Raw genomic sequence first — 65,680 nt, forward strand, 5'->3', positions numbered from 1 at the left:
TGCACTCGAGCCCTCAAAAGCTCTAATTCAGACCTTCTCAATTAGTTCAGCTGAGAGCTGAGTGCGAGCGAGGTTTCAGCGCCATGAACATGATTTGTACTTCACTACGGAATTCCTTAACTGTTGCCTAATAACCCCCCCTTCCCGCGCTGAGGACCAGAGCGTATGGTCCAGAACAAAGTTACCAGTGCACCGCTGCGTGGATGCCGGCACGCACGGAGGGAATGTGCCAGGAGGTGGCCCACTGTAAAAATTTTGTGTACATATGATTGTGTGAACGTGCAAAGATGTGCAAGATTTCTGACGTTTTTTCCACCTGAATGTGGAATGTGGTCAAATTTGACCAAATTCCACATTGTGTTCCCCCTCGGAATGTGCGTGGCTACGCCAGGCTACGCCGAGGCGTACGCAGCGCAGCTCAAGGTCCGGCGGATCACAGTGGGCCAGAAGCCGGTGGAGGCGGCCAAAACTCTACACGCGTTTTGCGCTCCAGAGTCGCTAAATGGGACTCGAACCGAACGTGTGACCCCACCAATGGATTCCTCGTTCGGAGAGCAATCCGTTGGTGGGGTCACACGTTCGGTTTGAGACCCATTTAGCGACTCTGGAGCTCAAAACGCGTCTAGAGTTTTGGCCGCCTCCACCGGCTTCTGGCCCACTGTGCGGATCCACCACGACCGTGATTGCAGGCCGCGCTGCAATGCTATGCAAGATGCTGCATTTGCACTTGTTCTTGACCGCCAGGGCCGCCATGGCCGCCGGCAGTCTCACTTCATCCGAGAGTCGCTTTCGTTGCTCCGTCCCTCTCCCGCCGACGCGGCACGCCCCACGAGCGCGAGAGACGACGGAGCGACGCGAAAACGACCCTCGGCATGGTGTCCGGGGCGCATCCACTCGGGCGCATCGCATGCCACTTTATCGCAGGTCACGTTGCTCCGCGTTGCTCCGCGTTCTCGGTACGTCGCCACGCCGCCTGGCGCCACGTGGCCGCCGGCCTAGTCCGGTCTAGTCGCCGAGGTGGCCCACAGTGGGCCAGAAGACCGGCGGAGGCGGCCAAAACTCTAGACGCGTTTTGAGCTCCAGAGTCGCTAAACAGGATTCGAACTGAGCCTGTGACCCCACCAAAGGATTGCTCGTTCGGAGAGCAATCCATTGGTGGGGTCACACGTTCGGTTCGAGTCGCACTTAGCGACTCAGGAGCTCAAAACGCGTCTAGAGTTTTGGCCGCCTCCGCCGGTCTTCTGGCCCTCTGTGTGGCCGAGACGGTCGAGACGGCCGGGAACACGCCCCGGTTACCTCGAGTCGGCCGACCAGCAGACTCATTCCGAGAGTCGTTTTCGTCGCTCTGTCTCCCACGCACCCCTGGCCTGGGGCATCCTGTATGGGTGCGAGAGAGACAGGGCGACGAAAACGACTCTCGGAATCAGTCGGTTGCAGGCTGACCTCCACGTGTCTCTTTCTTTCACTGCTAGGAGTTCGGGGAAACGCTTAAGCCGGAAGTTATCGCGTCCCCCCTGCGAGCTGTTCGTCCGTTTGGTAGGACGTCTAGTCGTCGCGGTGCCACCCCGTGCCGTCGCCGTCGTCGCGGTACTGTGCAGTGGGCCAGAAGACCGGTGGAGGCGGCCGAAACTCTAGACGCGTTTTGAGCTCCAGAGTCGCTAAATGGGACTCGAACCGAGCGTGTGACCCCACCAATGGATTGCTCTCCGAACGAGGAATCCATTGGTGGGGGTCACACGCTACGGTTCGAGTCCTGTTTAGTGACTCTGGAGCTCAAAACGCGTCAAGAGGTTTGGCCCGCTGTGCGTGGTCGTCGTCGCGGTGCCGCTTCGAGCTCTCGTTCGAACTTCGAGCCTCGAGGACGGGGCCCTGACCTGACCAAGTGACCGCTGGGCAACACGATGCCGAGATGCCACCACACTGCCGCCGCGCGAGACCCCGCCGTCCCCAAACAACAAGCCAGGAAGCCAGCGAGGCAGCCAGCCGCAGTCAGCAGGGCAAAATGCACGCCGATTTGCGCCTCACTTGCCTGTGTCGTCTTCACCCGACCGTCGCGTAACCCGTGCAATCCATGGCACGGCCATGGCACGCCAGCGTGCTCAAGTTTTCCTTTTACTTGTTGTCTTTCGGCGATCGGGTCGCCACTGGACGCCCCCCACCCTTTCCCCCCTCCCCTCCCCTCTCTGAGATTGGCTCCGAGTGCGGCGGGAACATTGACCTAGTTCAAGTTTACTTTCAAATCAGCCAACTAAAAATGGAGCCGGTCCCACGTCACGCGAAGCACAGTGCGGCCCGTTGCGTCTGGTTCGAGGAGACCCGCGGGGAGGCAGACGAACCCTCAGTGGGCGAGAAGACCGGCGGGGGCGGTTAAAATTCTAAACGCGTTTTGAGCTCCAGAGTCCACTGTGAAACCAAACGTGGACAACTCCACACTTCCTGGTGTGGAGTAAGTCTCCACACTACTTGGAAGTGCAGAGTTAGCAGCCTCCACACTTCAAGTGTGGAGCAGCTCACATGGCCCCTATCTCTTAGCATGGTGCAAACGTGGACAACTCCACGTTTGAAGTGTGGAGACTGCAAACTCTGCACTTCCAAGTGTGGAGACTGAAAATTCCGCTCCTCCGCATTTCAAATGTGGAGTTGTCCACGTTTGGTTTTACAGTGTCGCTAAATGGGACTCGAACCGAGCGTGTGACCTCATCAATGAATTGCTCTCCGAACGAGGAATCATTTGGTGGGGTCACACGTTCGGTTCGAGTCCCATTTAGCGACTCTGGCGCTCAAAACCCGTGAAGTGTTTTGGCCGCCTCCACCGGTCTTCTAGCCCACTGTTCGCCATTTTAGAGGGTCTGGACTCTAATTGATTGCTAGCGATCAAATCGGGTGACACCGTCGGGTCCTAGGACACTAAAAGTGTTCGAGTTGGCGTGGCATCACCCCACAGCTGCCGGCGTGCCGCGGCGTGCCTACACTGAGACAAGGTGGTGCCCTGAAACTGACCGACTAAGTCGCCCGCCCCAGTTTTTAGGGCGACTTGAGTCGCCTACTTTCTGGACGACACAGTCGCCTAGTTTCTGGGCGACACAGTCGCCTAGTTTTAGGGCATCTTGGTCGCAAATACAGAGCTTACTTATCTATGCTGGCCCAAGGCATTGCACACTAAATTACTATGTAGGTTTTTCTGCGCGCTAATGCACGAAATTGTACATGCACTTCGTAACGCACGAATTTGTGCGCGATAATGCACGATTTCGTGCGCAAGTATGCAGGAAATCGTGCATTGTCGCGCACAAATTCGTGCGTTAGGAAGTGCATGTACAATTTCGTGCATTAGCGCGCAGAAAAACCTACATAGTAATTTAGAGTGTGCACACAAGTTTGCCTGCACATGGATAAACTCAATGATTTCACATTTGGGAGGCGTCAGAGATGCCCCGAATCTAGGCGCAATAGGTGCCCCGAATCTGGGCAGCAGTGGTTTACATTAGGTCGGACCAACCCCAAAGGTGCTCAGGTTGAGGGCGCCTTGGGCCACCATTCATAAGTAAGCTCTGTATTTACGACCAAGATGCCCTAAAACTAGGCGACTGTGTCGCCCAGAAACTAGGCGACTGTGTCGCCCAGAAAGTAGGCGACTCAAGTCGCCCTAAAAACTGGGGCGGGCGACTTAGTCGGTCAGTTTCAGGGCACCACCTTGTCTGAGTGTAGGCGCAGTCTGGCCGGTTTGGCAGACGGCTGCCGGACGGCTGTCGCGACCTCGCCGATGGCCTCCACGATGACCGCGCGAGGATGGCTGCGATATCGGATCGCTCTAGCCGAAGGTTCCGATGGTGCTCGCTATCGGTCTGGATCGACTTTCAAAACAATCCGAAGGAACTTTGTTCCTGTTTAAAGTGGCAACACACTAGAGAATCGGGCTGCCTCGCGCTTCTCGGACTTGGCCGGCTGATACAAACAGCAGGACTCGTGTCGGCAACATCAGCCTTGGGACGATGATTGGCGCAGTCATTGCAGTACTTCATGCGGAGCGTGTGTCGTGTTCTTGTGCAAAAGTTCCCTTTGACTTAGAGGGCAACACACTAGAGAATCGGACTGCCTCTCGCTTCTCGGACTTGGCCGGCTGATACAAACAGCAGGACTCGTGTCGGCAACATCAGCCTTGGGACGATGATTGGCGCAGTCATTGCAGTACTTCATGCGGAGCGTGTGTCGTGTTCTTGTGCAAAAGTTCCCTTTGACTTAGAGGGTCTGTGCCGCCGCCGCACGGGGTTGCCGCGCGTTACGCAAGCAGCGAGGGGGTAAACACTTCAAGAAATCGTGTACAGACTACTCGGTATTACGCTGTATTACGGGGGTATTACACGTGTATTACGGCCCTAAAATGCCAAAATTTGGCACTTTTGACCCAAAAATGGTATAACGAGCACGTGTATTACGCGTAATACACGGTTTTTGTGTACAGGGTATTACGCGAGTGGTTACCCCCTCGGCAAGCAGGCGAAAGTTCCCACGATGCGCCCGTGCCGAAAGGGTTGCCGAATTGGACCAGCCTCCGTGGAAACATCTCGATATTCGCCTAGTAGGCAGGCAGCGGTTAGGCAACCCTTTCGACTTTGGTACACACCGGGGCACAGTGGGCCAGTAGTGGAGGCGTCCAAAATTCTGGACGCGTTTTGAGCTCCAGAGTCGCCAAATGGGAGTCGAACCGAACGTATGATCCCACCAATAGATTGCTCTCCGAACGAGGAATCCATTGGTGGGGTTACACGTTTGGTTCGAGTCCTGTTTAGCGACTCTGGAGCTCGAAACGCGTCTAGAGTTTTGGCCGCCTCCGCCGGTCTTCCAGCCCACTGTGCGGGTTTTTCTGCCTGCCTGTCTGCAAGCGCCTGGCGACCCTGTCTCGCGGGGTGCAAGGGCCTCGGGTGCCTCATTTTATTCCGTGCAATTTTAAAAACTAACTTGCCACTTCTCCGGCTGAGAATGAGAATCCTTTCTTTCCTCGGGCGCGACGCCGCGGCGCGCTGGCGACTCCCGGACCTATTCTCTTCATTCTCTCCGTGATTATCTCTGGAATCAGTGACATGGCCGCCGCCGCGCTCCGCTCCGCACGCTCCGCCTCGCCGGGACGGACTCGGCCGACGGCACGCCGACGGGGAGGACTCTGGACAGGCGGCGTCGTAGTAAACAGGGTAAACATCACGGAGCGTCCAATAAACAACCAGGAGGAGGAGAACGATGTCGACGGCCCAGAAAAGTATCGGTGGGCGCGGACAACAACCCTGTCTGGCAGATGGAAAGTCCCCGCCGGCCCCCGCCCCACCACGTGCTGCGCCGCTGCGCCGCTGACTGACCGCACACCGTCGCGGATCAGCGATTCGGGGACGCGGGTTCAAATACCCACTCGGACCGACTTCCCCCTCATTCCGCGCTGTACTTGTTCCGTTTTTTCCTCCGCCAGGAATGTGCATGTCACAGACGCGGGCTTCCGCCCTTCCGCCCAGCAGGAGTGCGCGTGACCGTTTCATTTTTCGCCACAACATCGCAAAAAACGGTGTTGTTTTGCGGCGATCACTGCTCGCCGTCAGCAGAGGCCCGGCAACCCAACGCGGCGCCTACCTCAGCCTGGCGGGCGTTGCGCGTGGCAGGGAGGCCGGTGCACAGTGGGCCGGGAGACCGGTCATCATCATCATCATCAGCGCTGTTAGGCCTCAGCAGACCTCTAGCGTTCGAGTAAGCAGCTACTGTAAGCGAAGGACTCAGACTGCAGGAGGCGGACAAAGTTCTAGACGCGTGTTGAGCTCTACAGTCGCTAAGTGGGACTTGAACCGCCCGTGTGACCCCACCAATGGATTCCTCGTACGGAGAGCAATCCATTGGTGGGGTCACACGTTCGGTTCGAGTCCCATTTAGCGACTCTGGAGCTCAAAACGCGTCTGGGATTACGGCCGCCTCCCTCGGCCCACTGTGCGGTGGGGCGTTCGCGCGTAGCGTACCCCCTCCGCCGGCCGGTCCGCCCCGGCGGCGGACTTGTAAACAGAACTAACCTCAGCCTCAGGCTGCGTGCGGAGTGCGGACGCACAGTGCATCAGGCCGATCAGGCCTTCCCTTCCCTTGCCCGTCTGGGGCGTACGGCCGGTACGGCGTACGGAGTCGCAGCGTAAAAGTGACCGCCCGACTGACTCATCGAGACCAAAATTTATTTTTCGTCGATACGCGCGCGGGCCGAGAGGCGGTAAGGGAGGAGGGGAGGGGAAGGGGAGGGGAAGGGGAGGGGAGGGGCGCTTTGGTTTGGTGTCGCTCCTTGCTGCTTCCCATGGTCCGCGACTCCGCGGCCGGTCGCTGACCCCTCCACCATGCCTCCACCACGCCGAGCCTCCACGCCGTGCCTGGCCGTGCCTCCACGGCGCCAACGCCTTCAGGCACTGCCTTTAGGCCCCACCGCCAGGCCCTCGGCCAGGCCGCCAAGCCTCCGAGCCGCCGAGCGCAGCCGCGACCCGCGCGGTCCGCGTGCCGCGTGCCGACCTTCGGTGCCTTCGGTGCCTTCGGTGCCTTCGGTGCCTTCGGTGGCGGCGCAATGGACCGCCGGGGAAGGCGGCAACCAGATAGGCAGCCCCTCCCCCTCCCCGAAAAACAAACAAGGACAAAAATGGCCGCCTTGGCTTGATCCGCAGGCAAGAATGGGCTCCGGCTCCACGTCGTGGAGGACCCGGTTGCGCACACGCGTGCCCGGCGGCGCCCGGCGGTGCCCGGTGTACCCGGTAGCGACCGGCCGCGGCCTTGCCGCCTCGCAGGCCCTTATCCCGACCTTGTGAAATGGGCGCGAAAACAGGCAAGGTGCGACAAGGACAAAGACATACCAAAATAAAGAGGAATTCGGCTGTGGATCACCGCTGCCGCCCCAGACAGGCCAGACGGATTCCGAGCGGGAGGCCTCTCTCTGTCTCTCTCGCACTGCGGGGCCGTTCCCGCCGTTCCTCGGAGGTGCGACAGAGACGGAGGGCTCGGAAGCAGCCTGCTGAGTCGTGTGTCGATAAGCTGCGCCCTGCTGCGCCTGGCTGCGCCCTGACACCCTGACAGGTCTGTTGTCAGGGAAGTACTCGAAGAGGGAAGGCCTTGGAAGGGCGGGCCACAGTGGGCCAGAAGACCGGTGGAGGCGGCCAAAACTCTAGACGCGTTTTGAGCTCCAGAGTCGCTAAACAGGACTCGAACCGAACGTGTGACCCCACCAATGGATTCCTCGTTCGGAGAGCAATCCATTGGTGGGGTCACACGGTCGGTTCGAGTCCCATTTAGCGACTCTGTAGCTCAAAACGCGTCTGGGGTTTTGGCCGCCTCCACCGGTCTTCTGGCCCACTGTGCGGGCCTCGGCCTCGAGCCGACAGCAGACTCATTCCGACAGTCGTTTTCGTCGCTCTGTCTCTCTGGAAAAGCGAGTACGGTAAACAGCAGGCCCGCCCGCGTTACGCACTGCGAGCGAATTCAATTTAGCAGGCGATCAAAAAGCAGAAATACTTGGGGGGAAAAATAAACTGTCCTCTGCTCCTTATCGGCTGTGGCAGTGGCGTGTCCACTCCCCCTCTCCGCAGCTCACTAGGCTCCGAGCGCCACGCGTGCCAACCCAACAATGTTCACGATTTATCTCCCTCCAACACGAGAAGTGTGAGTCTCCGCCGAGCTATTTTTAGCCAACGTCTGGCCGAGAGGACTTCCGATAATATCTTGGGGGCAATGCGGCTTCGGAAAAACTTGGGGCTGGTGGAGCAGAGCACAATCCTGGAGGGCGGCTCAACCCACCCCCGTGCTGGTGGACTCAGAGGGAAGCACCAAAGACAATGCGATGTAACAAAAATTAAACTTTGGATTCATTTTAAAACTAGATAAATAAACAGTGTAAAATAGATTTACGGACACAACTTGGCCTTTTCAACAAGGTTGTATAAAGGGGCCATAATTGGTTTGGCGTGAAGGCAGTTGACATCTTTAGGGAGCATGACAGTTCTCCAGTACTCTAAAAGTTCTTCAACCATTGTTCGGCTCAGGGCTGTTGGAGATTTACGACAAATTCTCATTGCTTCACTCTGAACGAAAGAAGCATGTGGGTAAATGATGATTAATTAGATTCATGTGATGAAGGGACAATTAATTGAGGTCTTACCTTGATGTGGTTGGCCACACGGAGGGGGCGACAATCAAATAATTCTACTACAGACCAAGTACTGCCAAGTGTTAGTGTCTCTTTGAGTTCTTTCACACCATAATAATTCAGTGCCTGAGCCACCTCGGTTAGGTTGGCATGTTGATTATCTGTCGGAAAAAAGGAAAAAGAGGGTCGCATAATCTTTCAAGCCACTGTCAGAAGAAGGTTCAAGCTATCCGGCCATTTTAAAAATATGGATACTGTACCTCCGGACATCTCAATTTTAAAACCATTTTTCGCAATAATATCAGCAGAAATAACCCTGGTTTGCCTTAACTCGTCAAATTTACATGGGAGGGACACCAGGACTTTCCAAGCTGCTTCACCCAAAATTCTAGATCATGAATTAAATCAAAGTTGATGCATTAGACAAATTAGTATAACCATTGAACTAGACATAGATTACTATGGTGTTTAAAAAAAGCCTTACACTGGGTCCAAACGCTGAATGGAGGGAAGGGGTATCATTGGAAGAGCATATGTGCTCAAGAGCCGATGATTAATGACCACTTCTTGCAATCGACTATGGTTCAGGATACTCAACACAGACTTTTCTAAACAAACCCAAGTTCCGCTTGGCTCAAGCTGTCCGAGCAGACAAATACCTGACTTGCTTTCATAAAATTGTTGACCTCTAAAAAATAAAACAGGGTTACTCCTTAAATATGAGAATACCACTTTCATATAGTCTGAAGGATGGTAATGGGAACAGAAGTAAACAATACCTCTCAATTGACAAGGATGCCTTAGAGACTTTGTCTCTGATGTCATCTACACTTATACTGTTTAGTGTTTCTTTCCTTGGGGGCCTTGATGGCTTAGCAATCTTCTGTTTTTCTGGAAGCTTTTTCACCCACTCCAATTTCTTCTGTTTATCTGCAGTCTTCCAAATCTGTACAAAGGATTCAGTAAAAATGAGCAACAATTTTATTAAATCCCCAGCTGAGTGCTTCTAATACCTTTTTTGTAGTAGCTGTCTTTCTTGCAATTTCTTCATAGTGCTCTTTTTCTGTATCAGAAAGGGATTGCCATTTATCTGACAGCATTGTTGCAACATGTGTAAAGGCAATACCAGGATTTTCAAGGATGACTGTAAATTTCAAAATGATTTACATAAAACATTATTCTGGATTTCCAAAAAAAAAAAAAAAAAAAAAAAAAAAAAAGTTCTAAGTGAAAGCAATTTACTTTGAGGACGAGCTTCACGTGCAAATTTGGTGAAAGCAGCTAACTCTCTTCTTCCCATTTGACTGCTAACACTCTGAAGTGAACTATCCATCCCCGGTGAAGTCTTATTGAGATGGTCAGAAGACCTAACAAAACTGAATGGTAGTAATAGTAATTACCATACACAAATAAATAAGATTCCAAAAGTCAAGACTCAGTCTCTTTAAAAATTTGTACAACACACACCTTGGACTTTTTGGTGAGAGGAAAGCCTTAGGACTTTTCTGTGGGCTTTCAAGCTTCAGAGACGTGGTTTTGTTGTGTCTTTCCATAGAAGGGCCATCGAGATGGTCTTCAACAGATGCCGCAGTGGGAGACATATCCAACTGCTTCACTTGGTATGTACCAGTGTCCACTTCCTCCCTATCAGCTGCATTTCTTGGTTGTTTTCCAATGAGAACACCAGAGCCCTGTTTGAATTTTTTTTAAATCATCAATGATGTTTTCAGTTGGTTTATGAAATATTTGGGTTGAGTTTATCTTACCTTCATGGTGTCCCCCTTAGGTAGACTCACATGCCCCATGCTCCACTCTACTGTTCCGACGATGCCAGCTCCTTGTCCATTCACTGCCCTATTGCACTTGTCTGCTGCAGAGGCCTCAGGCGCAAATTCTAAGGCATCAAGACACACACTCATGTCATCAATGTCATTAGTGGAAACATCCTCCCATAAACTGCCCAGTTCATTTGCATTTGGAATTTGCTCAGCCTGAATTCTTTCAGAGTTAATTTTTGATTTCTGTTGTTCAAAATGATTTGAGGCAGAAACAGCACCATCAGCATCATCATTGTTGATGTGGCAATGTTCAGCTTCCATGGGGTCTCTTAAATCTTCGTCGACAAGTTTTTCTTTTTCTCTAGAAGCTTCTGTCACAGAGCAAGCACTGGAGAATGTAAATTCACTGTTATTGCTATGCGTCTTCTGAGGTCTATCATCTATTATGCCTGTCGGCTGACAACTCTGAGAAGTTTTTTCATCAGGCTCCACTCTTTTTGTTTCAGATTCAGCTACCAGAAAGTCATTGTCTGAGTCCATTAACTCTATCAGCGAATCCAATGCTTCATTAGTTTCTGGTAACTGGTGAGTTTTATGTGCAGCTGAAACTGCTAGATCATCCAAAGTATCTTCATCTTCCAGTTTCCTTTTCTTTGTAGGACCACTTTCATCAGAATCCAATAATGGTGGTGAATGGGCAAGATCTTCCCTCTTCTCTCTCACAGGTTCATTTGGACCAATTTCTTTTTCAGGACATGGAACACTGTAGTAGATTTGAAGCTGCTTTTCAATTTCACTCAAAACTACATCCTGAACAGAAAAAATTATTTAAGAGCCTCATTAGATTTATAACAGAAGTAGCATTATTAATACAAACCTCATCTTTAATTAAAACTTTAGTCTTGTTTGGTTCCAAGTTGACATCAACACTGGATGGAATTACACTTATTGAAAACATACAGACTGCAAATTTCCTGGGAGAGAAATTGTCTTTAAATTTAACTGTTAGCTGTTGATGGAGGACCTAGAACATTCATAGGGTAAAATATGAGTTACAAAATTCCCCTGGTAGATAGAAAGCCCAAAAACTTGTAAACTTCAATTACCTTGATAAGTTTTTTGTTTAACACAGGTCTTTCATTTACAAAAATGAAAGAGAAAACAGGAGTTGACTTAGCTAACATAGAAATGTCACAGTTCCTTTTGGGAACAAGCATTTCAACAGAAATCTAAAAAAAAAAAATTCAAATAAAAATTAATTTGTGCCATTAAATTATTTGGAGTCAAACTAAACAACTGATATTGATATACTGTGAGACTTATGGCAAAATAAAGGCATTTACCTCTTCATTGACTTTTAAGGACAGCATTTCCATCTGTTGACTTGTTGAATAGCCCACAAGTTGGGCAAAAGAATTTGATAAATTTGAGCACTGTGTCTTTTGCCATATGAGACATTTATTATGAGAAAGAGTAACACGGACGTTGGGTTTGATGACTGCAAGAGATTTCACAACAGACTCAACTTGTTTTAATTCTTCCTGTGATTTGCGACTAGAACCCATTAGCTGGCGTCGAACTGGCAGGTTTTTGAAGAGATTTGACACTGTCACTGTAGTACCTGGGGAAGAGAACGGAGCAAAATGAAAACCAATATGAAAGGAAAATCAGGGTGAGAAGTAACTGAAATATACCTTGAACATGATGTGATGGTTTAGTCCCACAAATGTTTCCAGACGAATCCAATGTATAAACCGTAGCCATGGGGTCGGAAGCTGTAGCAGTTGTCAGTGTGACTTGTCCAACCCGACACAAGGCATTCAAAGCTTCACCTCGAAATCCATATGTTTGAAGTGTCTCTGCAAATTCGTTACAAATTCACATGAGAGTTGCTTTAGAACTTTTGGGTAACTACATGGGGTAAGGCATTGAAATTCTTTTACCTAAATCAGTGAAATTGGAAATTTTAGAGGTGTAATGTGGAAGTGCCATGCAGGTAGTGTTTTCTTTGCTAATTCCAGATCCATTGTCCTTAACCTCGATGCGGTCCAAGCCAAAATTTATCTGCAAAGAAAAAAGGTCATCTTAAAACTTGAGGATTTTTTTTAAAGGATAGGCGCACAAGCTCAAACGTACCAATTTTACTTCGACGGAGGTAGCCCCTGCATCCAGAGCATTTTCAAAAAGTTCTTTTACAGCGCTTGAGGTGGAGGTTATAATTTGAGAACTTGTGATCAGTTTCACAGTAGCAGCAGGAAGTTGGGCAAGTGACATGTTGGAGAGCGGACAGTTTAGACTAAAATACGAGAGCAATGCAACAGTTAGAGAACGCTGAAACTACTTTTATTGAGCCTTGGTAGGATTAATTAACTCCCGGGGGTGTACAATGTTTACATTCTTTCTCCCGCGCGAGCAGACGACGCACGAACAGAAAAACAGAAGAAGGAGGCAGTAGAGAGTGTTTTGTTTTGTTTGTGTTTTGCCGTTGACCCGCGATTTTGGTGCCAGAACGTTTGGCATTAAATTTCTGAAAAAAGAGGCAATGTCTGTCGAAGAGGATACGGAACTGCGGGACTTGGTTTCAAAAACTCTGGAAAATAATGGCGTTTTGGCCAAAATTCGGGTGAGGCTTGCATTGTAAAAGGCAATTTGGTATGGTTAAGGACTGCCCGTCATCTTCCTGTTTTGACCGGCCTTTTAATTTTAACTGCTGTACTAAAGTTTAAATACCCCTCTGTGGCCTCAATTTATTTTTGTGACGAACTGTAGGTTGTCCTTTTTTCATCTTACATTTTGTTTGTTGACCCTTCCCTGTAGCACAGGGACACAGATTAAATTTTCATGAACTTCACCAAACATAATCAAATTGATGGCCTCTGTGTTTGTGCATTGTTCCTTGTGGATAGCCTCCACCATACGCTTGTGCTTTTTTATGTTTTTTAAAATTGTTATCATATTGTTTTGTTTTTTTGTTGTTCTTTTGTAGGCAGAACTTCGGGCAAGTGTCTTTCTTGCCCTCGAAGAGCAAGAGAACAAAGCGGTAAATACAGAGCTTTTTACGATTTCTTTTGACAGTGTTACTCTTAAATTTACTCACACTTCAGACTTGAACAAAAGAAAGTGTTTATCAATGATATTCATAAATTATTAAAGATGAATGAATTTCCAGGGTCCATTTGAAAACAAAGCACTGAAAGAATATTTGAAGTCTCCACAAGCTGCCCTTGGGCTTTGTATTGTGCGAGAATTTTTGGAATACCTTGAGTTGGATTTTACTCTTTCAGTATACAATACGGAAACAAGCCACGGCAAAGGGTATGAGTATAGTGGCCGAAACAAACTAGTGAAGGACCTTCAAATACAAAATCTAAATGGTAATATTTTCATTGAGGTTTTTTTTTCTTTTTTTTTCTTAAATCTTGGTCTTTCTTGCTGTGTTTCCTTCACTGCAGTTTTGTATTTCCTACAGGGAAGAAAGGACCCCTCTTGAGTCACATTCTACAATTAGCTCAGGAATCTGGTGGTATTTCGACTGATGTTAAAGAGGTATTTAATTGTGTGTTTTATGTGCGGTATTCTTAAAATAGACTGTCAAAATTTAACTTAATTTTTTTTTTTTAGGGGAATACCCACACCAGTACACCTAACTTAAAGCCATTAACTGGTGGAAACTTATTTCATAATCTAAGTCTTGGAAGCGAGGCAAGTGTTGAAAGCCCCAATGTCTCTCTTCTGCCTTTGGATCGGACATTTACTTCAGAGGGTCCAACTGTGAAAGTTATTTCAAACAATGATGGCGCTGGAAATGACAAAATGGTACAGTCCCCTGTACAGCTTCTTTCTTCTGAATCTCAAATTAAACTGGAAGAGAAACAAGATACCAAATCACCTGAGGGTGCAAATAAAGAAGACATCAATATATATTCTACCAAAGTATTGGCTAATAAAGATGCAGTCCTCAAAAATTCCAATAAACCCAATGAATCTGGAATGGGTGAGAGGTCAGTGCCATCTGTTACACCTGTTGTATTTCTATCAGTGTGAATTGGTTTAACAATTGTATGATTTTATCATCAGGAAGCAAAATGTGGAAGGGAAACATTCTCAGAACAAACCATCTAAGAGTGATGGTAAGAATTCTATGGCATCCCTGAATGATTTGCCACCTCTGGATGACCTCCATGAAAGAAGAAATTTCAATAATGCCGCCAGTATAAATTTTGCAAGTTTAGGTGGGTAGTATGAATTGGTACTGGTGGGGTTTGCACTCATCAATACTGTATTTTCTATTAAAACCATTTTTTGTCATGTTTTGTTCTGTTTTTTCTTAGGTATTCATGATGACTATGAAGAAGATTTTCTTTCTACAGGCAGCAGTGCCACAAATGAGAACAGCAAAAGCCACAGCCTAAGTCACAAATCAAGTAATAAACAAAACCCCCCTAAAAAGGAAAAGTCATCTGAGAAAAAGTTGACTAAGGATAGTGCAGAGAAAGAAACTTCTGACAAAGCAGCAACAAACAGTCCAGTTGGTAGCATTAGTGAAGACCTTGATGACAATACAAACTCTGGAATTGATGACTTGTTGAACAGCACAGCTTCAACTGTAAGTTGTTTACCAAGAATACCAATAGTTCCTCATTTCCGTATTTATTTCTGTTTTACCAAAAAGTATTGTGTGTGCAACTCTTATTCCAGGAGAACACTGTTGATGCTACTATATCCCACATCAGAAGTAATTTTGCTGACTATATTGAAGAAGTGTAAAATCTTTTCAACAAATTTCAAGAGGAACAACCATGGTATCTAACAAATCAACTTTACTTTGTGATTGCTCAAAATTTGTAACTTATTTTTACGATTGTGTGTGAACTATGAATTTTTTTCACTGGTAGTCATACCACTACTGAAATCATTAATTTATTGCCTTATATATGTGTATATATCTGACTGACTTTGTAACCTAGTATATTAGAGTTTGGTGTTAATATAAGTGAGAGTCACAATTTTTGTTGTTAAGTTTATCTGAACATAAATGCTCACAAATGTACACGGGCACCCAAACTAGAATAATTTTCTGCATGGAAAACTACTTTTGTAGATAACAAGGACATAAAAGACATACAATACAGGAAGCTTAGTGGTTTTGAGACAATATAATTGATCATTGTGAGTTATTGATCAACAGAAAATTTTGAGGGAGTACATCAGAAAGACTTTGTAGAGAGGAATGTCATCTGTCGATATCAGTCAATCAGAAAATAGAACTTAACAATAGATGAACATATGAAATGCTGACTGTAAGATCCACGTACTAAAACATTCTAATAAAGTGATGAGACTGATTAACATTAATCTTATTGACGCAATCTGTTGAGATATGCAGTTGATACAACACCATGCGCATCCATGTATCGGTCCATACACATTGCTACACATTTCTGTAAGGAAGAAAGAAACAGGTGTGAGATGGGAACAGTTGAAATACATGAACCGTAATGATAAATTAAGGCAAGTACCTGTTCTGAGTTGTCTAGGGAAGATCCTGGCTTTGAAATGCATTTAGTGAAACACTTCTCTGTCATTTTCTGAAAACAAAGGAGAGAGAGAATGTGAGATAGACACCCTGGGTGGTGATGCAGCAATGAAATTGAGTATCCTACTTAAGAAAAAATGAACGAAAAGAATATTCATGAGGTGATGATTATCTTCAAAGCTTATCATAGTACAATTCACATGCATCAAAATCCGTTCTTTATTTCTAATTTCTAAACGTGATACGGGTTGAAATTTCGGTCAGAGGAATACAAATTTCATAATTGAAGTAAAGAAATACATCAGATTTAATAGGTTATAGTACCTGGATTACTAGCTGAGCATTGGCTATTGCGAGCTGCTGCCTAATTTGATCCATTAATTCTTCACTCTTGAGCCCCGATAATTGACTGGACGAGAGAGAATCCATTGTCAAGTTTCTGGAGGCGAAAGGTTTCCAAAATTTGTGACTTTAGAAAAACACGCCGCTACGATGCTCGGTCGGCGACCGCGAGAGAACAGACGACGAAGCGGGGTAGGGGGGCCACTGTCTTACGAAACTTTCAGAAAATTACTCAAGAGGCGAAAAAAAGACAAAACTTGATAAATAGATAAAAGTATAATACACTGAACAGCTTATGACAAACGCAAGCTCTGCCCAATCCCTTGGGTTAAGTTAAACTCGTTTTAATGGAAAGATACCGTTTTGCAATGTTGGTATGACACGTGGCCACGGTGGCGCGATTTCTTTGAAAGATTGAACCGCAGCGGACATCACCTCTCTAGGACCACGGCCGCATCCCATCGGGGCTGTGCGGTTTCATACGGAGAGAGAGAGAGAGAGAGAGAGAGAGAGAGAGAGAGAGAGAGAGAGAGAGAGAGAGAGAGAGAGAGAGAGAGAGAGAGAGAGAGAGAGAGAGAGAGAGAGAGAGAGAGGGAGAGAGAGAGAGAGAGAGAGAGAGAGAGAGAGAGAGAGAGAGAGAGAGAGAGAGAGAGAGAGAGAGAGAGAGAGAGAGAGAGAGAGAGAGAGAGAGAGGAGGAGGAAAAAAGGCGTGGGAGAGAGGCGAACGGTACACATCGATTTAAACGCACACTTGACTTGTCTTCATGCATAGCAGTCGTGCAAGTCCACCATGGAGTAGGACTTTAGTTCTTTTCCATGAGTCCACTTCTGCAGACTTTGATGGGGAACGACGACCAGAAAAGACATTGACCTCATTGGCGACTCCGTTTCGCCGATGCACCAACTACTGCAGACTGATTCCGAGAGTAATTTTCGTCTTTCTTCTCTTGCACGCATGGGGCGTCCCGTTTGGGTGCGAGAGAGACAGAGCGCCGAAAACGACTCTCGGAATCAGTCTGCAAGCAGCCACTGGGTCACGGCCACTCCAGAATGGCGAGGCAAAGAGAGAGACAAAGAGTCACGCGCGGCAGGGGCGGCAGGGGAATTACCGCGACCTTGCTTAAATATGGATGGCAATGGCAAACATATGGCCGGCCAGGGGCAGCCAGCAGACCAGTTCCGAACGGCGCTTCGTGCCTCTGTCTCTCTCGCGCCTCTGGAGCACGCCCCGTGAGTGCGAGAGGGACAGCGCGACAAACCGCCGTGTTCGGAATCAGCCTGGGGCTGCGTCATGGCTGCGCCCACACTGCCACGCCCATCCCCTCGCTGCCTACATTCCGGGGGCGGCTGCTCGCCCCAGCACTGTGCGCGGCACTGCGACCCAGAGACCGGAGCTCGCCGACTCGAAGCACCCCGTCGGCATGGCGGCCTACCCGTCCGACTACCCCGTCCTGATCCGGGTACAGCCGGCCGACGAGAAGCCCCAGCTGGTGGCGACGGCGGACGAGGCGGCCGACTTGGCCGCGCCCCGCCAGGACGACGTCGTGTACTACGCGCTGCGGCCCGTCTGGTTCGCCATGCAGGCCGTCGGCTTCTACCCGATGCACCGGCAGTGCCGAGGTCCGCGCACAGCACAGTGGGCCAGAAGACCGATGGAGGCGGCCCAAAATTCGAGACGCGTTTTGAGCTCCAGAGTCGCTAAATGGGACTCGAACCAAACGTGTGACCCCACCAATGGATTCCTCGTTCGGAGAGCAATCCATTGGTGGGGTCACACGTTCGCTTCGAGGCCCATTCAGAGACTCTGGAGCTCAAAACGCGTCCGGGATTTTGACCGCCTCCACCGGTCTTCTGGCCCACTGCGGGGCGTGCCCGAGAGGCGTGAGAGAGAGCCGGAACGACGGAATTGTCACTCTCACAGTCTGGGAGACATCGGGCGACTGAAATGCGCAGCCCTTTTCGTCGGATTTTTAGGCGGCAAGCCGAAGGGGACGTCGACGTCGCTGTGGCTGGCGCTCAGCGCGCTGCAGTACGTCGCCGTCGTCGCCGTCATGGTGATGTCCTTCGCCGCGGCGCAGCACCGCGCGCGCGACGAGGAGCAGGACTTCGACGGCACCATCATCAAGTACCTCGTGTACATCCAGTGCGGCGTGCCCGTGGTGCTGCTGCCCCTGTACGCGCTGCAGAGGGTGCGGCTGACCGAGTACCTCCACGATTGGAACAAGTTTCAGGTGCGGGCTCGAGTGTTGCACTGTCGGACTAGTCATCAGAGAAGAGGCACAAGAAAACAGTAGGCGGATTCAGAGAGTCGATCTGTGTCTCTCGCAACTATACGGGACGCCCCCATGAGTGCGAGAGAGAACAGAGCGACGGAAACGACTCTCGGAATCAGTCTGCTGACGGCCCGCGGCCCGCAGCACAGTGGGCCAGAAGACCGGTGGAGGCGGCCAAAACTCTAGACGCGTTTTGAGCTCCAGAGTCGCTAAACAGGACTCGAACCGAACGTGTGGCCCCACCAATGGGTTCCTCGTTCGGAGAGCAATCGATTGGAGGGTTCACTGTTAAAAATTATGTTGTAATTTAACAGTAAATATGTTGCTAATTTTTTTAATGATCAAAGTTGTTTTCAAATGACTTTTGTTGTTTACTAACGAGTAGTAGTAGAGTCCCGGTTACCCCGCAGTAACCACTTCTTAGATTGTCCGGGTTGTTTGTACGCAGCAAAATATTGTTTTGAAACAGCATAAGTCATAAAAATAATTAGCAACGAATTCGTCGTTTTAAAACAAGCAAACTTGTTCACAAACAGCAGCGTTGTCGAGGTTGGTAATTGTTTTGTTGTTTTAAAACAACAATTTTTAACAGTGTTCACACGTTCGGTTCGAGTCCCATTTAGCGACTATGGAGCTCAAAACGCGTCTAGAGTTTTGGCCGCCTCCACCGGTCTTCTGGCCCACTGTGCGCAGGCCGAGTTCGCCCGCCGGTCGGGGCGAGCGCTGTCCACGCTGCGGCCCTTCTCGTCCAGGGACTCGCTGGAGATGCTGGCCGTGGTGGTGCTGTGGGAGGCGGTGGTGGCGAGCTGCCAGCTGCCGCTGCACCCCCCGGTCGTCGTGCTGGCCCTGGTGCTGTCCAACGTGCTGGCCGCCCTGCTGGCCAGCCTGTGGTACCTCCACGGGCGGCTGCTGCGCGCCGCGGCGCACGCCTCGGCCGCCCACCTGGCCAGGGTGCTGTCGCGGTCCGCGCCGAGGCCCGGCTCGGTGGCGGCGCAGGTGGACGCGTGCCGGCTGCAGACGCTGCGCCTCATGTCGCTGTCCACGGCGCTGGGCTCCGCGATGACGCTGTGCCTCGGCTTCCTGCTGCTGGCGCACTTCGTGCTGCTTACGCTCACGCTGTACGCGCTCTTCGGCCAGCTGTCGCACTCCACGCGCAGCGCCGCGCGCCTGCCCAGCCTCGTGGCCGGCGTCGTCTTCAGCGGCGCCGTGCTCTACGTCGTCTGCGACTCGGGCCACCGCGTCGGCAGGGCGGTGAGCACCGCACAGTGGATTTGCCAGAAGGCCGGTGGAGGCGGCCAAAATTTCAGACCCGTTTTGAGCTTCAGAGTCGCTAAATGGGACTCGAACCGAACGCGTGACCCCACCAAGGGATTGCTCTCCGAATGAGTAATCCATTGGTGGGGTCACACGTTTGGTTCGAGTGTCATTTATCCACTGTGGAGCTCAAAACGCGTCTCGAATTTTGTCTGCCTCCACCGGTCATCTGGCCTACTGTGCACCGGGACAGACTCATTCCAAGAGTCGTTGTCGTCGCTATGTCTGCCGCACCCATACGGGACGCCCACGAGTGCGAGAGAGACAGAACGACGAAAACGAATTTGTTTCCGCAGCTTAAGACGGGCGCCATGCAGGAGATGATGGCTTTCCGTAAACGTACGCCACTGGTGGGCGAGGACCTCCACAACATGGCAAGTGGATTCCGACCCTAAATTCGATGACACTTTTCAATGAAGCCGGTAATAATTTATTGATTTATTTATCGAATGTTGGTTTCAGATCGAGGCGTTCGTGGCGACGGTGCAGGAGGTGCCGAGCGACGTCTCGCTGTCGGGCATCACCGTCGTCAACAGGCAGCTCTTCACGGCGGTAACCCCAAAACTAACGACTCACTTTGACCAGAAAAAGAGAGAGAGACAGGCAAATCAGAGCGACTCGCGACGAGCTCGCAAAAAAAAAAAACGAGAGAGAATGAATCATTTCCCTTCACCCAGAAGCCCTCTGGGTCGAGTCCCCGTGCTTGATGAGAAGGCGCCGTGACGACCAAACACCTCAAATTGTTTTTCTGTCTCATTTTCTTGTTTGCCGTTGGGCGTGGCGTTCGGCGCGGCGTTCCAGGTGCTGTCCACCATGGTGACGTACCTCGTGGTGGTGGTGCAGTTTCGCGTCAGCCTGGAGGCCGAAGACGGCGATGGGCGCGCTGGCGGCGCTGGCGGCGTCGCGGGCGCGGCCACGACGGCGTCCTCCTTCACGTCCACCGGCGCCGCGTCCGACCCCTACTCGTCGGCGGCCTCCGTCGTGGCCAACATGACGACGGTCTCGGCGACCTCCGTGGTGGTCGCCGTCGAGACGTTTGTGACAAAGGCGCCTTGAAATACATTTTTCTTTTTCCAAAAAGCTCTGCCGGACTAGGGGATTATTTTTTGTCAAGTTGCATGTTCCTCAAGCCAGAAATACACACACACACACACACACACACACACACACAGAGAGAGAGAGAGACGCACAGACACACCTAATGCCCCAGACGCGGAGGCACCGGGCCTTATTTGGGACGGTTCAGGACGGTTCGTCAGCGGAGCGCGACCCGGCCTGGAGGAAAGTGTCCGACGTCGCGATGCTTGTCGCTGTGTGTCCCAGCTGGCCTAGTCTCCGACACACGTCATGGGCGCTTCCGAGGTATTACTGGCCTGCACACCGATTCCGAGAGTCGTTCTCGTCGCTCTGTCTCTCTCGCACTCATACGGGACGCCCCATGAGTGCGAGAGAGACAGAGCGACGGGAGCGACTCTCGGAATCGGTGCGCGGGATCCGTCACGCTCCAACCATGGCCAGGCTGGAGTCCAGGACGTCCAGGACGCACAGCCCGCACGCCACCAAGCAAGACCCTCGACCCAATCAGCTTACCCACTTTGGCTGCGCCATGGCTGCGCTTTGCCTACGTCGCGCTAACCACGGTGTAACCAAGCGAGACGTCATCGCCGACTCGGGGCCGATGTAGGCTAGGGACGAGCTGGCGCGAGCTGGCGACTGGCTAGGGATAGGGATTTCTCTCTCGCTTGTCGGGTCGGACCTCGGGAATGACTCTGTGGATCAGGCAGTGTTCGCAGTGTTGGTCCAACTCATCCACCCGTTATCATTCCAAGTTGCAATTTGGCGGCCTCGACCGCCAAGCCAACGCCATTTCCAAAACTCGCGGGTGGCGGCGAGCCGCGCAGTCCGCCGTCGCCGCGCTCCCCAGTGACGTCAACGTCAAGACGAAGATCATCGAGGCCCATGATTGGCTGACGCGCGCCGCCGCGGCCACTCCGGTTGGTTCCGACCCGTTGCGCCCCGGGACCGCCGGCCCCGCCCCCGTCGGCGTGGAGCTCGCCCGGCGTCGCCCAGCGCCCGTGGGACGACAGTCGCCGGCTTGAGGTGGTCGCGGCGCGCACACCTGCACCCTGCCCACCCTGCTCCCGGGACAGGCCCTGGAGACCGTGATGTGACCCCTGGCCGTCCAAAGTGCCAACGTTCAGCGCCGCCCCCGTCGCCACCGGCCGCCCCGTCGCCAGGGCAGGAGCTATGACGGCTCGAGGCGAGGCCGCCGTCCAGCTCTCCAGGCTCCTGCTGCTGCACCTGCTGGTCCTCGCCCTCCTCCACGTGCTGCAGCCTGCAGCCGCCCGCCATGGCAGCGCCGCATCCGCCGTCGCCTCTGAGGTACGGCAAGGCCAAGGCCAGTCCGCAACTTGGACAAGCGCACAGTGGGCCAAAGACAAAACTCGAGACGCGTTTTGAGCTCTGGAGTCACTTGACGCAACACGAATCGAGCGTGTGACCCCACCAATGGATTCCTCGTTCGGAGAGCAATCCACTGGTGGGGTCACACGTTCGGTTCGAGGCCCGTTTAGCGACTCTGCAACTCAAAAAGCGTTGAGAACCGCATCCACCGATAAGTGAAGTCTCCTGGCCCACTGTGAAGCGCCTGTGAGGTAGGCAATGCGAGACACGCGAGGAGGAGAGTTGCCTACCGCGCAGGCGCTCCAAGCACCTCGCGCTTGAGCAGAGGTAACGCAAGTCTCGCGATTTTCGTTGTCGGCAGAAGCGCGCCGCCCCCGCCGCTATGGACGTCCCGAGAGGACATTCCGTTCACGCGAGAGACCTGTCCGACCCGAAGGACACGTCCGTCAGTCAAGGTAAGCCGGCTGGAGGAAAACAGCGATTTACAAGAGTCGTCCCGTCGCTCTGTCTCTCTCGCACTTACGGGGTTCTCCGTGAGGGTGCGAGAGAGACAGAGCGCTCGCTGGGCTGACGCTGATGCGACGCGGGCCTTCCCCTTGTTGCAGACGACGGTCCGCGACGCCGGCAGCAGTGGGACTTCGTGGGCCCCTCGCTGCTCCTGGGCGGCACCCTGGCCGCGCTCATGCTGGCCGCCATCGGCCACCTCGCCAGCAAGGCGCTGCTGGCCTCCATGCTGTCCGCCGCGCTGTCCGCAGTGCAGCTGGCGCGCCCGCCGCCCCCCAACCGCCCCGGCTAGCCCGCCCTGGCTAGCCCGCCCGCCCGTCTGTCTGTCTGCCTCGGAACCACACCTTGCAACTCTGTTCGGTCTACCCTGTGATATTGACGCGTGGTTAGGTTTTGAAATTTAGTTGAAATTTTCAGGGACGTGAGGTGACTTGAGTAGGCACGACAAGTGGAGGTTGAAGAATTCATTATAATTATTATTAAAATATTTTACAATCAAGTGTGCTGGTCGAAAGTTTAACGCCGTCCGTTCTTCTTGGGTTTGAAAGATGACCGTTTCACTCCCGCAGGCTTGCCCTTTCCCTTCTTGCTTCCCTTCCCAGGTCCCTTTCTCCCAAAACCTTTCATGGACCGGTCTCTCTTTGCTTCCCAGTCCAATTGCTTGAAAGCTAGAAAAGAGAAAAATTGGTAAGAAAGAGCTTACTTATTAGACTTAGAATTAACTTATTTCATGTCAATTCAAAAATAAAATGTGGAGTGCACTGTTTGTAATATACTTACATGCTTTGTCCTTATTTGATACTGCTGAAGAGGTGCCATCTCTGGCATTACCTGCTGCTTCTATCAATTCTGAAAACTCCTCAGCTGATGCAAATACATCATCATACTTCATCTTTTTACGGTTCTTACCCTAGAAAAAGAATTAAAAAACAATTAAACCATAGTCAAAGTGTTCAATTTTACATAAAAGCAAACAAAACGAGACTCACAGCCTTTGGACCTTCATCTTCCGAATCATCTCCAAAGTCAATGTCTTCACCATCATCATCATAATCGTCAAAGTCACTGGGCATTTCTTCATCATCATAATCATCAAAGTCCTTTTGCTTTTTGTCCTTGCGCTTGGTTTTACCATTCAGAATAACATCATCTCCTCCATCGTCAACAAAGTCATCCTCGTCTTCATCACCAAAGTCATCATTGTCTTCATCACCAAAGTCCCCACCTTCATCATCACCCTCCTCTTCTTCTTCATCATCACTGCCGCTAATATCATCACCATCATCATCTGAAAGAAAATCATAATTATTTGCTAATGCAACAAAATAATCTTACACAAATGAAACATATGTTACAATGCTCACCCTCTGCCGACTTCTTTTTCGTCTTCTTTGATGTCATATTCTTAGTGTATTCATCAGCAAAGTCCAGATCTTCATCAATGTCAGAATAATTCAAATCAAGATCTTCATCCATGTCCTTCTTAAAGCCTCTCTTCTGCATCATTTTATCAAGAATGCCATCAAACTCCTCATCACCAATGCTTTCTGCATCACTGTCCTTATCATCTTGATCTGGTGCAGCAGCTCTTCTGTTCTGCAAGTAACTGTAAGCAAATTGTTATTTAACTCCATTCTATCAGTCATGTAAATGCATGATGTAACTACAATATTTCTTACGTGAAAAGGTATTTTTCATCCACAGGCACATTATCTTCTTTCTGTTTGAGATAGGATTCAGATCTCACAGGCAAACTTCTCACTCCAGTAGAGGCATACTTTTTACGTTTAGCAAACAGAGATGGAACATTTTCTGGCAGCTTTTTGGGATTTTTGAATGAGAAGCGTTCCAAAAAGCGGACTAGAGTGAAATCTTTGAGGGGATCCCCATCATAACTGTTTGCTTCCTCATTTATTAAATGAGAAGCAAATAGGGCAACAGTCGGGTGAAAGTGGCGAGACAAAAAGCTCAGTTCTGAGTAACAACTCAGGTCTGCATTAGCATACAAAGGGTTTCTGTGCATTGGGTCATACCCATCTGATTTAGATTTGTTTGAGCTGTTAGTTTTATAAACCCATGCAGCTGACGCAGCATCATCTTTAACAGTCTGGTCCGATTTGGAAGCTTTCTTGACTTTTTTTTGCTTTGCGGCTTCATTCTGCAGCAAAATAGAAACTGTCTCACATCACGAGAAAATACCCCGACAAAGATAAGATAAACTACCTGTGATAAGATAGATAATTGTACCATCTTAAAATTGAACTTACTTCATCAAGAGGAACGTCATCATAGTGTTCATCTTCGGAGTCATCTTCTAATAAAGCAGCAGACATAGCCTCTGAAGGCTTTACTTCACACTCTTCCTTTACCATGTTTGGTTGAAAACTTGACGCTTTGAGAGTATCTTTGAGACACAGCTGTGATATCATGTATAAGGTGGCACAAGCCATTGGCACAGGCAGGTAACAGCAAACCTAAAATTTGAAGAAAGTTTAAAAAAAATTGTACCTGGGAAATTTATATAGAAATGGTAACCCAATAAACACTTACTTGCAATAATCTTTTGATAAATGCCTTGACCCTGGGAACACTTTCATCCTTTTTCAAGGCTTGGAATACTAAATTTAAAAACATAGGGGCATGAGATGCATTACCAAGAGCAGGGTCTAGTAATTTACGATATAAAACTGAGTAAAACCTGTGATGAAGATATTAGGTAAGAAGGAACATTAGTGAAAACTTGTACACAATGCAAGTAACATATCTGAAACATAAAGCATGAACCACATACCTGTCTGAAACATTATTTTTGTAATCCGAAACTTGAAACAACAGAGTCAAACCCTGCAGAGAAACATGGAAGGGAGCAATGTGAACTATCTTATAAAGTGTATCTAGTTGTTCTGAAATACTATCCATAGCCTCTTTAGCGTAAGGGTAGGCTCTGTTGACACCAGAAAGAAGAACACCTAACATTTTGGAGTCAACATCTCCCTGTAAAGAGTAATTAATAATAAATATGCTGGTCATTGCACATCAAATAATTACAAAATTCTAAAGTGATACCTACAAGTTTGACACAAGCTTTGAAAAAGGAAAGATATAATTTAATAATGTTTGCTGCTATTTGTGCATCGGCTTTAGTAAAGAGGATCTGACTTAAAAAGCAAATTCCATAATAGCGAGCCTTGTGTCCAACATTTGGCCTAAAAACATTAAGAAACACAAAATAAGTGGCACATTTCCCACTGAAAGGGTCTGGTAACTGAAGAAAAAGACACTGGTTTTTAAGTGTTGAGATTAAAATTACCTGAAAAGCAGCTTCTCAACTTCATTGATTATAACACCCTTCATGTTAGGATGTTTACTCAAAACATGTGTGAGGCATAGCATACTTCTGGATGCTACTTTTTTAAGAGGGTCACCCATTTTATTCACTAAAATTGATAATAGAGTCTGGAAATGAAGGAATATGAAGACTTGTCTTCTTTTTCTTAAAAATGGAAACATTGGGAATAACACATCTACTTACTGCTTCCTGCTCCGGATGGGACCCCAAAAGTGTGCCCAAAGCTTTGATGGCCTTCTCTTTGTTTGCTTCTACTGAGTCTGTGGATATCAGTCTAACAGCATCAAGAAAGACTTTGTATGTATCTTTCAACTGGTCTTCAAAATACCACAATACTAGGCGCCGGCGCCGGCCAGCAGGGTTCCCAGAGCTTAATTTATCGAGTAACATAAGAGGCCTCTGAGAAAACTTTTTCAGTTTCTTATCAGGTGGTAACAAATCAGAAACAAACAGTTCAACCAATGTGTCTGGAAATAAGAAAGCATGAAATAAATAGGAGTTTACAAGTAAATTAAATATTACTAAATTAAAATAGGAAGGTAGACTTTTTTTTACCTATACAATTTGCACATTCTTTCTTTCCTAGTTTTATAAGCCCTATTAGAGATTGTAATGCACTGATGTTGTACAAGGGTTTTTCCTGTATCATGATGGTGAGTGCTGCCATTTTGTCTTTTCCAGTTCCCTGGGCCATAACCGAACGCATCCAGTTCTGTTCTGAGCTCTTGCTAGCCTCTAAAGAAGAGAAATTAAAAAATGTTGAGCGTTGAAATTTTGTTAGTCAAGTCAAATAACTCTAAATACACATACTGATGGAATATCCATTTGAATCAGAGATCAAATAATTTTTTGCTTCTTCTTTCAGTTGTTCTAATTTGTCAGTAGGGCACGAAGGAAACTCCTCTGGGTCTGCCGGAAGCTAAAATTTGAAATATTTCTTTGTCAAAACTTCCATGATGATTTATTGACTGAATTCACAAAGCGTAGACAGTTACATACCGATGTGTACCACTTTTCAACATCTTGTGGGGGAGGCTCAAAATCCATATCGAAGTTCATTGGAGGTTTATTATTTTTACCCTTCGTCTTCTTCATGGTGGAGTATTGTTTTCTTTAAAACAACGATTATCAAAGAGTTATCTGAAAAGAACAGAAAAAAAGATGAAAATTTCATTGCACATCGTTGGAGATTGATGTCATAAGTCAGCATTCATACTCAGAACCAAATAATACACACGTTACATGTGATATACAACAGAAAACATAACCCTTGAACAACGTGTTAATCCATCACACAGCTAAGAATGTTAGCCTCAATGCCTAATGCCATTGCAAGGAGTATAATACAAACCATAAAAAACAGGCAGAGCTGATGCATCCAGTGACAGCCAGTCAAAATTTCTCAGGATATGCCTTAAAAACAGAAAATATCACGTTTTGTAGATTTTGTGAACTTGACTCGTTTGAGCTGAGTCGAAGTAACTTTCGAGACTCGATAGCGGGTCTCGAGAGCATCGAGTCCAGTTCGACTGTTGTTTTCACACGCACTTGTTTTTCTTGTTTAACTTTACCACAAGTACCTTTTTTGTCATTGTTATTACTTGCTTCCAATCATTCATTGGTGCAAGTGACACGAAATTAGGTTCCTTGGCTACGCAGAGGATTGTACCCCCTGCCTCTATTTGACCTCACTAGGGAGTGACAGGTGAGGTTATGCTGCAAGTACCTTCCTTTTGTTGTCATTCTTCGCCCTCGTCATCAGTGATTCATAATTTAACAATTTGCTCTTAAACTATCACGTTTGTTAATTATTTAATTTACTTTTTCCTGATAGTGAAGCTTGTCTTGTTCTATCGAGAAACAAAAGTAAACTATGGTTGTTGGCTTTAACATTAAATGGCAACATGTTATAAAATTTCAGTGTGAGGTATTCTAGCATTTCAAGGTATGTTTCTGTTTGTTTTGTTGCAGAATCCTTTACCAAGATGCCTCTCGAATGGTTGTTTGGCCGTCGCATGACGCCAGAGGAAATGCTGCGTCAGAACCAGCGGGCCCTGAACAGAGCGATGAGAGATCTAGATAGAGAGAAAGCAAAAATGGAGCAGCAGGAGAAGAAAATAATTATGGATATCAAAAAGATGGCAAAGGAAGGCCAGATGGTGAGTGCCATTCAGCGTGTCAGATATAAACCCCACCCTTTCCTATCTTCGATGACCACTATTCCCACACTGTGTAACTTTAAATTTGATCACAGGATTCTGTGAAGATTATGGCCAAAGACTTAGTTCGCACTCGCAAATATGTGAAAAAATTCATGCTAATGAAAGCCAATATCCAAGGAGTATCCTTAAAAATCCAGACTCTTCGTTCCCAAAACTCCATGGCCGAGGCCATGAAGGGTGTTACAAAGGCTATGCAAAATATGAACCGGTAAGGAATTGGTCGCTTTTTCATCTTGCTTACTTGTGCACTGCTAACAGGAGCTTTAAATTTATGTTGCATTCTTCTCTTCAGGCAAATGAACCTGCCACAAATCCAAAGGATCCTTCAGGAGTTTGAAAAGCAGTCAGAGATTATGGATATGAAAGAGGAAATAATGAATGAAGCCATGGATGATGCTATGGAAGATGATGGCGATGAAGAAGAAACGTGAGTTTTTCATTTTCTGGAATACTGACGTTTTAAATTGTTAGAGCTTTCTTTAATACCGTTAATTTTTTGTCTGTTCAGCGATGCCGTTGTATCTCAGGTGCTGGATGAGCTTGGCCTGCAGCTAACAGACCAGTTATCAGGACTCCCTGAAGCCTCTGGATCACTGGCAGCTTCTTCATCCAAAACTCCTGCTGCTGCTGCGGCAGCTGCTGGTGGCGGTGGTGGTGGGGCTTCGTCACCAACTGTGTCTGATGCTGATGCCGACCTTCAGGCTAGGCTTGATAATCTACGTAGGGAATAATAAATAATAAATGCTTCTGTGCTGATGGTGGCACAAATACCAATTTACTATTTAAGATAAGAAAGAACACGTGGATGAGACACCCAGGGAAATACTTTTTTGAAGACCAAGCACTACAAGGTTTAATCTAACTTGGCCTGTCCAGTAAATTAAAATTTGGAAGAATAGGTGATTTTCTTTTTGTGTTTTTGGGGAATTTTTTGTTGAATGGGCTTTGTTATCTGCTTACACTATGCCAAGTGTCTCATGTTATACTTTTTAATGTCGCTCTTGTTTAATTTCACTAAGGCAGTTACTTTTGTATCTTTCACAATGTGACTAATTTAATCTTAATGACTTATATCGTCCATATGATGTCATACTTTGTGTGTAAAGTGTGCTCCCTGTTTATAAACAACCAATTGGTATGTGTCTTGATTGATGACTGAGTAAGGAAACAAGGTAGAAATTTCTAGCTTCAGTATTTTAACTAAAGTTTTTGAACTGTTTTACGTTCAAGGATCTGGACAAATATAACACATTTAAAACAATGTTACTGTTTTTTTAAAAGTCAGAAGTCATTCACTTGTTGTGAAATTAAGGAAGTACCTTTCAATCTCATGAGTTTGCAGCTGTGCTACCATCTTTTATGACACAAAAGTGTTGTATGATGCTTTCTTTCTACCTGTTAGCTTGGTACTTCCAAAGTTGCTGTGATAAGTTTGCTTTTTTTTCCATATTATTTCTGTTGTTGCAATTTACTGTGCAGCATCCAATTTAAAGAGACAAACAAAGATCATATGCTTAGAACATTTAGTATTTTTATGCAAATCATTTTTTTTTGTTTTATATAAATAAAATTTGAAACCTATTAAAGAGACTGTCATTTCCTTCTACCTCACTCCTTGATGCAACATAGTACTTCAAGTCATAAGAACACGAGGGCATTGGCACAACCGGCCTCCTCAAGATGGACTGAGGCTTTAGGCTTTGGCCAGGGAAGTCTGCAGTCCGCAGTCAGCATGGCAGTGGGAGAGAAAGAGAGAGTGGGGGTGACCCCTGACCTCCTGACCCTGCTGATAAGGCGACACTCTCATTTCCACTGCCGTCATCAGCGGCCACTACATGCCCATGCGTAGGGTCAGTGTGAAAAAGGGAAACAAAGAACAATTTCTTGTTTGAAAAAAAGGGACGCTCTCAGCCGGGTATTCGAACCCTCGACTACACCTAGCCGCCATCCGTTATCCGAGTGCGAAGTTCATGAGTCATTGGCGTTAGGGTGGTACTACACTTAATTTTTGCAGAATGTCTCGAGGCCTGATGATACCTAGACCGCTTTCAACCTGAAGGGATTCCATTGAGGAGTCTACGAGGCAAGAGCTATCCCGCTGGAAGTGGCCTAACTTGACTCCAACGTGCACTTTCTCACCGAGTTCAATCTCTTGAACCTTCCAGCGAGGTAGAGCCACCCAATCCCACGCAATCGCCTCGCACACCGTGGCGGTGCGACATGCATTTCCGTCACGAGGGACGCCGACGTCCGCATCCCTTGCGAAAACCACCATTGATTCGCGGCCTTTCCGTGTTACCCGGATGTACTGCTGGGATGCACACTGTACTACTCCTACTCCTACCCGCGCGGCGTGCGGGCACCAGGGCGCTCGCTAGGGCTGTCCAAGAGCAGACCGCGTGCCCGCGACCCTGGCACAGCACTAGGCTTGTTGTGCCGTGGGTCAGGCCGAGGCGTGGCGGCGACCGGCGGCGACCGTCGGGGACCGTCGTCGCGTCGGGGTCGGGCGGGGGCGCGGGGCGCGGGGCCCTCGGGTCGGTCCGAGAGGCTGCGCGAGGCTGCGAGAGGCAAGCCGCCAGTGGCCAAGCAGTGGCCAGTACAGGCCGGGCCCCGGGCCTCAGAGTGTTTGACGGCGGCCTCGGCGAGGCGAGCCAAAGGCAAGCCAGCCAAAGGCAAGCCAGCCAAAGCATGGCGGCCTTCGTTTACGTTCGTGCGGTCGCCCTCTTCCTGGCCGTCGCCGTCGCAAGTGCGTAGTGTGCTCTTCCATTCCGCGTCGCCGTCGTAGTGCTGCCGAGTTCGTGGTGTAGTGTCTGGACTCCCCGCCACCCTGGACGCCCTGGTGCTTCCCCGGTCCCGCTCCTCGTACCCCCACGTCCTTCACAAAGCCTCTCCGTTGTTCGTAATGTCATCTCCACGCGTGTCCGTGCCGCTCCGTGCTGCTCCGCCCCGCGCCCCTGCCCCCTCCCCCTCCCCGTGCCCGCCCACCACAGCCGGAGATGTCAACTACCTCTTGACAATGATCGCCCGGTTCGCTGTGATGCCGCGGCATGGCCGCATGGCCGCATCGTCGTGATGGTTGATGCGCGTGGCGCGGGGCCGATCAAGCTAGCAGCCTCCGCAGCCTCGCCGCGCGCTGCCCCGGCCTCGTCGGCCTGGTCGGCCTCGTCACGGCAGTGTGATGGCTGCATTGCCGCTGCCACACTGTCATCTGTCACGCCAGCGCACCGACCGCCAGAAAAGCCACGCGCTTTCAAAGCCTGGAAGAAAAGAAAATCAAAATGCGAGTTGAGTTTGTGACTTTGCGGTGTCGCAGGTTGCGGCGTGGCGGCGACCCCCGTCCTGAGCGAGGGCGTCCAGGGTGTCCAGGGCGTCCAGGACGCAGCGCCCGTGCCGGAGCCCGCACAGTCACTGGACGATGCGGTGGCGGCTGGCGCCGAGGACGCCGCGGAGGCGGCCAAGGCCCAGAAGCTGATGGAGCAGGTGCGCTCCGTGCTGGAGCACTTCAAGCAGTCCGACCCCACGGGCTTCCCCGGCGCCGAGGTGCCGGACCCCATGGACGTGCCGCCCATGAACACGTCGTTCGCCATCGCCACCATGAACTTCGAGAACGTGACAGTGCACGGCCTCAGTCGCTTCCGCTTCCACGAGGCCCGCGTCAACTTCACCGCCATGAAGGTGAGCTTGAGGCCGAACCTGCCACCCGCACGCAGGCACGACGGCGGACCAGCCTACCTACGCAGGCGCCTAGTCCACGCCGCCGAACTTATCCTAAAATAGGAACCGCCGCAGAGTGTGCTAGAAGACCGGCGCAGGCGGCCAAAACTCTAGACGCGTTTTGAGCTCCAGCGTCGCTAAACAGGACTCGAACCGAACGTGTGACCCCACCAATCGATTCCTCGTTCGGAGAGCAATCCATCGGTGAGGTCACACGTTCGTTCGGTTTGAGTCCCATGCAGCGACTCTGGAGCTGAATTTTGACCGCGTCCACCGGCCTTCTGGCAAATCCACTGCGCGCCGCTGGTAATCCCTCCTCTTCCAGGCTGAGGTGGCGGCACGCATCGACGCCGTGCTCATCCTGGGCAACTACACGCTGTGCACGTGGTTCAGCTGCTCGGCGGGCGGCTTCACCGTCACCCTGGACGGCGTCCTGGTGAGCGGCGTCGCCGGCCTGGAGGTCGGGCCCGGCGGCCGCCTCAGGGCCGAGGAGATCGGCATGGACGTCACCTTCGACGGCATCGCCATGGACTTCAAGAACCTCGGCCTCATGATGTCCATGTTCCAGGTCAGTTTGTCCTTTTGGCCGCGCCTGCACCTGTGAGAACGCGAAGGCAGAGGAGGGTGCCGGAGCGGCCGTTTTTCACCCACAGCGGAGGGTTGAGTGGCGATGGCTTTCTTTGGAGTTGGGCAAGTAGCAGGCTGCAGAGGGCGGCGAGGGCGGCGGCCTACAGTGGGCCAGAAGACCGTTGGAGGCGGCCAAAACTCTAGACGCGTTTTGAGCTCCAGAGTCGCTAAATGGGACTCGAACCGAACGTGTGACCCCACCAATGGATTGCTCTCCGAACGAGGAATCGATTGGTGGGGTCACACGTTCGGTTCGAGTCCTATTTTAGCGACTCTGGAGCTCAAAACGCGTCTAGAGTTTTGGCCGCCTCCACCGGCTTCTGGCCCACTGTGCGGCCCTCCATTCAAGCCTCGTCTCCCTGAGAGCGCGCTGGCGCTCGCTGGCGCTGCAGGCCGAGCACTGCTCGTGTCAGTCTGTCTCTCTCGCACCCTCTCGGGACGCCCCGTGAGTGCAAGAGAGACAGTCCGACGGAATCAGCCTGCTGCCGAGCCGAGGCCGCCGGGGCCGCCGAGTCTCTCGAGGGGGCGCCTCGGCTCTGCCACGGCACTGCCATTTGTGTGCGCATCTCGTAGGCACAATCCGCACAATCGAAGCACGATGACGAGATTTCCCTTTACTACGCTTTCACTCACACACCCACACTGCCCCCCCCCCCACATACTCACACACACACACATACTCACACACACACGCACACACACACACACACACACGCACACACACACACACTCAGCCAGTCGGCCCGTATCTCGATGACGTTGAAGCCAATACTGCCGAGCAGACGACAGACGATGACATACGTGGGTTGAGAGGGACACGTACTGTTCCTCTCCCCTCGTGTTGACATGTGCGCGCGAAGATGCACATCGCTGTGGTAGTGAGAGCGATAAGGTTGTAGGCTCTATCGCAACACTCACACATACACACACACACACTCACACGCGCGCGTGCGATGCCACTTGAACACGTTTTTCTCCTGTTTGTTTTCGCTTTTTAAAAATTGGCTACACGCAGAAAGTCCTGTTTGGACGAAAAAAGTGAGCAGCGCGTCGGCGCCGTGCCGACGCCCTGTCACTGCAGGCACGAGTTCGCTATCACTTTATTGACCCACATTGATTATTCACGAATAAAGAGTACAGGCGGCGGGGCGGGCAGGGTTGGCAAATTGCAAGTGTGTGTGTGTGTGTGTGTGTGTGTGTGTGTGTGTGTGAGAGAGAGAGAGAGAGAGAGAGAGAGAGAGAGAGAGAGAGAGAGAGAGAGAGAGAGAGAGAGAGTGATGAGACGGCTCAGGCGAGGCTCATATGATGAGTGGATTATTAGTCGATGTCAATCCAGCCGACTGAAATGTTCGGTCACTTTTAATTATTTGGCTTTGACAAACATATTTAATTTATTTTTATTTTTTTGACGTCTGGGGTGTGCCAGATTATTTTTTGTTTCGATTTTATCAAGGATCACGAGTGAAAGCATTGGCCATGGGGTTGGAAGGGAACGAAGGTTGGTGGAGAGGGAGTGGGTGGGGCGCGGTAGAGCACTGCTGGAAACAATGGGATTAAAAAGCAGCCCCCTGATTCCGAGAGTCGATTTCGTCGCTCTGTCTCTCTCGCACTCACGGGGCGTTCCGTACAGGTGCGAGAGAGACAGAGCGTCGAAAACTACTCTGGGAATGAGTGTACAGGCGATGCGAAAATAGAATTGAGGGATCTCACGCCACGGCGAGTTTCTCTTCTTCCTCGCGGTCTTCCGGCGCTTCGGTTCGTGCTCCGCTCTGCTCCGCTCTGCTTGACGCGCCACTCCACTGCACGCAGGGCATCATCAACAAGGTGGGCTCGTTCCTGTTCGACAACGTCAAGCCCTTCATCCTGTCCGAGGTCAACACCAAGATCCGCGCCGAGGTGGACAAGCAGGTGGCCGGCGTGGACGTGCGCTTCCCCAGCTCCATGGCGCCCATCGACATGATGGTGGCGGACGCGCGGCACGCCGTCAGGACCATGGGCTACGACCCGTACCGCCTGCCCGACGTCACCAAGAAGGTACTGTGTTGCTATCTTTTTAAACCTTTGGAGGCAGGGGCGGAATACTGGCTCCGAGAGTCGTCGCTCTGTCTCTCTCACACTCACGGGGCTTCCCGTATAGGTGCGAGAGAGACAGGGCCACGAAAACGACTCTTGGAATCAGTCTGCAGGGCCCTCAGGAGCAAAAGTAAACATTTTCCCCAAAGTTAAATGCTGAATTTTGCCTGAATACCGGGTCCGTCGCCGTTTGGAATAGTGTCCACGCGGGTGGGCCGAGTGATCCCATCACCACGGTCGCATTATTCAACGGGTTCACGGCCTTGGAGCGTCGCAGCCTCGGTCGCAGCCCACGCGCGAAAAAATATTTAAAAGAAAAAAAAATTCCACGTCGGTGAGACACACGTCAACAGTATAGCCGGGCCAACTGAACCACTCCGCTCCACTCCAGTCCGCTCCACTCCGGGGGAGCGACATCGTTTTGTTTTGGACCTTCAACCCGTCAAGCGCGGCGGCAGCGCGGCGGCAGCGCGGCGGCCTGTCAGGCTCGTGCAGCAGTGGAGTGCACTCCACCTCATCTGCACACGATATGCCGAGCATTGCCGAGCGCCCTCTAAATGGAGGCCCCCTCCCCCTGAGTGGTCTGGAGACAGAGACACACTGGAGTACCAATTGCCGCCCTTCCCCACCAGTCTCTCTCTCTCTCTCTCTCTCTCTCTCTCTCTCTCTCTCTCTCTCTCTCTCTCTCTCTCTCTCTCTCTCTCTCTCTCTCTCTCTCTCGCACCTATGCGGGACGCCCCACGAGTGCGAGAGAGACAGAGCGACGAAAACGACTCTCGGAATCAGTCTGCAGGCTCGTGAGCGCAACAGGATGAGAAAGTGATGCGTCAACATCTCGAGCTCGCCCCGCCCCGCCCCGCTCGCGAGCACCTCGACTTGTCTTCTCAACACAATAACAAAGCGTTGCTTTTTATTCGGCGCGCAGATGGGCCCGCTGCAGGCGACGCTGAGCCACCTGTTCGCGACGGGGCTGTCCTCGTTCTACCGGCGCGGCAACGTGACGGTGTGGATGAAGGAGCACGTGCTGCACGCCGGCATCCACCTGGCCACCAAGCGCCTGCGCGGCACCTGCAGGTGGCTCGTGCACTCGCCCGACGCGCCCAGCGTGCTGCAGCGACTCATGCGGCGCAGCGGCGACGCGTCCTTCACGGTGGACTACCTGGAGGTAAGGGGCAAAAAAAAAAAAAGAAATTAAAACATCAGAAAAACTTTGAAAAAAATTAAAAAGGGGTCGTGTTGGAACCCCTAAAAAAGTGCCATATGAGCAGGCAAACGAAAGCGCTCGTCGATGGCTCGTAGGAAAAAAGGCCGATGTCGCGCGCTCCCTGGTAGAAGGCACGATGTCCCGCGCTGCCTGGTAGAAAGACCGATGTCAAGCGCTGTCTAAAACGGCCATGTTTGACAAGTTATATCTCCTAAACCGTTAGAGTTAGGTCGGTACAGTAAGCGAGCCGATTGTAGATCTAAGTTGGAACTAGAATCGGCTCCCTTACTGTACTGACCTAACTCTAACGGTTTGAGAGATATAACTTGTCTGGCCGTTTTAGACAGCGCTTGACATCGGTCTTTCTACCAGGCAGCGCGGGACATCGTGCCTTCTACCGGGGAGCGTGCGACATCGTGCCTTCTACCAGAGAGCGCGCGACATCGGCCTTTGTTCCTAGGAGCCATCGTCGTGTCGAAAGGGTTGCCAACCTCAGCCTGTCCACTGGGCAAAATTTGGGCTTTGCACTCGAGAAGCTGACACTGGTGCGTCGTGAGAATTTTCCTCCTGCTCGTGTGGCAACACCGGGATAGAGTCCTTGAGCTTAGGGTGCCGCTGCACAGTGGGCCAGAAGACCGGTGGAGGCGGCCAAAAGTCTAGACGCGTTTTGAGCCCCAGAGTCGCTAAATGGGACTCGAACCGAACGTGTGACCCCACCAATGGATTGCTCTCCGAACGAGGATTTCATTGGTGGGGTCACACGTTCGGTTCGAGTCCTGTTCAGCGACTCTGGAGCTCAAAACGCGTCTGGAGTTTTGGCCGCCTCCACCGGTCTTCTGGCCCACTGTGCGCTGCGAGCCGAGCGCCTGTCGTTCCGAGCGTAGGCAGTCCCGCGCGCACGGCCGCGGTCGGGTTGCCTACCCTCCCGGCTGAGAGGTCCCGCACCCTGAAGCGGTCAAAAGCGCGGACGCGTTTTGAGCTCCAGAATCGCTAAATGGGACTTGAGCCGAACGTGTGACCACACCAATGGATTGCTCTCCGAACGAGAATTTCATTGGTTGGGTCACACGCTTGTTTCGAGTCCTGTTTAGCGACTCTGGAGCTCAAAACGCGTCTGGAGTTTTGACCGCCGGCGCCGGTCACTGCGCGCTGGTTCCGCTGACGCGCTGACGCCGTCCCCCGCCGTTCCAGGTGAAGGCGGTGTTCAACCAGAGCCTGGACACGCGCAAGCACCCCTACCTGGAGTCGCTGGACGTGACGCTGGGCCCGATGACGCTCGTGTCGCGGGGCGACGCGGGCAAGCTCAACGCCCTCACCGAGTTCGGCGTCAACGTGCTGCCCAACCTGATCCGCTACCAGGTGGTGGACGCCCTGGAGGAGCCCCTCCGGCAGCGCGTGCAGAAGGAGCTGGACAACGTCAACGTGGAGGACCTCATCAACGAGAAGCTGCAGGAGGCGCTCAAGGCGGCGCCGGCCTCCACGACGGCGACCTCGGTGACGACGCCGGAGCCCGTGGAGACAACCGCGTCGTGACCAACCTCACGGCGGCGAGGCCGTCAGCGGGAAAGACGAAGCCACGTTCGGAGTTCGCCAACGTGCCATGAAGTACCTTGCTTGCAAGAATGACCTGCATACTCCGAGCGTTCGCCCTCGAGACTATGGCGATCGGCGACTGCGCGAGGCTAGAGCCCTTTTGCCTACCTCGGCAGCAGCTCCGGAACAGTCATTTTCTACTACTACACTACTACCACGACTGCGAAACGAACCGCCAGAGATCTCACAGCAGCCAGCAGCCGCTTTAGCTCAATTATGTTTCCAAGTCTTCGGCATTTCTTCACCTGCCGACTGAACCAAAATACAAAATAAATCCCCTAAAACTCGCTTACTGAACTTATTCCGTTTTTTTTAAAACAGAGTTGCCTTGCTTACCGCTGGAGCTCTGCTGCTGCGCTCTTCTCCGCATCGAAACCGACAGGCAGGCGCCGCACAGTGGGTCAGAAGACCGGCGGAGGCGGCCAAAACTCTAGACGCGTTTTGAGCGCCAGAGTCGGTAAACAGGACTCGAACCGAGCCTGTGACCCCACCAATGGATTGCTCGTTCGGAGAGCAATCCATTGGTGTGGTCACACGTTCGGTTCGAGTCCCACTTAGCGACTCAGGAGCTCAAAACGCGTCTAGAGTTTTGGCCGCCTCCGCCGGTCTTCTGGCCCACTGTGCGGCGCCTTGCACGACCAGCCCATCGCGGTTTGGAAACGGAAAGATGGGGAGGGGGGGGGGAGGGGGGAACTACAAGTACGGCCTGTGTTCTCCGGGGGCATCCTACAAGCCGCGCCGCGCCACGCCACGCCACGCCACGCTTTCCCGCTGCTTGTCAACAATTCATTACGCTGGAGGGACGCGAAAGGGGTGTTGCTGAGTGATGCTTACAATTTGTCTCGCAGGCCTGCGAGGAAGGAAAGGGGGGAGGGGGGAGCTTTAAATGATGTCGAGACTTGACACATGGACCGTCGAGCAATTTGTCGACGCCCCCTCTCCCTCTTCTCCCCCTCCCCCCCTTCCCTCGCCCTCCCCTCTCACTGTGTTATATTCCCACGTACTCTACGTGTGTGTAATACCCCTGTACTCAGCACTGTAATTAGAAAACGTGCGCGCGTGGATGGGCTGTGTCTGTCTGTCTGTCTGTCGCTGCGCACGCGTGTCCGTCCGTCCGTCCGCCCGGCTGGGCTGCATGCTCGCACCCAGCAAGGGACGCAGTGCACGCCGTGGACGGGGATGGCGTCGGCACGCGTCCTCTCCGCGACGTTTCGGTGCCGGAGGCTGAAAACCCCCCAACGGCCGCGAAAAACGTCTTAGTCGTGTGTCCGCTCGCCCGTGAAATGGGATGGCGGCCCGAATCGGGCGGACTGATGATGATTGCTGGTTTCCTGGTTTCGTTTTCATTGGAGGGGCCGGGCCTTTTCCTGCTGCTGCGATGCTGTCGCTCTGTCTCTCTCGCGCGCACGGCGAGGCCTGGCGAGGCCTGGCGAGGCCTGCTGGGTGCGAGAGAGACAGAGCGACGAGGTCTGGCCCTTCTCTTCCACTCGGCTGGCCACGCCGCGGCCTTCCTCGCAAGCGGCGTGGCCGTGGCAGCGCGGCAGTGGCGTGGCAGCAGTGGCTGGCGTGGCGGAGGCCAGGGCGGCCGGGACGGCGCCCAGCTCGGCCTCCTCCAGCACCGCGTTGCAATATTAATAGTGCGAGGAATGTGGCGGCGCTGGCCTCGGCCAGGCCGAGGGCGAGGCAGGCCCGCCCGCCGCGCGCCAAATCGTGGCCCGCCACTGCTGCCCCCTCCTACTACCCCCTCCACCGCCCCCTCCCATCTACCCCCGGCTGCTTTCTTCACAGCTCCCTGTCCACCCACATTTATTGGCCACAGGCACACAATTCGTGCTTCAGGCCGGCGAGCCCCTCCGCGGGCGTGTGCCCCTCTTCGCCCACCCGCTCCAAAAAAGAGAGGGAGAGATGCCAACACCTCCTAACCATGATGAAATGTTTTAATAAGCGCTGGCTGCGGCGAGGCGGCGTTTAACCAGCGTTAAATAGGGCACAGCAATCACGGAATCGATTGCAAATGCCTTCCTCCCGCTCCTCCTCCTCCTTCTTCTTCTCCTGGTCGGGCGAGCGCGTCGCGCGGCGGGGCGGCCGGGTCTCCAAGGCGACGTTACGCACAAACTAGCAATCTGCCTTATTTATAAGCACGAACGGTCCCGAGCTCCTCGCCTTCATGTCCAGAGGCTGAGGCTGGCCGCCAGGCAGACGCCTCCTTGCCCGCACCGGGCGCCCCGCCCCCGCCCCGCCCCCGCCCCGCCCCGCCCCCGTACCCGCCCCGCCCCCGTACCCGCCCCCGCCCCGCCCCCGCCCCCGCCCCGCCCCGCCCCCGCCCCGCCCCCGCCCCGCCCCCGCCCCGCCCCCGCCCGTCTCGCCGTCTCGGTTCTCCCTGGACGGCCGGGACGGCCTGGACCCGACAGAACACCCCACCCTCCGTTTCGTTGGCAGTGGCGTTGTAGTATTTTTGTTCCCTTTTTTGGGCGTATTGCGGCGTATTGGTGTTGGCGACGGCACGCCGCGGTCGAGGACTGGTCTAGGAGTTGGCCTGTCTCAAGACCACCAGCTGCGAGCACGTCCAGCCGGCCACCTGCGAGACCACAACGCCATCCTGAGCACCGTCACGGTTTTTTTTAAATGAAAAAGTAAGTTTTACAGGCCGAAATTTCAAAAAAATTAAGGTTTTTTAAAAAGAAATGTGAGCGCTTCTTACGGAGACGACGAGGTCCATCTCCAGGGAGACGAGGCCGCTGGCGTTGAAGGAGACCTGGTTCGTGTCCGCGCACTGCGTCACGAACTCCATCGTCTCCCGCTCCTCCGGGCGCCACTCCGTGAAGTCCACCTTGACCAGCTCGCGCAGGACGGCTTTACACTGCCGACGGCGTCAGACTTCGCTAGCGAGCCTGTCGACTGTCTCTCTCGCACTCATGGGGCGTCCCGTCAGGGTGCGAGAGAGACAGCGACAAAAGCAGAGCTCGGAGTCAGTCGGCTGGCGACGTTTTGAGGTCCGGAGTCGCTAAATGGGACTCGAACCGAACGTGTGGCCTCACCAATGGATATCTTTCCGAACGAGGAATCCATCACACGTTTGAGTCGAGTCTCATTGAGCGACGCTAGTGCTAAAAACGTTTCTAGAGATTTGGCCGCCTGCGCCGGTCTTCTGGCCCACTGTGCGACGGCTCACCCTGTTGGTGGTCCTGGTGGCCCACCAGGACACGATGATGAGGTGCGTTATGGACATGAGGGGCATGAGGAGCGACTCGGACTCGGCGAACACATCGGTGGAGTCGGACATGACGAAGCGGTACAGGTTGAGCAGGATCTCGGCGCGCGCCTGCAGGGTGTCCATGACCAGGAAGGGGCCCAGCGCGCCGATGAAGTCCCCGCACGCCGTGACCACCGCGGGGTACGCGGCGGCCAGGGTACGCAGCCGCCACAGCCGGTCAGCGGCGCGCCCTGCATCGCAAGCACGTCAGCATGACGTCAGGGTGACGTCAGCGAGCAAGGGCCCGGCAAGGCAAGTGTGCGGCCCGGTCATACTGACGGGGGTTGTCCAGGTCCTTGATGGTCGAGAGCATCCGTTTGAAGTTCTCGTCGCCCAGGCGGCACATCACGATGAACAAGGCCTCCACGTAGCGCGGCGCCAGGAAGGCGTAGTTGATGGCCAGGCTCTCGAACACGCCACCTGGGGGGCGACGTGGGGGGCGACGTGGGGGGCGACGTGGGGGGCCACCTGGGGGGCCGCGGGGAGGCCTACGCGGGGGGCCGCCGCCCACAGGGTTGGCAGGGGGGCCGCCCACAGGATCCCCAGATGGACCGCCCACAGGGTTGGCAGGGGGGCCGCCCACAGGATCCCCAGATGGACCGCCCACAGGGTTGGCAGGGGGGCCGCCCGCGGGATTGCCAGAAGGGCCACCCACTGGGTTGGCAGGGGGGCCACCGACAGGACTGCCAGGGGGACCACCCACAGGATTGGTGGGGGAGCCGGACTGCCTTCTGAAGCGTTGATACGCTTTTAAATCAGTGGAAACTGGAGGACCAAGTCTCACCAAACGCTCTGTAGCGATACTAAGCCCAGGGAAGCCAGAAGGCGCAGTTGCAGGACTGGATAGGGGCGGGTCCTGGGGTGGGCCGTCTGGTGCGGGTGGGCCTGGAGGTGGGCCTTCAGGTGGGCCCCCGGGAGGGCCCCCGAGAGGGCCCCCGGGAGGGCCCCCGAGAGGGCCCCCGGGAGGGCCCCCGGGAGGGCCCCCGGGAGGGCCCCCGGGAGGACCGGGACGTCCGGCCGGGCTGAGGGTCATGAACAGGAACTGTGCACTTTGGTAGTACATCAAGAAGGCCGTCAAGATGAAGAAAAGCATCCCCCGGAATCTGTTCGGCTGCAGCGCGAAGAAAATTCAACATTCAGCGGCTTGCAAACACTGCTAAAAGATAAGTTGCCACGCCCCACAGTGGGCCAGAAGGCCGGCGCAGGTGGCCAAAACTCGAGACCCGTTAGGTCAAGAGTCGCTAAATGGGACTCGAACCGAACGTGTGACCCCACCAATGGACTGCTCTCGAGGGGGTAACGACTTCGGGAATCCGGCTGACAGCAAATTGGTAATCCGTAATCCGGATAACCCGAATTTTTGAGGTAATCCGGGGTAATCCGGGAAAATTTTGAGGTAATCCGGGGTAATCCAGGAATTTTTTTGTTGTAATCCGGAGGTAATTTGGGGGTAATCCGGGGTAATCCGAGGTAATCCTTAATCCGGCTGACACGAAATTTTCCAGTCGTAACCCCCTCGACTGCTCTCCGAACGAGGAATCCATTGGTGGGGTCACACGCTCGGTTCGAGTCCCATTTAGCGACTTTGCAGCTCAGAAAGCGTCCGGGATTTTGACCGCCTCCGGTCTTCTGGCCCACTGTGCGTTGGCGCCGTTGGCACCACCTGCCTTGGTGCCCGAGACGCCCATCAGGACGTGGAACTCCCGGAGCATGGCGTTGGCGGCGCGGTGCAGCATGGCGCGTCGGGACAGCGTCACCACCACGGACACCGTCGTCGCCAACAAGTTCATCCCCCTGGTGCACACGTTGAAGAGGGCCTGGACAACGCCAAACAAGTCGAGGGGGTAACGACTTCGGGAATCCGGCTGACAGCAAATTGGTAATCCGTAATCCGGATAACCCGAATTTTTGAGGTAATCCGGGGTAATCCGGGAAAATTTTGAGGTAATCGGGGTAATCCAGGAATTTTTTTTTGTTGTAATCCGGAGGTAATTTGGGGGTAATCCGGGGTAATCCGAGGTAATCCTTAATCCGGCTGACACGAAATTTACCAGTCGTAACCCCCTCGCAAACAAGTACTAGGTGACTTCAGGGGGTGGCAACGGTCTAGGGAGAGCGTGAAGCGATGCTCGCGCCGTCAGTGCAGAGGTTGCGCACTTGTTCGAGATTATGAAAACTAAACTGTGTTTTTCAAAACGCTTTGCACCGATGGAGAGGGCTTGAAATTTAGAGTGCATTAGGCTAATTGCTCTTCTCGAAACTCTCCTCTTACTTTATATTAAGGTGCAGTAAAAACACCAAAAAAACCGAGAAATCATAAAATTTAGGAAAAAAACCGAATGCGCCATGTGGATGTAAATGATTCCGCCCTTGAGTTCGGTTGAATTGGAAGTATCGGTCAGTCTACTAGGCCTAATGCACCCCAAATTTTGTGCTCTTTTGATCTGTGCAAAGCGTTTTCCAATCGACGCGCTAGATCTTACAATCGAAGCAAAATAAGTAACCCCTGCGCCTTGCTCGCGCATGGCTTCACGCGCTTCCCAGGCCGTTGCCGCCCCCTGCTGACTTCGTGACCAGCAGCAGGATTGCCAAGCATAAATAGCCTTAGAATAAGCTAATGGGCTAGAAAAATCCAAGTAAAGTCTCTTGTTTCAAGTGAATTTTCTCGAGCAAGAAAGCCCTCTTGGGACGTTTCGGCTGGTCATACTTCCAAGCGCTCTCCTGACCACTTTCCGCGTTTTTAGGTGCTTTAGGTCTTTAAGTGTAGCGTACGTTCATGCCGCCGTCGCGTTCCGGTCGCGGAGGGGCCGTGCTCGCGAAGGTCTGGTACCAGACGAAGCCCAGCGTCACCACCGGCAGCACCACCAGCGCGTAGGACCAGCGCACCAGCACGACGCGCGGCCTGCGCGACGCCATGCTTCGAGGCGACGCCGAGTCCGCGCCCTTCCGCGCCAGGCGGCCGTCTGTGAAGGCAGGCCGCTTTGCCTCGCTCGCGCCTTCGCAGAGGGAGGCAGGGCGACTCGTTCGGATTAGCGGCGCTGAGTAAGAGTTTGTCCGAGGGTGGAATCGAACCCAGGCAGCAGCAGGCTGACTCCGAGAGTCGACCTCGTCCCGCTGTCACTCTCACACTCATGAGGCGTCTGTTTTAAATGCGGGAGAGGCAGAGCGACGAAAACGACTCTCGGAATCAGTCTGCAGCCTCACCGAACGGAGCCGCCGAGTCCGAGCTGGCGGGCAGCGCGGGCAGCAGCGGCAGCATTCCCAGCACGGTGCCGGAGACCAGGATGAGCGTCAGGTCGGCCGGCACGCCCTTCATCTGCGAGAGGACACGTCATCGCCGTCCTCGTCATCGCCTCCCTGGAGGCCTTGGTGCGGGACGGCGGCCTCCTTACCTTCCACCTTGGAGTGCTCGGCGGCGTCCGCGTCCCCGAGTGCGCGCCGTCGGCGGCGTCGGCGGCGTCGGCCTGGTGGGCCCGCACTTGGGCGGTGGGCGTGGTGCCGGGGGGCACAGACGCCACGCCCCCCTGGGCCCCACGGGGGGCGCGCTGAGGACCCCTGTGCCCACCACGGCCCACGGCCCGCCCCTGGCCCCCTGGCCCCGCCCACCAGCAGGGGCGCCGTGCTTCGCCCGCCGTGCCGCGAGCATCCTGCGGGGAGGGGGAGTTTGGTGCAGTAGCCGCCGGAGGGCGCCACCACCGCGCCAAACCCAGCCAAGCCCAGCCGCACCGCGGCGAAGCGGCCGAAGCCGGCGTGCCACCGCACCGGCCTGCAGCAGCACATCCGCCCCCAGGGCCGCCCCCAGCCGCACCGCCCCCGCCCCGCCCCGCCCCGCCCCGCCCCGCCCCGCCCCGCCCCCGCGCCGTGTAGAGGCACGCCGCCTCGCCGCTGCCTCGCGGCCCGCGGCCCGCGCGTAGTCCATCCAAGACTGCTGCGCACGCTGTAGGCCTGCAGCCCGTGCGCGCCACGCCGCCGCCACGCCGCCGCCACGCCGCCTCGCCTCGCGTCTCGCGCGTGGCCGCGAGCGACCGGTCCACCGCGCGCGTCCAAGTGTGTGTGTGTGTGTGTGAGTGAGTGATTACCAGTGCAACGCCAGGAGAGCGACCAGGACCTCGCCCCGGACCCCGGGACAGAGGTGTCACCCCCGGTACGTGTGCCGGGCGCCGCCAGCGTGTCCACGACGACCTGCTCGACCTGCACGCCGGGGACCCTCGCGGCCCCCCCCGTCGTCGGGTTCCTCCGGGCCGCCAGGCCAAACGCACGGCAGTGGCGGCCGCCACACCTCTGGCTGCACTCTGCTGCAGCACGTCAAGCACGTCGAGCACGTCCGTGCGGCTCATTTGAGCGGGGATCCAGTTAGCTGGGATATCATTCCACCGGTCAACGGAAGCCCCCCCTCCCCCCTCTCGCTCTCTCTCTCTCTCTCACACACACACACACACACACACACACACACACACACACGCCTGCCCCTGACCACGTGGCCGACCGGGCTGGCATTAGCGGGGCTGTCCCCCTTGCCGCACCCGAGGGCACCCCCGGCATTGCGTTTGCCCTATGGTGCAACCGCGACCCCGCCCACCCCGCCCCGCCCCGCCCCGCCCCGCCCCGCCCCGCCCCGTCCCGACCCGCCCCGCCCGGCTAGACGGCAAACAATAGACGGGAAAGCGCAATCACCAAAAGGCAAAGCTCCCCGTCGTTCCTTTCCAATAATCATGGGACGCGGCGACGCATTTCGCGTTCGCGGGTCGCCGCCGTCGCCGCACCAGCGCGTCGTCGCGTCGCCGGGCCGCGTCGCCGGGCCGCGGCCCACTGTCCGGGCAGCAAACAGAGGCGACACACGGCCACCACCCTGCAGACTGATTCCGAGAGTCGTTCTCGTCGCTCTGTCTCTCTCGCACTCATACGGGACGCTCCACGAGTGCGAGAGAGACAGAGCGACGGGAACGACTCTCGGAATCAGTCTGCTGCCGGTGGCCTGCCCGCGGCCATTACGGCCGCGATAATTGGGAGGCGCCACCCTGGTGGTCGCCCTGCCGCCGCTCTGTCACTCACGGGGCGCCCCGTACAGGCGCGAGAGAGACAGAGCGACGAAAGCGACTGAGCCCGGAGGTCATCGGGCAGCACGCGCGCGACCAGTGGCACTGCGCCGCACTGCGCGGCGGCAAGACAGGGGCCTTCGTGACGACCAGGACGGCGAGGACGAGCGCGCCAATCGATCTGGAGGCCGCACCGCAACCTTTGACCGCGCATCGCTGACGGATTATTTCCTCTCTGCAGTGGACGTTCGACGTCAGCCTCGGCCGGCGGATGCATGTTCGCTTTTTGCGCCGCCGTCAACTCGCCGCCCCGCCCCGCCCCGCCCCGCCCCGCCCCGCAGGGATGACATCCTTTTTGTCCAGCTTGACGTTGGCGCGGCGGCACGGCGGCCGGCCGCTCCAGACTCTCCAGACTGTCTGGAATGCGATGCGAGGCATGCCGACCCGCATCGGCCCGACTTGCCTCGACTTGGCCCGCCCCGCACAGTGGGCCAGAGACCGGTGGATGCGGCCAAACTCTAGCCTTGTTTTGAGCTCCAGAGTCGCTAAACAGGACTCGAACCGATCGTGTGACCCCACCAATGGATTCCTCGTTCGGAGAGCAGTCCATTGGTGGGGTCACACGTTCGGTTCGAGTCCCATTTAGCGACTCTGGAGCTCAAAACGCGTCCAGAGTTTAGGCCGCCTCCACCGGTCTTCTGGCCCACTGTGCCCCATCCCGACCTTACCCAGAGGCAAGTCTCCCTCGCACTCACGGAGCGTCCCAGGGCTCTGGGGGCGCGAGAGAGACAGAGCGGCGCAGCTCCTGTCCGTCCACGGCAACCGCGTGCAGTCCGCGTGCAGCCCCGCGAGGGCGTCAGGAAGGAGGACTTCGGTGGAGCGCGGCTGTTGATCGCTCTTCGCCTAGACGGCAGACTCCTTCCGAGAGTCGTTTTCGTCGCTCTGTCTCTCTCGCGCTCATGGGGCGTGCCGTACAGGTGCGAGAGAGACGGAGCGACGAAAACGACTCTCGGAGTCAGTCTTCGGGCCGACGGTCGCGTCGTGGCAATCGGTGTGTGCCAGGACAGCGGCGGGGCATCTGTCTGCACTTGTCAATGCATTATTACCTCGTCGAGGGCAGCGCAGTCTCCTCGCACCTGAAGGGGAGGCCCCACGAGTGCGAGAGAGACAGAGCGACGGAAACGACTCTCGGAATCCGCTGGAGGTAAGCACGACCAAGCGCGGTCGAGTGAGCGGGCACAAACCTTTCCTTGTGGCTGCCTCGAGAAAAACCTTGCCAACCGCTTATCGTCTTTCACGCTCCTTCTGTCATGCGCCTTCTATCGACTGAGTCGGATCAAAAAAGTTGTATCCATTCCCAGAAAAAATTGCTTGTTTGCGCACATTTCTATCCACGATTTGTTCAAAAGCGCCTATAGTCCGTGTTGTTGAGACAAAAATAATTCTATGACCTGTGGGAGCTCGTTAACGACGGCCTCGGCTCCTCAGACGAAGCCCAGCGCAACTCAAAACTCTGACAATGTTGTCACGTTGATGTCATACAGACTGACTTTCCAAGGACCAAAATGTCGACAGAAACCGTGTCGTTCATTTCGACACGCATTCCGACGGCACTGACCTCCGTTTGGTTGGCCTTTGCTCCCTCAGATGTATCGGGGGGAGGGGGGGGAGTAAGTTTGTTCCGGGATCCTTCACTTTTTTTCTTCATAGCTCGGTCCTTGTTGCTCATTACGGACTACCGGTGAGTGCGAGAGAGACAGAAGACGTTACGTAATATGTGAACGAACCCTTAACGCTCACCCCCACCCCCGAAAAAAGGTTTCTTAATTTTTTTTAAGAAATAAAATCTTTATACAAGAAAGAATTTTGTTATACGAGAAATAAAAAGTTCGGCTCAAGAAATTTTCTCTGGAAAAACCAAGGAAAGTTTAATTTTTCTTAATCCAAGAAGCCATTTTTTGGGGTGCTGGACGAATTACCCGCAGAAATTGGCGCGGCCATGAGTGTCACCCACCGTGACGGCGGCGGGGCACAGTGGGCCAGAAGACCGGTGGAGGCGGCCAAAACTCTAGACGTGTTTTGTGCTCCAGAGTCGCTAAATGGGACTCGAGCCGAACGTGTGACCCCACCAGTGGATAGCTCTCCGAACGCGGAACCCATTGGTGGGGTCACACGTTCGGTTCGAGTCCTGTTAAGTGACTCAGGAGCTCAAAACGCGTCTTGAATTTTGGCCGCCTCCACCGGTCTTCTGGCCCACTGTGCGGGGTGCAGCGCAAATGGCGCGGAATTCTCTGTGTCTCGGCCGACGCATCAACACCTGCTCGTCGTTGTCACGCGCCGTGACAAATGATTCCGGCGAACCCGCACACGCGGCGCGCACACGCGGCGTGCACACGGCGCACGCGGTACCGGGGCGGAGCGGGCGGTGAGTCGGCGGCGACAGGCCGCACCCTTTTCTGGACGGTCCGGACAACACCTCTGTGGACACCATCTGCGCTGATGCCGCCCCCCCCTTCCCCTCCGACATATGGAACCATTAATTAAACAAGAAGGTCTGCTCAAGAGCGATGTTGCGTGCAGTTCCACCGAGGGGGAAACGACTGAGAAATTTTGTGTACATCGGATAGGGATAACCCCGGATATCCCGCGGATTACCTCCGGATTACATCGAAAAATTTCCAAGATTACCATTGGATTGCGCCGGATTACCCCGGATTACCTCAGAATTTCCCCGGATTACTTCGAAATTTCTGGTTATCCGGATAGCGGATAACCAATTTGCTGTACATCGGATAACCAAAGTCGTTTCCCCCTCGCTGTGGCGGCAATTCCTTCGCTTGATTTGCACTGAGGAAACCTCACAAACTGTTTTAGGCCTTACAAAGACAAAGCGAGCTTGTTGTAACAAAGTATTTTGAGCATACATCAGCTTACAAAGTAAATACTTCGTCATTTACAAACTATTTCTTCGTACAACAAAGTGAATTAGTTTGTACAATGTATGCTCAAAATACTTCCTAAGGTTTTAAGCGTGTGTGTGTGTGCTCTGCCGGTCCCACTGAGCATTGGATTTTGCTATACAGGCAGCTAAAAAGGAAACGAAGATTAATTTTCTTTTCTGAAACGTGTTTTGTTTGAGTATAAATGAGAGGAGAATCATTCAAAAGTCGATTCGGAAACGAACAATTTCACAGTGAGAAACGTGAAAATATAGTTGGACGACGTTTTTAATTTACAATAAATAAATAAAAAGTGAAGGCAAGGGAATCGCTGCGAGTGCACTGCGAGAAAATAAGTGCAGAAAAAGAACGGAACATGTCTGGTCAATAATTTGCCTGGACCGTCCGTATACCTGTCCTTACTACGGAACTTCTGTACTATATTTCCGTACCCGATTAAGCCTACATGAGGTCTTATGAGACAAGTACGGACGTTCTGTACCATTTTCGGATGGTACCATTTTCCGTACAAAAGTACGGAATCGTTTACAGTGTGGCAGCGGAATGGAAGGTGGGATGGGTTGGGGCCCCACTGGGGGGCCGCGGGGGCACGTCCCTGCGTTTGAATCACCAGGGCCCAGCTGCGGGCCCCAGGCGGGGTGGCGCGTCGCGAGCGACTTGGAGGCTCGGTGCGGCCGGCAGACCGGCCCCCTCCACAGCCCCCCCTACATTATAATGTATACAAAGAAAAATTGTAGCTATGATACAGCGTGCTTGGTTTGTGTTTTGGCGTCTCTTTAATTTTAAAAACACAATTAACCTAAAAAAAAAACAATTTTTTTAAAAGAAATTTTTAAGGTGTGCTGGAGAGCCGCAAATAAAAAGGTGAAGGCTTTTTTCTCTTACGTGTCGTACTTGGTTTGTGTTTTGGCGTCTCTTCGATTTAAAAAAAAACACACTTAACCTAAAAAAAATAGGTCCAATTTTTTTTAAAGAAATTTTTAAGGTGTGCTGGAGAGCCGCAAATAAAAGGGTGAAGGCTTCTTTCTCTTACGTGTCGTCCTCGACACGGTGGCCCTCACCTGTAAAAGGCCTGGTTGACTAAACGTCTCCACAGCACGCCGCAGAAAAAAATAAAGAGGACGACAACAAAGGGATAAGAGGTGTGCGAATTTTTCACTTCATTTACAAAAGAGTGCACAAATTGCGACACGCGAAAGAAAAACGACAAAAAAAGAAAACAACAACAACAAAGGGGAAGTGGCTGGAAAAACGCAGCCGGTGGTTGGGGGAGGCGCGCCTAGGCGGCCCAGCAGGGGACGCTGGCTGGCTGGCCGGGCCCGCGCCGACATTAATACGACCCCTGAGCATAAACTTATCTCCGGCGGACTCGGAGATTAGAGACGTTGACAGCCCGGCCAGGCTGGGCCGGGCGGGTGGCGCCGCCACTGGCGCCCGCGCTGCGAGAGGGACGGAGAGAGAAAGGCGTGAATGCGAGAAGCCGCGGGGACGACCGAGAGAGAGAGAGAGAGAGAGAGAGGGAGAGAGAGAGGGAGAGAGAGGGAGAGAGAGAGAGAGTGAGAGAGAGAGAGAGAGAGAGAGAGAGAGAGAGAGAGAGAGAGAGAGAGAGAGAGAGAGAGAGAGAGAGAGAGAGAGAGAGAGAGGGACTGGAGGGTCGGGGGCTATTAACTTAGTGAGCTCGGTCTGGTAACAGGGCGTCGAGCGGCGTACAGCGGATGCTTTGCCACTGAATTAGAGAGCTCTCAATTGTTTCCTCGGGGACACGGTGGTGGCGGGGCGGGCGGCGCCAATGTTTTGGCTTCCCATTCGGCGTGCGGGGCGGGGTGGGGCGGGGTGGGGCGGGGCGGGGTAGGGCGGGGTGGGGCGGGGCGGGGTGGGGCGGGGTGGGGCGGGCAGCTTTGGGAAGGTCGGACGAGGTCGGAGCGGCGCGCATTCAAGGGCGACGCACAGAGATTCCGACTGGCGTGCCGCTCCGGGCGTACAAGTGCTTGCCGCACTACGCACAGAGTCAATGAAGCGCCACAATCAGAAGCACTTGTAGTGGCGACGACGGCTCCGCCAAATTGTTCCGAGCGGATCGGATTCCTCGCATTCGGCAGAAGGGGGACTCAAAGTGAGTGAGAGTGTGTGTGTGGTGTGTGTGTGTGTGTGTGTGTGTGTGCGTGTGTGTGTGTGTGTGTGTGTGTGTGTGTGTGTGTGTGTGTGTGTGTGTAGGTGTGTGTGCGTGTAGGTGTGTGAGTGCGACGCGCGCGCGCTTGAGAAAATTAACTATACGGTATAGCAGTGGGCTTCCCTTTGGCTGCCCTTTTTTGCGGTGGATAGCCTATAGCAGGCTGACTAGGCCGACCGGGCCGACGCGGCCGCACCGCAGCACGGCGCAGCGCGTGGAGGCCGTGAAGGCCGTGGAGGCCGTGGAGGCGGAGGAGCGGCGAGCTGAAGGGTTGAAATGGGTCGCCGGAAGTGGCGCGGCCAGCGCATTTGTTCACTTCCGGTCCGAGGGAGCTGGCCGGCTGCAGAGTCGGTCTCGTCGCTCTGTCTCTCTCGCACTCATGGCGCGTCCCGTGTGGGCGCGAGAGAGACAGAGCGACGAGAACGACTCTCGGAATGAGTCTGCTGGCCGGCGCTGCCGTGTGAGGGCTGAGGGGCCGCTGGGACGGCAGTGCCCTGGCAGTGCCCTGGCAGTGCCCTGGCAGTGCCCTGGCAGTGCCCTGGCAGTGCCCTGGCAGTGCCCTGGCAGTGCCCTGGCAGTGCCCTGGCAGTGCCCTGGCAGTGCCCTGGCAGTGCCCTGGCAGTGCCCTGGCAGTGCCCTGGCAGTGCCCTGGCAGTGCCCTCGCCGTTGCTCTGCCCGAAGCCTTTCCGAATCTAATGGCGCGGAAAATTTTAAGAGGATTCCTTGCTGCGAGCGTGTCTTGCCGGCGAGACGGGGCGGCGGGGCGGCCCGAGTCGGAGCGCCATGACGCAATGACGTTACGGCACCCATCAGTCTTCCCGAAGCGAAACGGAAGTGGCAGCGGCGACACTGGAAGCGGAAAAAAAAGTTGCAATTAAAACTGGAGCTGCTTTGCAGACTAGATTGCGAGAGTCGTTTTAGTCGCTCTGTCTCTCTCGCACCTGTAAGGGACGCCCCATGAGTGCCAATGTGTCCGTTTAGTACTTTCAATATTGGAATCAAAAGATGTCGCCCTGTCCGCAAATGTATAGTGAGGGGCTGCCCGAGTTCGGAAGGTTAGTATATTTTAAAGAAAACATTCGTTGCGAACCCATGGCGGCTTTGAAATAAATGGGAAGGGAGTTGGGCGGTAATGAGGGGTGGGGGTGATCCTTCGAGGAGACTTTGACCTTCTCGCGACGACCGGTGATCAGTGCTCGCCGCGCGGGGGAGAGAGAGACAGAGAGAGAGAGAGAGAAAGAGAGAGAGAGAGAAAGAGAGAGAGAGAGAGAGAGAGAGAAAGAGAGAGAAAGAGAGAGAGAGATGGGAAGGTCAGCAGTTAAATAAATCATTAGCACACTGCGCTTTACTCGCCGGGCGCGCGGGGCTCACCCGGCCTGTAGACGCGCTCTGTCTCTGTCGCACCCATACGGGACGCTCCATGAGTGCGAGAGAGACAGAGCGACGAAGAGGACTCTCGGAATCAGTCTACAGCTGAGCGGTGTCGCTCTGTCTCTCTCGCAGCCACGCAGAGTGACGCCTCGTAGCCTCGGCGGCCCGCGCGAGCGTGAGAGAGACAGAGCGACTGTTCTGATTCATCCTGCTGATGCACCCGCTCGCGGATTCGCAGGGTACTAGCTACTTCACCACTCTGGCTGCTTTGCCCCACCCCGCACAGTGGGCCAGAAGACCGGTGGAGGCGGCCAAAACTGTGGACGCGTTTTGAGCTCCAGAGTCGGTTAATGGTACTCAAATCGAACGTGTGACCCCACCAATGGATTGCTCTCCGAACGAGGAATCCGTTGGTGGGGTCACACGTTCGGTTCGAGTCCTGTTTAGCGACTCTACAGAGCTCAAAACGCGTCTCGAGTTTTTGCCGTCTCCGCCGGTCTTCTGGCCCACTGTGCCCCGCCCCGCCCCGCCCCTCCCCGCCGCGGCGTGACGCACATTTCATTAGCAAACTTTGGGAGATAAGATGCGCAGTGGTTCCTCTTCTCTCCGCCGCGGTAGTTCCTCGCGGCGCCTGCAGAGTGCGCGCGCAAACAATTAGCGGTGCAGGCTCGCGGTGGCGGCCTGCACTGCGTGGAGCACTGCGTGGAGGGCTGCCGGGGCGGCTAGGTGGAACAGGGCGTGGCGGGGCGCGCTGACAATTGCCGCGAGTCAAAGGCGGCGCGAGAGATAAGTAGCAACGGATTAGCACGAGTTTTCCGAGGGGCGGGGGGAAGCGCGGTGAGGTGTACGGAGGAGGCACTCCGGGACGGGGAAGTGCAGCAGGCTGCCGCCGCGTCTCTCTCGCACTCGCGGAGGCCCCCGTGGAAGGAAGGAGGCAGCACTGTTTGGAGAGAGCCTGCTGTAGGCTGATTCAGAGGGTCGTTGTCGTCGCTCTGTCTCTCTCGCTCTCATGGGGCGTCCCGTATACAGGTGCGAGAGAAACAGAGCGACGAAACGACTCTCGGAATCAGTGTGCTGGACCAGGCGGGCGGCGCGCTGCTAACGGCACACGACGAAGGGACGCCAGCGCGCTGCGAGAGAGCGAGAGAGACAGAGAGGGGAAGAGATTGGTGTGTAAAACTCAACGAGAGTGACAAGGACGGCTGGGGACGTCGGCACGCCTGGCCTGGGCCAGGGGCGTGGGAAGGGGGAAGGGGCTGTCATAAGGTGCAGGCCGTAAAAGCGCGTGAGATGGTCGCACCAGATCAAGCGCCGTATACAGTGTGGGGTGGGGGAGTGGGGGCGGTGCATTGACGCCTCCAGGGGGAAGCCACCGGCTCGGCCCGGCCCGGCCTCCCCGCTTGACAGGTTTGGTCAAGGCTGTGTATAAAATTGGGCGCGGCAATGGAAGGCCCGCGCGGGCCGGGCTGCGGGCTGTCAGGGACGTTGGGCTTTCGCGAGCCGAGCCCCCCCCCCCCCCCCCCCCGGGGGCTGTCACGTCCCCGCATGGCAATCACGTGCAGCGCGGACGTAAAGCGCAGGCAGACAGACGGACAGACAGACAGACAGCGAGACGGGCCGACGTGCTGGATGGATGGCGCAAGGTGTTTTACGCGCTAATAACTGGAGGCAACGGCCGTCAACGCGCCGTGCCTGGCCGTGCCGTGCCGCCGTCAGGGCCCCGCGGCCCCGCGTCCCCGCGCTCGGCAGTGCGGGCAGCGCGGTGCCGTGTTCCCCTCCTCCCCCTCCTCCCCCTCTCCCCTCTTAGGGATGCTGTTGTCCGGCCCGGCCCGGTTTAGCCAGGCCCATGGGCGGGCCGCCGTGCCGCCGTACTTTGGGGCCTGGCTAGCGCTCGCTGCGGAGGCTGCGGGACCATCATAACCCGGAAAATTGGCTCCGGCATTCAAAGCAGCTGGAACGCTGGACGCAGCACAGTGGGCCAGAAGGCCGGTGCAGGCGGTCCGAATCCCCGACGCGTTTTGAGCTCCGGAGTCGCTAAATGGGACTCGAACCGAACGTGTGACCCCGCCAATGGATTCCTCGGTCGAGGAGCAAGCCATTGGTGGGGTCACACGTTCGGTTCGAGTCCCATTTAGCGACTCTGGAGCTCAAAACGCGTGACCCCACCAATGGATTCCTCGTTCGGGGAGCAATCCATTGGTGGGGTCACACGTTCGATTCGAGTCCTGTTAAGCGACTCTGGAGCTCAAAATGCGACTAGAGTTCTGGCCCACTGTGCGGCCATGACGCATTGCCGCCGGGGATGCCGCAGAGCCGTTCCGTCGCTCTGTCTCTCTCGCTCCCACGGGACGCCGCCTCGCGAGTGCGACAGAGACGATGACAGTGCGACGGAATCAGTCTGCTGGACCCTGGGCGGCGAAAGCCTTGGAGGCCCGGGTCCCAGCCAGCGACGCTCACAATAAGAAGCTGCAACCTTTTCCCTTTGGGGCACGCACGCACGCACGCACACACACGCGCGGGCACACACGCACGCACGGACACAGGGGAAATGGGCCAGCAAAGTGTGTGATGCTGTCGGCCCTGGCCCAGGCCCTGGCCCTCTGGCGTCGCACGCTTCATGGAACGCCGGTCACCGCAGCGGGCTCTGCTAGCGGGCCGGCCCCGACGCAGCCCCTGCCCCTCCTCCGCATCTCCAAGCTGGTCACGCAGTCCCCGCTAGGCGCAGCTCCGCGCTCCCCTGGGAGCCTCAGGTGAAGTGGCCCCGTAGCCGAGGCCCCGAGGGTCCCGGGGGGCGTGTGGCGAGGCGGGCGAGGCCCCGCCGGGTTGCGCCGGCCGGCCGGCCTCGGCCTCCAAGACGCCCCCCTCCCGCCCAGGCCTCGCCCAAGGCCTCGCCTTGCACTGCCCGATAATTGTTTCTCGCCGAGGTGTGACCGCCCGTCCCACACCCTCGCCCCCAAGAGGAGGCCCAGTCTGGAGCCTGCACAGTGGGCCGGAAGACCGGTGGACGCGGCCGAAACTCCAGACGCGTTTTGAGCTCCAGAGTCGCTGAGTGGGACTCGAACCGAACGCGTGACCCCACCAATGGATTCCTCGTTCGAAGAGCAATGGCTGCAGTGGTGGCTGCTTAAAGTCGGCCCAAAACACGATTTTTCAAAGACATTTATGACCGTTTTGACCAACTTTGCGGCAATACTGCTTCCAAACTAAGGCAGATAATCGCACTCCGTAACAAAGGCATGCTTAAGGAAGGTCCAAAGTCCAATTGCCCGTTGAGAAGGACAAAATACCGCCTCGGATCAGACGCAGTGGCTGCTGAAAGTCGGCCCAAGGTACGATGTTTCAAAGACATTTGTGACCGTTTTGATCAACTTTGAGACAATACTGCTCGCAAACTAAGGCGGATTATCGCCGATCATCGCACTCCGTATCAAAGGCATAAGGGAGGGGTCGCGTCGGGCGGGGTGTGGGTTTCGCGGAAATTTTTGGCTACAAATCAAAGGGGTATAACTCCATGCTACGAAAGACGGCCTCCTTATCGTGACGTCAGCGCCCCCAAGGCAGTGGTACCAACGTAGAGAACAGAAATTGCGGTAAAAGCGGTCTGCCCGGGTGGGTGTCGAACCCGCATCCCCCGAGCCGTAAGCGGCTACGCTAACCACTGCGCTACCGATCTCACGTGAGGAAAGCGGTCCAGCGCAGCATCTTGCCGGACCACGCTGGGTCGGCTCTCACTTTTCGGTTCAGATGTTGGCACCTCTGCTGCCGGTGCGCTGCGCAGACGGGCCACGCGCACCCATAAGAGATATCCCCCTTTGCTACAAATTTGGGGTCGCGAACTGAAAAAGGTTGGGAACCGCTGCTCTATCTCATCCCCGTCCTTCCCCCGCTCTGTTTGCAGGCCCCGCTGCTGGAGCCGTCGGCTGGAACGGCTGTAGCGGCTGCAGCCTGGGCTGGAGGCTCCTCCCCCCTCCTGGACCCGCCCCTGGCCGTGCGTGCGCAGGGCAGCGCGGCGCGTGCGGACCCAAGCAGCCCTGCACCCGGATGCCAGCCACGGTGAGTGCGGCCAGCACGAGCGGAACCGAATTCCCGATTTTAGAGCAGCGGTGTTTACACCGTAAAGCGCCCCAGCCTCATTCCGAGGGTTCGTCCCGCGCCGCTCCGTCTCTCTCGCACTCGCGGGCCGGCCCGGAAAGGTGCGAGAGAGACGGAGGAGTCGTTAATATCCGGCCGGTGGTGATTAAAACTGAAAGGGAGGTAGTCACTCCAACGTGCGTCGTTCTCGTGCGGTGAAAAAAAAGTATCTTTAAAATACATACTGGTTTTGTTTTAGTCAACTTTTGTCTAGCGTTGCGGTGGTCGGAAGTAAAGATATCACCGGTCGAAAAAAATAAAAGCGGCGTGGGAAGATAAACACTCTGCTGTTGTGGTACCGGCGAATTCGGTGCTGGGGTGGCGCAATACGGGCGGAGGCGGAGAGGGGGGGAGGGGGGAGGGGGAGATGGAGGGGCGTGTTGTGTTGCGGTCGTGCCTGAACGCGACGACATGTGGCTGGCTTCTGTCAACGAGCCGGTCCGGTCCGGTCCGAGCCGAGCCGAGCCGAGCCGAGCCGAGCCGAGCCGAGCCGAGCCGAGCCGAGCCGAGCCGGGCCGGGCCGGGCCGGGCAGCGGGGCGCGCAGCCGGTGCAAATGTGCCCCTCCGCCGCGGCCCTCCAGCGGCAGCAGACCGATTCCGAGAGTCGTTTTCGCAGCTCTGTCTCCCTCGCACCCGAACGGGACGCCCCACGAGAGCGAGAGAGACAGAGCGACGAAAACGAGCCTCGGAATCAGTCTGCAGCAGCGCGCACCGCCCCCGTCTTTCCCAACTTCGGTTCCTTCCTTTATATTTTTCTCCTGGCCGCAATCTGGGGCCAAACTTTTGCCATTGCCATCATATGACACTTCCCGTGATAATGCCCCACACCTACTGGGGAAAAAGGGGGGGGGGCCTTGGAGAAAGTGGAGGGAATAAGGGTCCTGCTTGTATTGGACGTGTCGTCGGCGATACGGAGAGAGAGAGAGAGAGAGAGAGAGAGAGAGAGAGAGAGAGAGAGGGAGAGAGAGAGAGAGAGAGAGAGGAGGGGAGGGGGCTGCTGCGGCCCGATCCCGAACAGTGCTCCAGTCTGTCTCTCTCGCACCCCTGCCCGGCACGCGCGCCGGCACGCCGTGAGTGCGAGGAAAAGCAGCGCGACGAACAGCGTGCGCAACTACACTGTCCCCTTCGGAATCAGCCCGCAGAGCTCTGGGGCGCGGCAAAGTGGTGCGTGGGGCTGGCCGGGGGGGGGAGAAAGAGAGAGAGAGAGAGAGAGAGAGAGAGAGAGAGAGAGAGAGAGAGAGAGGGGAGAGAGGGGAGGGAGAGAGAGAGAGAGAGAGAGAGAGAGAGAGAGAGAGAGAGAGAGAGAGAGAGAGAGAGAGAGTTGCCGGGGAGGGGTGGGGGAGGGGGGAGTTCACGTGCCGAACAAAAATCAGCAGGGACGCGCCGCCCTGCGACGACACCCGCCAACAAGATAATATGACAAAAAAGGGGGAGGGTCGAGGCCCGCCACTGTGGTGCAGCACACGGAGCACGCGGTGTGGAGAGGCGGGAAAAACGGGCCGAGGCGAGAAATAATGGAAGGCCGTGTGTCCTGCACGGCGCTTGCGCCCTTGCGGCGCAGCGGCCGTCGCGCAGTGGAGTGGATTTGCCACAAGACCGGCGGAGGCGGTCGAAATCCCTTGACGCGTTTTGAGCTCCAGAGTCGCTAAATGGGACTAGAAACGAACGTGCGACCCCACCAATGGATTGCTCTCCGAACGAGGAATCCGTTGGTGGGGTCACACGTCCGGTTCTAGTCCTGTTTAGCGACTCTGGAACTCAAAACGCGTCTAGAATTATGGCCGCCTCCAGCGGTCTTCTGGCCCACTGTGCTTCTTTATGTTATTGATTTCCCGCGGTAATCCTCCATCCCGCGCCTGTAGGCTGCGGACTGATTCCGGAAGTCGTTTTCGTCGCTCTGTCTCTCTCGCGCCCACAAGGAGCGCACCATGAGAGCGAGTGAGACAGAGCGACGACTACGCCTCTCGGAATCAGTCTGCAGCGACGCAAACATTTACGGGCTTCGGCTGAACTAGGCCTGGGCGATTAATCGAATAATCGAAAATAATCGCGATTATTTTGTTAATCGTCCGATTATTTCAAACCCCCGATTAGTGGTTCGGTAATCGAAGGATTGACCGATTATTTAACGATGATCGATTATCGATTAATCGTCTCATCATCGGATATTCTATCCATCACCTGTTCAAATTCTGAGCGGAAAAGTCTTGAAAAGTTTTCAGTTAAGGCACGAAAAAGCTGTCTTAGACACTCGAGATTGCGCCAATGGTTTTCCTATCCTCTTATTACATGCTATTTTCACAATATTATGAGTATTAACCTTTGTTTGTCAATTTCCAAATAATCGGTTTCCCCCGATTAATCGTTGATTTTCGATTAATCGTGTACGTTTTCGATTACCGATTACCGAACTGCTAATCGACACCAATCGCGATTATTTTATTCATCGGCCGATTACGATTACAACCAATAATCGCCCAGGCCTAGGCTGAACTGGGGGATAACGCCTGCGCGCCCACCTGCAGCCCTGCCCCCGCCCCGCCCCGCCCCGCCCGCGCCCGCCCCGCCCCGCCCCGCCCCGCCCCGCCCCGCCGCACCGGCAGACAGCTAGGCAACAAGTGCTGCCAACCCATTAATTAGAAATGTCTCTCGGGCGGCCGGGGCCTGGGCCGGGGCCGGGTCCACAATAGTTCTCTCTGGTGATAACAGCGCCTGGCCGGGCTGGCTGCCGGGCTGGCTGGGCTTTGCAGCCAAGTGACGGCACCGCCCCGCAAGTTTCGCAGCTTGCTTTGATGAACGCAAGGTGAGAAGGCGGTGGGGGGAGGGGGGGGGGGTGATGCCCGGCCGATAATGCTTTTCACGGGTTATTAAGTGACGCTATCTTCGGCCGCGGCAGCGACACTGCAAACTAATATGTTTGACTTATCGCCCCCCCCCCCCCCCCTTGCCAGGGCCCCGGCCTCCTCCAAGTATGAGCCAAGTCCCTGCGTAAATCGCCGAGGCGCCGCCCTCGCCGTCGTCGCCGAGTTACCCAGTGCACCAGAGTGCCTGCTCGGTCCTGGCGCACAGTGGGCCAGAAGACCGGTGGGGGCGGTCAAAATCCCGGACGCGTTTTGAGTTCCATAGTTGCTAAATGGGACTCGGACCGAACGAGTGACCCCACCAATGGACTGCTCTCCGAACGAGGAGCACATTGGTGGGGTCACTCGCTCGGTTCGAGTCCTGTTTAGCGACTCTGGAGCTCAAAACGCGTCTGGAGTTTCGGCCCCCTATCCGACACCCCCTCGGAACAAACGGCTATCTCCAAAGTGAGTGCAGACAAACGGCTATCTGTGAAAGTGCTGCAGACAAACGGCTATCTTTTTGACCCCCTGCAGACAAACGGCTAACTGTTTTCTCCACTTCCCGAGTTTGGATACTTATATATTTACAATCAATTGAGCCTGTCAAATTTGACCTTATCCAACAGATGTCAAAAGTTTGTCAGAGCAGATTGACACATAACATGAGTCTGTCATGCGTCTAACCTGAAAAAAACTCAAGGAACCCGGCCAACCCTAACCTCTCCCGAAAAGTCAGTTAGCCGTTTGTCTGCAGGGGGTCAAAAAGATAGCCGTTTGTCTGCAGCTCCTTCACAGATAGCCGTTTGTCTGCACTCCCTTTGGAGATAGCCGCTTGTTCCGACGAGGTGTCGTATCCACCCGGTCTTCGGCGTACCGTAAACCGGGGTAACTTGAGACAATATTTCACGTTTTTTGGACCGTGTGTTCACAACACTTTTCTCACCAACCCGAATCCCAACTATGTTTAATTTCACATGATTACATTCGGTTTGGACCCCATGAACTTTTTGGGGGTCACCTATAATGAGAGTAATGGGTCTCAAAAGTTGTCTCAAGTTACCCCAAATGACGGGGTAACTTGAGACACACCTAGTTTTTACGTTGAATTTTTACGGAAGTGGGGTTTTTGCCAGTCCTTACTGATTTTCTTAGTCATTTAACTTATTTTCAATGAAAAGTACTACTTGTGGAATATATTAGAAGATTTTTAAACCTCATGTTAAGATTATTTCATCAAAGTTACATTTCCTAATTTGAGGGATAACGGCACTTCAGAAGCGCAACGATTCTCCCACTTCACATCCAACTCTGTCAACTCAGTACAGCGATTCTCTCATTTCACATTCAACCCTGACACCTGACAACCCTGACATTTTTCTTTATTTCTACGTACACAAGTCCATTCCTGCAAAGGTATATAGTCTTGGTCAATTTTTAAAATTTACTCAAAATCCTTAAACTATTTTTACAGTTGTTTTTCTTCAAAAAATTGACGGTTCTTGGGCTAGAAGTTGTCCGATTTCAATCACATTTAGCTCGTTGGAAAGGTAATTAAATTCCCCATCTTTTGAGACTTCAAGATTTATTCTGTCGTATCTGGTCCGTGTGTAGTTGAGAAAAACCCTCCAACTTAAAGCTGTATGTCAACTTGGGACCCTTTACACTGTCTAAAAAAGTGATTCCCGATCAAATGCGGCTTGGTTTTGATCTTAGAACGGAGAGGTCCGTTACTTTAAACCACCCTGTAGCACAAGGAGGTGCCAGTGTCAAGTTCCGCCACTCAACTTCCATCAAATTCAATTAAATTTGGTGTCTCAAGTTACCCCGCACAGTTACCATTTTCTATAAAAGTCATTATTAACCGATGAATGATGGGTTTCCCTCAAAACCAATGCTACATTTAGAATGTCGAAATAATAGGGTTGAAAGATACTACAGTCATTTGGGTCTCAACAAGACGTGTTTCGAGTACCAAGGGAGACTTGTAACACTTCTCTAAAATTGTTTAAATTTACTAAAATTGAAAAATCGTTATAGAACTGACCAGCTTGGTCCTAACCCGCCGTTCAAACGCTTAATCGTCTTTCCAAACTAGTATGAAAAAAAGTGCTGGGGCAGTTTTGACCTCCGAATGTGCCGAGCCAGGTGGCAGCTCCAAAAAGGTGGAAAAGCAGAAGTGTCTCAAGTTACCCTTGCTGTCTCAAGTTACCCCGGTTTACGGTACTATTGGGGCCCCTGCGGAAAGCGGGATAGGCCAGCCGGTGGCGCGCCTGTCCACCGTGTTGCCTACCCTGGACTCGTCAGGCGCGCCTGTCCACCGTGTTGCCTACCCTGGACTCGTCAGGCGCGCCTGTCCACCGTGTTGCCTACCCTGGACTCGTCAGGCGCGCGGCCGGCAGCCGACCAAAAACGCTGCCAACCTAATTGGCCGGAAGCATGCGTTGACGGGACTCGATCCGCTGCCCCCCGACTGATTCGCCTCACACGAGGCACAGACGCCCGACCGGCATCGAAAGCGACATGCGACAGTAACAAAAGTCAAACAGAACAAAAAAAAAAGCCCGAATGGGAGAAAAAAGTAGACGCGTACACGCTCACTGTAAAAACGGGGGAACCGAAGCAGGAGAAAAAGTAGGGTGGGTGGAGAAACAGAGACAAAGTGAGACAAGGAGAAAGAGAGAGAGAGAGAGAGAGAGAGAGAGAGAGAGAGAGAGAGAGAGAGAGAGAGAGAGAGAGAGAGGGGGGGGGGCGGCTGCTGAAAGTAGGGGATGGAGTGAAAAGAGACCGCAAACTGCAGCGATCTCTGGCGCTGCGACTTGACTTGCTGCGGTGCGCCCCCACCCTTTCGCCACGCAGAATGCACCACACCCCTGGTTTACCCTCCTTCTCCTTTGGCCGCGCCTCGCCGGCCTCGCCCTCCGATCCGCCTTTTCTCTCTCTTTTTAATTCAAGCCCAGCCTCTGACTCACTCCCGGGGCATGCTAATTAATGGCCGACTTCTTTCTCCCTCCGACCTTTCCGTGTCCGTCCGTCTGTCTGTCTGTTCTGTCTGTCTGTCTATCTGTCTGTCTGTCTGTCTGTCTGTCTGTATGTATGTGTGCCTTACTGTCTGTCTGTCTGTCTGTCTGTCTGTCTGTCTGCCCGCCTGCCTGTCTGTCTGTCTGTCTGTCTGTCTGTCTGTCTGTCTGTCTGTCTGTCTGTCTGTCTGTCTGTCTGTCTGTCTGTCTGTCTGTTTGTTTGTTTGTTTGTCTCTCTGTCTGTCCGCCACCTCGACCAGCTCGTCTGCCCCGTCGGCCTTGTTGCATCCCCCTTCCCATAAATTCGATTCCCTGTTTGGCGACGCGCTGTGTGTGTTTGTGTGTGCTTGCATTCCTCTCCGCGAGTCGTGCTTCCTAGAAAAACCACTCCCCCTCCCCCTCCCCGTCCTCCGCGAGGCGCCGCCAGACTTATCATAACACACGTGTGGCGCACCGCGACGACGTTCAAGTTGGTTCCAGCCGCGCTTATCTCGAGCCGACTTTGCCGTTTTGTGTGTGTGTGTGTGTGTGTTTGTCTGTGTGTGTGTGTGTGTGTGTGTGTTGAGCGTGTGCAGAGGTGTCGCTCCGCGTTCCGGCCGCTTGTAGCTTTCGCGCGCAGGTGCTGGTGCTTTTGTTTCGTCGGTGTTGTTGTTGTCGTTGGTGTCGTCGGTTGTTGTTGTCGCTGTTGTGGCGGCGATGGTGACGTCACCCCACAGGAGTGTCTGGCGATGATGTTCCTTTAAAAGTTGCCGTCCTGAGTGGCTTTGCGCGGTGCAGAGTGAAAACAAGGGAAAATGAAAAAAAAAAAGAAAGCAAACAAAATAAAAATAAATAAATAAAGGAAGTTACTTTAGTTGTTGTTGTTTTGGCTGAGCTGAGAGGCGATATCCAGAGAGCCACGTACTGCATGCATGCCGGTGCAGTGGTAACAAAAAAATCCGCGCGAGGAAAACAAAACGACCTCGTTTCTAAAAAGAGAAGCGTCGAACCGACAGTGTGGTTGCAGCTTGATTATGACTGGCGTCCCCCGACACAAAGTGAGCGACGAATAATCGCGTGAATCGGGCGTGCGTTTTTCGCCACTCATGGGGCGTCCCGTGTGGGTGCGAGAGAGACAGAGCGACGAAAACGACTCTCGGAATCGCTATGCTGCTCTACCTACAATTTTCCTGGACTCTGTCCATACGCCGCGCTCCGGCCGCTCCGTAAGTTTGGAGTGCGTTCCCGTTCGCACGCGCTTGTACACTGTAGCCTTACTAATCCTACGCAAACAGGGCGGCTATCGCGCCGCCCTACGCTTTGGGCCGCGTCTCTGTCTGTCTGTCTGTCTGTCTGTCTGTCTGTCTGTCTGTCTGTCTGTCTGTCTGTCCGTCTGTCTCGGTCTGCTTGGAGGCCGTGCCCAGGCCGTGCCCCCCGCTGGAATGCGTGGCCGAGGCCGCCGAGGCCGTGGGGCTGGCTGTGCAGTGTGCTGGCTGGGCTGGGCCGGCCGTGGAGGACACCCTGCAGCAGCACTAAGGGATATTAATTACCTGCACTGGAGTAAAGGAGCCCTCTGGGTAATCCTGGCGGGACATCCAGCTGGCTGCCAGCCCCGCCTGCCCGCCGGGGGCCGCGAGGAGGACAGCACGCCGCCAGCCCGCCCGCCAGCCAGGCAGCCAGGCAGCCAGCCAGGCGGCCGGCCCAGATTCAAACAACTGCAAATATTTTCCCAGCCAGCTCTATTTCCTCACCGGAGGGCTTAACTGAGAGACACGGCCGGCGAGGCAGTTAAAGTGTCGCTTTGAAAGGGCCTGCGCAGCCCGCGCAGCCGGCGGCGGAAAAAAATAAAATTGGCGGGGCACGGCGAGGAGGAGCGGGACGAAAGGGATGTGTTGAGCGGACCTGTGGCGGGCGTCGAACCCGGCACACCGTTTCCGTGAGTCGCTTTCGTCGCTCTGTCTGCCTCGCACTCGGGGCCTCCCGTATGGGTGCGAGAGAGAGAGAGAGAGAGAGAGAGAGAGAGAGAGAGAGAGAGAGAGAGAGAGAGAGAGAGAGAGAGAGAGAGAGAGAGAGAGAGAGAGAGAGAGAGAGAGAGTGTGAGAGAGCGAGAGAGAGAGAGAGAGAGAGCGACGATGGCGACTCTCGGGATCAGTCTGCTTTGCAGGGCCAGCCCACACCAGCAGCAGCAGCGCCCACCAGGACTTGCCTAGTTTCACTGCGGACTCTGGCGGCCCTCCCGTTCTATTTATCTGTAGGACCGAGTCAGATGGCGGAATTGATGTACGTGTATGCGTGTGCGTGTGTGTGTGCGTGTGTGTGTGTGTGCGTGTGCGTGTGTGGAGTCCGAAAACGAAAGGCAGGACGGGTCTCTGCCGGACGTTCGCCGTTCGCAACGCCCACTGTTTGCAGGCTGCTAATTAAAACCTGCCTCGTAGAATGTTGGCACCACTGGCCACGCGCCTCTCTCTCTCTCTCTCTCTCTCTCTCTCTCTCTGTGCGCGTGTGTGTGTGTGCGTGTGCAGTGGCGGTGTTTGCGTGCTTCTGAATGAGGGCAGGGCGCGCGCCCTGCCGAGGAAAAGAGGGGTGGGGGTCAAAATTTCGACACTCAAACTGACAGAATGTGCCACTGTTGCTGCTATCAACTCCCACAGTTCCGCACACCACCGCGGGAGTGCGGGAAGGGCGACCGAAGTGTATAAAATGTAAATAAAACATTTGAAGGAGAGAAAAAAAAAGATGAAAAGTTGTCAATGTCATGTTGTCGAATCCCCCACGTGTCGTTAGCGGCCCTGCCGCCTATTTGTCCGGCCCTTCCGGTTCACCTCGTTTTTCCAGTGCAGGCTGGCAAGTGCGAGTGAGAAAAACAACAACAACGAAACAAGATCCAAAAAAAAAAAATCGAAAGCCCACAGATGGGGTTTTGAACCCGCGGTCCGCCGGTGTCACATGCTGTATGACCTTCTGCCGTCGCGGCCTCGCGGCTCGCCGCACAGATGCGATTTCCCATTCAACTTTTCTGCCGCCCTGCCGTCGAAAACGGACGCCAGGCCGGATAGGATTTGGGTCAGCTGCCCATGCATGTAGTGTGAGCCAAGGCGGAAAAAAAAAACAAAAAAAAAAAATGAAAAAAAGTGGGAAGGAATCTGAGAAATGACCTAGACAGTAGAGGCGCGCTCTACAGCACGTTTCCATATTTCATTTACTGTTTCAACTTTTAATATCGCGTGCGCGCTGTACCGCGCCATGCAGTCCAGGAAAAGACATGCCCCCTACCCCTCCCCCTTCCCCTCCCCAACCTGGCCCCGGGTCCGCTCCGTCCGCGACGTGGGGAGCATCTGAAACTCCGTGCAACAGAAAGTGTGTTTCTTTAAAACACGGCCAAGCCGCTCTCTCTCTCTCTCTCTCTCTCTCTCTCTCTCTCTCTCTCTCTCTCTCTCTCTCTCTCTCTCTCTCTCTCTCTCTCTCTCTCTCTCTCTCTCTCTCTCTCTCTCTCTCTCTCTCCCGCTTCCGAGAATTAAAGAGAAAACAAACGGAGGGAAAATAAGGAGGGCGAAAAGAGAAGTGCTAATGTGATTGTAAATCCGGTTTCAACTTGGGTCCTCGCCTCTGCTTTACACCGCTGCCCCCCTCCCCTCTTTTCTCCTCGGCTCCGCGCTGTGCATGACAACGATATACCGACCCAGTCAAACAAATGACGCCCCCCTTCCCCTGCACCCCCAGCCCCGCCCAGCCCTTAGCTCTGCCGGCCCGGCCGCGGACGCCGGGGCCCAGGGCGGACTTCTTAACCCTCGCCCGCACCTCCGCCTTCCGTAAAAAAAAAGCCAACGGAAAACCTTAAAAAATCA

The 65,680-nt window shown here is 54.1% G+C and overlaps 8 protein-coding genes across 11 annotated transcripts; 5 read left to right on the plus strand and 3 right to left on the minus strand.

The window, feature by feature from the left end:
* Positions 1 to 7,838: 7,838 nt before the first annotated feature.
* Positions 7,839 to 12,336, minus strand: LOC117647054 (PMS1 protein homolog 1-like). Of its 2 annotated transcripts, none has more exons than XM_034388538.1 (15): positions 12,058 to 12,336; positions 11,865 to 11,985; positions 11,616 to 11,780; positions 11,265 to 11,542; positions 11,028 to 11,150; positions 10,799 to 10,945; positions 9,910 to 10,731; positions 9,611 to 9,834; positions 9,386 to 9,510; positions 9,157 to 9,287; positions 8,923 to 9,089; positions 8,628 to 8,831; positions 8,404 to 8,531; positions 8,156 to 8,304; positions 7,839 to 8,078 (listed from the first exon to the last, which is right to left on the minus strand). In XM_034388538.1, the coding sequence occupies exons 1-15, from the start codon at positions 12,193 to 12,195 to the stop codon at positions 7,902 to 7,904; spliced, it is 3,099 nt and encodes a 1,032-aa protein (XP_034244429.1). In that variant the 5' UTR covers positions 12,196 to 12,336; the 3' UTR covers positions 7,839 to 7,901. The 2 variants fall into 2 exon arrangements, with proteins under 2 accessions (XP_034244429.1, XP_034244427.1); XM_034388536.1 differs by having other exon boundaries at positions 9,386 to 9,519.
* A 33-nt stretch (positions 12,337 to 12,369) lies between these two features.
* Positions 12,370 to 14,927, plus strand: LOC117647055 (FGFR1 oncogene partner-like). Its single transcript, XM_034388539.1, has 8 exons — positions 12,370 to 12,544; positions 12,908 to 12,961; positions 13,091 to 13,295; positions 13,391 to 13,467; positions 13,543 to 13,922; positions 13,999 to 14,153; positions 14,253 to 14,527; positions 14,620 to 14,927. Exons 1-8 carry the CDS (start codon positions 12,464 to 12,466, stop codon positions 14,686 to 14,688), a joined length of 1,296 nt encoding a protein of 431 aa, XP_034244430.1. The 5' UTR covers positions 12,370 to 12,463; the 3' UTR covers positions 14,689 to 14,927.
* A 131-nt stretch (positions 14,928 to 15,058) lies between these two features.
* On the minus strand, positions 15,059 to 15,992 carry LOC117647056 (mitochondrial import inner membrane translocase subunit Tim13-B). Its single transcript, XM_034388540.1, has 3 exons — positions 15,782 to 15,992; positions 15,441 to 15,509; positions 15,059 to 15,362 (listed from the first exon to the last, which is right to left on the minus strand). Exons 1-3 carry the CDS (start codon positions 15,884 to 15,886, stop codon positions 15,279 to 15,281), a joined length of 258 nt encoding a protein of 85 aa, XP_034244431.1. The 5' UTR covers positions 15,887 to 15,992; the 3' UTR covers positions 15,059 to 15,278.
* Positions 15,993 to 17,850: 1,858 nt separating this feature from the next.
* LOC117647500 (gustatory and odorant receptor 63a-like) lies at positions 17,851 to 20,481 on the plus strand. The gene is made up of 6 exons (XM_034389256.1): positions 17,851 to 18,030; positions 18,766 to 19,323; positions 19,683 to 19,760; positions 19,849 to 19,938; positions 20,188 to 20,272; positions 20,468 to 20,481. Exons 1-6 carry the CDS (start codon positions 17,851 to 17,853, stop codon positions 20,479 to 20,481), a joined length of 1,005 nt encoding a protein of 334 aa, XP_034245147.1.
* A 1,010-nt stretch (positions 20,482 to 21,491) lies between these two features.
* Positions 21,492 to 22,997, plus strand: LOC117647065. The gene is made up of 3 exons (XM_034388555.1): positions 21,492 to 21,768; positions 22,151 to 22,244; positions 22,395 to 22,997. The coding sequence occupies exons 1-3, from the start codon at positions 21,634 to 21,636 to the stop codon at positions 22,583 to 22,585; spliced, it is 420 nt and encodes a 139-aa protein (XP_034244446.1). The 5' UTR covers positions 21,492 to 21,633; the 3' UTR covers positions 22,586 to 22,997.
* On the minus strand, positions 22,743 to 27,148 carry LOC117647062 (CCAAT/enhancer-binding protein zeta-like). Its single transcript, XM_034388551.1, has 15 exons — positions 26,994 to 27,148; positions 26,642 to 26,782; positions 26,453 to 26,561; positions 26,198 to 26,377; positions 25,826 to 26,109; positions 25,604 to 25,749; positions 25,364 to 25,499; positions 25,085 to 25,287; positions 24,844 to 24,991; positions 24,561 to 24,767; positions 23,973 to 24,451; positions 23,658 to 23,899; positions 23,283 to 23,581; positions 23,074 to 23,203; positions 22,743 to 22,961 (listed from the first exon to the last, which is right to left on the minus strand). Exons 2-15 carry the CDS (start codon positions 26,735 to 26,737, stop codon positions 22,810 to 22,812), a joined length of 2,811 nt encoding a protein of 936 aa, XP_034244442.1. The 5' UTR covers positions 26,738 to 26,782; positions 26,994 to 27,148; the 3' UTR covers positions 22,743 to 22,809.
* Positions 27,149 to 27,166: 18 nt separating this feature from the next.
* LOC117647063 (charged multivesicular body protein 2a) lies at positions 27,167 to 29,450 on the plus strand. Of its 3 annotated transcripts, none has more exons than XM_034388552.1 (5): positions 27,167 to 27,347; positions 27,614 to 27,801; positions 27,897 to 28,072; positions 28,157 to 28,291; positions 28,373 to 28,595. In XM_034388552.1, the coding sequence occupies exons 2-5, from the start codon at positions 27,628 to 27,630 to the stop codon at positions 28,593 to 28,595; spliced, it is 708 nt and encodes a 235-aa protein (XP_034244443.1). In that variant the 5' UTR covers positions 27,167 to 27,347; positions 27,614 to 27,627. The 3 variants fall into 3 exon arrangements, with proteins under 3 accessions (XP_034244443.1, XP_034244444.1, XP_034244445.1); XM_034388553.1 differs by lacking the exon at positions 27,167 to 27,347 and adding an exon at positions 27,369 to 27,508; XM_034388554.1 differs by lacking the exon at positions 27,167 to 27,347 and having other exon boundaries at positions 27,628 to 27,801; positions 28,373 to 29,450.
* A 975-nt stretch (positions 29,451 to 30,425) lies between these two features.
* Positions 30,426 to 37,372, plus strand: LOC117647292. The gene is made up of 6 exons (XM_034388997.1): positions 30,426 to 30,610; positions 31,178 to 31,539; positions 31,904 to 32,146; positions 34,015 to 34,239; positions 35,204 to 35,443; positions 36,674 to 37,372. Exons 1-6 carry the CDS (start codon positions 30,553 to 30,555, stop codon positions 37,013 to 37,015), a joined length of 1,470 nt encoding a protein of 489 aa, XP_034244888.1. The 5' UTR covers positions 30,426 to 30,552; the 3' UTR covers positions 37,016 to 37,372.
* Positions 37,373 to 65,680: the final 28,308 nt, after the last annotated feature.

The sequence above is a fragment of the Thrips palmi genome, unplaced genomic scaffold, assembly GCF_012932325.1.
Source record: "Thrips palmi isolate BJ-2018 unplaced genomic scaffold, TpBJ-2018v1 HiC_scaffold_2, whole genome shotgun sequence".
Classification (NCBI taxonomy): domain Eukaryota; kingdom Metazoa; phylum Arthropoda; class Insecta; order Thysanoptera; family Thripidae; genus Thrips; species Thrips palmi.

Excerpts from the sequence above, each read along its gene's own strand:
- LOC117647065 (XM_034388555.1), top strand. The coding sequence starts at position 21,634 with ATGACGGCTCGAGGCGAGGCCGCCGTCCAGCTCTCCAGGCTCCTGCTG. Across the intron at positions 21,769-22,150 it reads CATCCGCCGTCGCCTCTGAG|AAGCGCGCCGCCCCCGCCGC; the intron begins GTACGGCAAGGC and ends CGTTGTCGGCAG. Across the intron at positions 22,245-22,394 it reads GGACACGTCCGTCAGTCAAG|ACGACGGTCCGCGACGCCGG; the intron begins GTAAGCCGGCTG and ends CCCTTGTTGCAG.
- LOC117647055 (XM_034388539.1), top strand. The coding sequence starts at position 12,464 with ATGTCTGTCGAAGAGGATACGGAACTGCGGGACTTGGTTTCAAAAACT. Across the intron at positions 13,468-13,542 it reads TTTCGACTGATGTTAAAGAG|GGGAATACCCACACCAGTAC; the intron begins GTATTTAATTGT and ends TTTTTTTTTTAG. Across the intron at positions 14,154-14,252 it reads TATAAATTTTGCAAGTTTAG|GTATTCATGATGACTATGAA; the intron begins GTGGGTAGTATG and ends GTTTTTTCTTAG.
- LOC117647292 (XM_034388997.1), top strand. The coding sequence starts at position 30,553 with ATGGCGGCCTTCGTTTACGTTCGTGCGGTCGCCCTCTTCCTGGCCGTC. Across the intron at positions 32,147-34,014 it reads TCATGATGTCCATGTTCCAG|GGCATCATCAACAAGGTGGG; the intron begins GTCAGTTTGTCC and ends CACTGCACGCAG. Across the intron at positions 35,444-36,673 it reads TCACGGTGGACTACCTGGAG|GTGAAGGCGGTGTTCAACCA; the intron begins GTAAGGGGCAAA and ends CCGCCGTTCCAG.
- LOC117647063 (XM_034388552.1), top strand. The coding sequence starts at position 27,628 with ATGCCTCTCGAATGGTTGTTTGGCCGTCGCATGACGCCAGAGGAAATG. Across the intron at positions 27,802-27,896 it reads TGGCAAAGGAAGGCCAGATG|GATTCTGTGAAGATTATGGC; the intron begins GTGAGTGCCATT and ends ATTTGATCACAG. Across the intron at positions 28,073-28,156 it reads GCTATGCAAAATATGAACCG|GCAAATGAACCTGCCACAAA; the intron begins GTAAGGAATTGG and ends TCTTCTCTTCAG.
- LOC117647054 (XM_034388536.1), bottom strand. The coding sequence starts at position 12,195 with ATGTCACTTGCCCAACTTCCTGCTGCTACTGTGAAACTGATCACAAGT. Across the intron at positions 9,288-9,385 it reads ACGTGAAGCTCGTCCTCAAA|TCATCCTTGAAAATCCTGGT; the intron begins GTAAATTGCTTT and ends TGAAATTTACAG. Across the intron at positions 8,532-8,627 it reads ATTCAGCGTTTGGACCCAGT|AATTTTGGGTGAAGCAGCTT; the intron begins GTAAGGCTTTTT and ends TTCATGATCTAG.
- LOC117647062 (XM_034388551.1), bottom strand. The coding sequence starts at position 26,737 with ATGAAGAAGACGAAGGGTAAAAATAATAAACCTCCAATGAACTTCGAT. Across the intron at positions 23,900-23,972 it reads GATGAAAAATACCTTTTCAC|TTACTTGCAGAACAGAAGAG; the intron begins GTAAGAAATATT and ends ATTTGCTTACAG. Across the intron at positions 23,204-23,282 it reads AAGATGAAGGTCCAAAGGCT|GGTAAGAACCGTAAAAAGAT; the intron begins GTGAGTCTCGTT and ends TTCTTTTTCTAG.
- LOC117647500 (XM_034389256.1), top strand. The coding sequence starts at position 17,851 with ATGGTGATGTCCTTCGCCGCGGCGCAGCACCGCGCGCGCGACGAGGAG. Across the intron at positions 19,324-19,682 it reads GCCACCGCGTCGGCAGGGCG|CTTAAGACGGGCGCCATGCA; the intron begins GTGAGCACCGCA and ends TTGTTTCCGCAG. Across the intron at positions 19,761-19,848 it reads GCGAGGACCTCCACAACATG|ATCGAGGCGTTCGTGGCGAC; the intron begins GCAAGTGGATTC and ends TGTTGGTTTCAG.
- LOC117647056 (XM_034388540.1), bottom strand. The coding sequence starts at position 15,886 with ATGGATTCTCTCTCGTCCAGTCAATTATCGGGGCTCAAGAGTGAAGAA. Across the intron at positions 15,510-15,781 it reads ATGCTCAGCTAGTAATCCAG|AAAATGACAGAGAAGTGTTT; the intron begins GTACTATAACCT and ends CTTTGTTTTCAG. Across the intron at positions 15,363-15,440 it reads CCCTAGACAACTCAGAACAG|AAATGTGTAGCAATGTGTAT; the intron begins GTACTTGCCTTA and ends TCTTCCTTACAG.